This window comes from Mirounga leonina, unplaced genomic scaffold (assembly GCF_011800145.1).
Source record: "Mirounga leonina isolate KUSES-001 unplaced genomic scaffold, KU_Mleo_1.0 Mir_93, whole genome shotgun sequence".
Classification (NCBI taxonomy): Eukaryota; Metazoa; Chordata; class Mammalia; order Carnivora; family Phocidae; genus Mirounga; species Mirounga leonina.
The window spans coordinates 11,439,367-11,511,455 of record NW_023270854.1 but is presented as its reverse complement, the minus strand read 5'-3'; positions in this window follow the sequence as shown (position 1 = coordinate 11,511,455).

Sequence of the window (72,089 nt, the reverse complement as noted above, 5' to 3'; positions counted from 1 at the left end):
GAAAAAATTTTAGCCTCACTTCAGAATTTCTTTTAAACTAATTAAGTAGTAGAAGAAGGAGGAGGAAAAATAATTTTTTTTAAGACCCTGATAAGAAATTGTGTATCATCTAATTTCTCTTACCGGTAAAGTGAAAGTGATTTATATGGCTTAATATCTGAATGATTAAAAATGTAAGTTTGCCTGATCCACTTTAATGGCTATTTAAATGAATTTTATGCTTAAAGTGAGATTCCTATTCTGCTGTCATGTTTTCATTGTTCTAATAGAGTCATACATTCCTATTTCTTCACCCTTGAAGGCCGGCTTGCATTTCTGTAAGTAGAGAACAGGAAAAAGGAATTCCAGCAGATTCAGACTAGACATGGAGGCAAATGCATGTGACCAACTGTTTTAGTAAAAACACATCTATTTAGTAGCATATGAAAGTCAATTATAAGATTAGGGAATGGTGAACGACGCAGTCAGAATGAATGGATATGGACATGGAATTGTTCAAATTGTTACACTGAGCCTCTGGAGAAGACTAACATTTGCAATTAACAGTGATTTAGGAGATGATCTAGAAAGTGGAAACAGCTCAAGGTCACTCTTATACGGGAAGAGCTTGGACCGCAATCCAGACGTTTCTTCTAATTGTCAAGTGAATCTTAAAAATTAACTGCTCTTTTTTCTTAGAGAATATATATTATTGTATTGTATGTCTAGTCTTTTCTTAACACCTCTGAAATAAGATGTATTTCAGCAACTCTTGTTTTAAAATTAGAAATTGTACATCCTCTTAGACTATTACAATTTTTTTATTATTTATAATTCAATTAGGTCATAAGGAAAAACAGAATTCAAACACCCTATATTTTTTATTGTATCTTAATATTTTCTTTTTCTTTTCTTAATATTTTATTACACAATATAGATCAGATAAAAGAGGGTAGAGGAGGCTTTGGAAAGCTAAGTATATAAAAGGTGTAATTTCATCTTCAGATAAGATGATTTATATTAAATAATTTAATAAAATGAACATATATGCTCTATATATGTAATCAGTTTGGAATGACATTTTATAAAATATTTTCTGATTAAGTAATTTTCGTTTTCCTGGATTAATAGCTATTCTAGAATATGTTTCTCCTAAATGTGAGTCTATGTTTTGGTAGGAGAGAAAAAAACAGAACAAAACAAAAAACTACAAGAGGTCCAACATGATGCTTATTTGCTATCTAGATGGCAAGTAAAAAAACACTGAACTAATGGATTCAAAATAATTTATTTGCACTTAAAAGTTGAAGTATCAATTACTCTAGAGACTTCTCACCTTTTGTGTCTCCATAGTGGTCAACACACATAGTTCTTTAAAGCTCTTGGCTGAGAAATATAAGGAAGCATGGGCAGTATGTGTGCTAAGCACTGTTGAACAACAATCACAAACTTCATTTGGTAAACAACAACAAGTTTTTATTTTGTTCACAAGTGTATGAGTCAGTAGAATCGATCTGCTTGTCTGGTTTTCAGATAGCAGGTGGGTTGGCCTTGATTGGTTACATCAGGCCTTGTGCTCCAACATGCTAGCTTGGGCTTGTTCCCATGGTGGAGCCAGAGAGCCAATAGTGAGGAAGTAGACACATGCAAAATTTCTTGAGGTCAAGCTGGGGAACCAACCAGTTATTACCTACACAGTACATCAGCCAAAGCAAGTCAAAACCAGCCAACATTCAAAAGATTAGGGGGAAAAAACCAACCTCACTTCTTGATGAGAAAAGCTGTAAGTCACATGGCAAGGGTCATAAATCAAGGGAGGGGTGGGGAATTGGAGCCATTTTTGCAATCAGACAAGCAGCATGGGTTGATTAACCAAGATGGCCTTAAATTTCCCCTAAGCTTAATTAAACCTCACAGACTTCTTCCCGACCTCCCTCTCCTTCGAGCATTTACTTTAGAAAAATTGTAACTACAAATTCTTTCCCTTTGGAATGTATATAAATCTTCTCCCAGCCTCTTGACAAGTTTACAACCCAGGACTGTCTTTCTCAAACCATCCCTTTGAAATGCAATCATCAAGGAAGAAAAGGATCCTTTCTCTCAGTTTTGTGAAAAACTAGGCTCAAATTAGCAAACATAGATGGCCTAATCACGGAGACTAACATTTGCAGACTCAGGAATAATCCAATGTGCTCCACGCTTGCTGTTGCTATTGATCCATCTCTGCCCCTAAGGTCCTCCAGGATTTTCCCATTGGCTCATTTCAGAGTTACACACCTTGCTTTTTGTTTCAGGGGAGTTGACTTCAATCTCTTTTCTCTATTGCAGAAGTTTTGAACAAATTCTTCCTTACTTGTTTAACTCTGCTCAGTGCAACTTTTCTTTGATACAATCAAAGGGAAAATTTAGGCATCGTGCCTCTGAGCAGTTTGCTATAATCAGGTTTACCTTCATGACCAGGATAAAGGTAAACTGAATGAGGTTTTTTGCAAAGGCAAGCCTGGTCCTGTTCTCTATGGTCTCTCTAGAGTTATAAAAATAAACTGACAGAAAGAGACACAATTTTAACAATTAATGATGCTTTAAAATTAATCAAATAAGTTAATTTAAAATAAGGGGCAATGTGCTAGTTAGCAATTAAGTAAACTTTCAAGAATGTTAAACATTTGGTGATTGCATAGTACTATGCCTACTTTCTCAGTAGGGAGATAGCTTCTGTTTCAATCTAAATCATAGTGGAAGTAAATCTCTGGAAGCACCAACTTGGCATCGTTGTCACCTCACTATTAATGGAGGTGACTCGGTGAAAAGGAGGAATGAAACTTTACCAGAGGAAACATTTAAAACACTGAACATAAGTGATGTTGCTACAAAGACAGCAGTGGATCATTAAACTTTACTGCGTATAATCTCCCTTACTTTAGTCATGAGAGATGTCTCAGAATGTAGTATTTTCATTTCTGAATTTGTCATTCTATCTCTCACAAAAATTTAAGAATCAGTTTATAAAATGCTAATGACTACAGTTAAAAATAATTATTTTATGTTAGTTTTTTAAGCAAAATAATAAAAGTTATCAGTAACTCTCTCAAATCAATCCTATGGAGGAAAACTATGTTTACCCAGGTGCAGAAGAGATTGATTTGAAGTATATGAAAAAAAGACGTGAGAGGTAGAATTGAACAATGTAAATGAAGATGTGTTTGAAAGAAGAGTGGAAGCAGAATTGTTTGAAATTAAGATCTTAGCAAATGTAGATTTTGTAATTAGGTATTGATTTTTTTCTAAAAATAATTGTAAAATTGATAAAGTTTGCGGATGATAGATACTATTTTCAGAAAGTTTTATTTGTTTTTTTGGTTACCACAGTGTAACTTTTGGTAAACTGAATGTTTGGTTACACTGTGGTAACCAAAAAATCTTAATATCAGTCCTATTGTCATTTGGTTCCAGATAATTCTGTGTGTGTGTGTCTGTGTGTGTGGTTGTGTGTGTGAAGGGGGAAAGGAGGGCACTGTTCTGTGCATCATGGGATATTTAGCACCATCTCTGTCCTCTACTCATTAGATGATAGAAGTATCTCTCCAGTTGTGACAACCAATAATGTCTCCATACATTTTCTTTTTTTCTTTTTTAGTTTCAGATGTAGAGTTCAATAATTAATCAGTTGCTTATAACACCCAGTGCTCATCACATCATGTGCCCTCCTTAATGCCCATCACCCAATTACCCCACCCACCTCCCCTCCAGCAATCCTCAGTTTGTCTCCTATAGAAGAGTCTCTCCTAATTTTTCTCCTTCTCTGATGACTTTCCATTTAGTTTTCCCTTCCTTCCCCTATGATCCTCTGTCTTGTTTCTTATATTCCACATATGAGTGAGATCATACAATAATTGTGTTTCTCTGATTGACTTATTTCACTCAGCATAATACCCTCCAGTTCCACCCACGTAGATGTAGATGGTAAGTATTCATCCTTTCTGATGGCTGAGTAATATTCCATTTTATGTATGTATGTATATCTTCTTTATCCATTCATCTGTCAATGGACATCTTGGCCTCTTTCCCCAGTTTGACTATTGTGGACATTGCTGCTATAAACTATTGGGCTGCAGGTGCCCCTCTGGATCAATACATTCAAGAAATGGGCAGAAGATATGAACGGACATTTCTCCAAAGAAGACATACAAATGGCCAACAGACACATGAAAAAATGCTCAACATCACTCAGTATCAGGGAAATACAAATCAAAACCACGATGAGATACCACCGCACACCAGTCAGAATGGCTAAAATTAACAAGTCAGGAAACAACAGATGTTGGCAAGGATGTGGACAAAGGGGAACCCTCTTACACTGTTGGTGGGAATGCAGGCTGGTGCAGCCACTCTGGAAAACAATATGGAGTTCTCAAGAAGTTAAAAATAGAGCTACCTTACGACCCAGCAACAGCACTACTAGGTATTTACCTCAAAGATACAAATGTATTGGTCCATGTATTTTTAAAAGTCCTCTGGGAAGCAAAGTTGCCTCAGTTGACAGCCACAAAATTAGAGTGTAGACATGAAATTAACATTATGTAAATAAATTTTTTAAAAATGCATTTATATATTGAAATAATAGAAGATATCTAACATTTAATCAATACCCACTGTGTGGCAGGTACTACACAGGGCAATTTTTAAATGTCATTCAGTAATAACACTATGTGTTGTATCTGATCACCCTAACTATACAAAGAAATAGGTGTTCAAGAATTCACCTAATATCACATAGCTAGTATATCTAGAAGCTGAAATTTAAAGAGTTAGTTATGATTCACTCCATAGTCTTCTCATTTCACCAAACTGCCTGTATTTGTTGATTGAATATGATCAATTTTGACCTCATTTTCAAAGAACATATAGAATTTCTACTGTAGAAAAAATAATTTTGTGCTAGGACTTAGGTTGATGAAAATTATAAACCTCTTAGAATCCCTTTCTTGGATTTGGCCTGTTCCTTTCTATTTTTCAATCATCTGCCTTTATTTTTATCTTAGAATATTATATTTGGGTATCTTAATTATATGTACATGATTTTGTCCTTTAGATTGCAAACTACCTGAAGGTGGAGCATTTTTTTTAAGATTTTATTTATTTGAGAGAGACAGCGCATAAGAAGGGGGGAGGGGCAGAAGGAGAAGGAGAAAGAATCTCAAGCAGACTCTGTGCTGAGCACAGAGCCCCACATGGGGCTCGATCTCACCATCCTGAGATCATGACTTGAGCTGAAACCAAGAGTTGGATGCTTACCCAACTGAGCCACCCAGGTGCCCTAAAGGTAGATTGTTTTAATTTTCATCATTGAATTCTTCATTTGCTTTATACAAAGCTGTTCATATGATGGCCACAAGCCACGTGTTACTAATGAATTACTGAATACTTAAACTATGGCCAGTCTTAATTGAGAGGTGTTCTCAATAGAAAATAAACTCGTAATTTTATATTTACATATAAATATATGTATAAACATATATATATATATATATCCTGTTGATTATATTGATTTCAGGTTGAAATGGTAATATTTGGGATATATGATTTTAACTAAAATATATTATTAAAATTATTTTTACTTATTTCATTTTACTTTATGCATTCTAAAACATTTTAAAGTACATGTACATCTTACATTATATTTCCATTGGATAGTGTTGGTCTAGTATTAAGTAACTGTTAAATAACTATTGGATTGAATGTCAAGCATATGAAAAATATTTATTTTGACTTTTAATTTTATTTATAGAATGTTTTTGTCATAACCTTTAAAAATTTTAATAACTCCATGTCTGCATATGGGTATAAATAAGTGTATCTGTATTTTAAATGAATATGCACACAGTTAATTCCATCAATTGGGTAATTTATGACCATATTATGACCCTGCAATAGCTTCTTGTAATGACTTTCTGCTACATTTAATAGTTCATTTACCAAATAAATAATAATGCTCTTATTTTGTGCTTACACGTTAGACAAACATAATTTCTAACAATTTATTACTAGAATCAGCTTTAAGTATATTTGAAGTTTATCTCAAATATGAGATTATTTCAGAAATCACCAGAATTGTATGTCTGCCTGTGTCACCGCTCTTCAATCTGTGGGTTATTACAACTTCTATAATGTGCTATGCCTTTAAGACATTAATTCCCATTAAAATACAATATACTCAGGCCACAGTTAAGTTTTCATGAACAATTAAAGTGCATGAATTTCAAATCAGAGAACGAATGGGGATTTGTTGGAAAACGGAGATGGAGTAGGCAGTCAAGGAAGTTTGAATGCAAGGGGTTAAAAAAACCTGGAAAACCAAGGACACTAGAATAAAAGATGGCTGACTGAAACAATGCTGGTGACTGCTGACCTCTTTGTAATCTCATTTATAAATCTTACCCACCATGTTGGACATCACAGATATTAACCATTTCTGTCATCTCAGAAAGTTCTACTGGACTGGACTGTCTAGACCCTTTGATATTGTATCAAGTCTGTTGCTCATGATTAATCAGAGTAATGGCCTCCAAAGATGTCTACATCCTGGTTCCCAGAACCTACAAATATGTTATGTTACATGGCAAAGAGGCATTAAGATTGCAGATGGAAAAAAAAAAAAAATCAGACGAGTCTAAAATAGCAAGATTATCTTGGATTATCTGAGTTGTCCCAGTGGAATCACAAGGGTCTTTACAAGATGAAGAGGAAGAAAGAACAGAAGAGCAGAGTGACAAAATGTGCTAAGGACCTCATCTAGCATTGCTGGCTTTGAAGATGGAGAAAGGAAGACACGAGCCAAGGAACGTAGATGGCTTCTGGAAACTGGAAAAAGCAAGAAGAACTCCCCCCTAGAGTCCCCAGAAAGGAATGCAAGCCTGTGACTCCTTGGTTTTAGTCCGGTGAGACCTTTGTTGGAGTTCTAACACAACTGTAAGATAGTATATTTGTGTTGTGTAAAGACACTAGTTTGTAATGGCAGCAATAGAAAACTAATACAGATGTAGTTATCTGAAGTAATTTAATTCATTGGTCACCCAAATAGAGAGCATCCCTTTCATTTATTTTGAATTGGGAATGAAGGGGCAGCGGTAGGGATGGTGCCATTAATTGTTTCTGTTTATCCTTAAATAAGACATGTGGAAATTATCTCATCTTTTTACCTGTGATGAATTTTACTCATTTAAATTCTGAAGCCTGGTAGAACTTTGATTAGTGGAACACAATTAAGGGGATCTCCAGTTAATTGAAAAAAATGTTTTTTTCTTTATTCGAATTAAAGGGGAGAATTATAAATGTAAGGAGACTTATATGAGAAATCCATGCCAAAAAAGCAAATAAACAGTCCATTTAAAAAAAAATGACAAATGCTGACTTCTTAAATTTCTTCAAATGTAAAAGAAATTTTACAGTCCCGATTCTTCTAAGATAGAAATAGATAAAATGTTAAGTTTTCAAAAATTCTGATTTCATCTACTAGTCTGTCAAACTTTATAAATCAAATGTCTATTAATTCCACTTCTTTCATTTGACAGCTAAAACTATCATTTTCTCAGGATTGTTGGAAATGCATGAATCTCTATGATCCTGTGTGTTATTTAAAGGCCCTCTTCTTTGAAATGTCCTTTGAAATTTCCAAAGGCACCATCATAACTTTTGTATAGTCAAACTCATGTTTTCAGTGAGATAAAGCCTTATATTTCTGAATATGCAATTTTTCTAAGAAAGAGCTATATAAAAATTATTTGTTTTCCTTATTTGGGGGATTTATTTTCTTTTCCTTCGCTTCAAATGCAGAAAAAAAAAGTAGTAAAGGGGGATTATGTTTGAACTGAGTTTGGTTTTAAAGATAACACACACACACACACACACACACAGGTGTTAAATTGTAATTGTCCAAGTCAAACTTTTAGGGGAAAAAAATGTGTTTTAAGAAATTCATTAGCTAGTATTAATTCATTAAATATAAATTTTATTTTTTTAAAAACTGATTAACATAAAATAATAAAGTCAAGTAATTATATTTTACTTTATTGTCATCACATTTCTACATCACTTTGCACTCTATAGAACTGGCTGATGAGCATTTCAGACTACCTCCTGGAACCACCTAGAAATCCTTCAATGATTTTGAATTTATTATTCTTGGTAGAAATTCTTTAGTTCACAATCAGAGTCCATTTAGGTAAAGAGAAACTTTACCAGGCTTTTCAAATAGAGGAGAATTAATACAGATAATCATTTACACAAGAAATCACTACTGAAATTAGTAAAAGAATTTGATGAATTTTTTATTCTATTTTTAGAAAAAATAATTGATTTCTATAGTAGGCATTGTTGTTTCGGATTCATCTGTGATTGTACTATCATTTCCTTCTGTAGTCATTTTGCTTTTGCCGTCATCACAACCCAGTCCATGTAGTTATTGTAAATTGACTTCATCCACCACTCTTAGGGATAGTGCAAAATCCAGGTGTAAATTAATTTATGCTTCACATTTATTTAGCCAGGTATTTCGTTCAAGAATTGGCAGATGATCCAATCAGAGCCAATAATGGACCCTTAAATTCTGAATTTGTATTCTCAGAAAAAAAGACTTTCCCTTTTTAGCACTGTACAAGAGATCCAAGATGGTTTAGAGACTGAGGGCAGTGTGTGCCATACTTCATACCATATGATTCTGGAGTTTGAGTCCAACAAGCAAGCAGAGAGCTCAAATGTTAAGGTAGGAAAGTCTACCCTTAGATGGATGCCTGTCCCACCTTGAATTTTCAGATTATTTTAGTCTTTTACTCTTTGAACACAAACCAATTCAGGTTATCAGTTATTTTTGACTAAAAAATCCCTAACCAATTAAGTAGAATATATGCTTCATATGGGATGCTGGTTTTATATATTTATTCACTGATATGTCTCATATACTGAGACAGTTTCTGATACACAATAGAAGCTTACTAGCTATTTTTGGAATTAATGAACTTTTAGAATGTGAATCTTATGCAAGAGAAGTTTGATTTTGTAAACTTTAAAAATCACAATTAGTTAAACACTGTCATCTGGGTTTATTAATTTTCAGTCATTTCTAAATGCACTTCCTAAAGGAAAATAAAATATCTCCTGCATGGTTTAATGGATTTTTATCTTTCTTTTTCTAGCTTCTACTGAGCCTAAGTTTCAGTATGAACAGCATGATTTGAATAATAATTGAATAAAAATACTTTACTTTGACAACTGATTAAAATTATTTATATTATGACATTGTTCAGTACGTTGTAGACTAATTAATTGCATTTTTGCCTCATTATAGTAAAGAACATTTAATATCTTCTCAAATATCTGTGGGGTACCATTAGAATTCACATCTTTTGATTATTAATAGCTATACTTAGTATACTTAATACCATAGTCTCATCCATTGACAGTCCAACAATGACTTTTCCACTTTATTTCATTATACCATTGTAATCATTGATACAGAAATGGTTTTATCAAGCATACAGGAAGCATAATATACATTTTCATACTATTCTCTTTCTCTTCACTTTCAAGCATTAAGATCTCTTGAAGCAATGGGGAAATTATTATTCTTTATTTTTTAATTGCACTATAACTAGTATATATAAGTTCTACATGGTCTCCAATTACATCCTATATTTCTTGTGATTGTTTTTACTATTTAATCATAAGGATTCCTTCCATTAGTATTTTGTCTGTATTTATAGTATTCTGTTATATTTGTATGTTTCAAAATATGAATAATTTTCATATTTGTAATCTTTTATTTTTTTTATATTCACATCACACCTATGAATTACAGAATATAGGTTTTTACATCAGAGATTTGATCTGGATGATCTTTAAGGTCAATTATTTAAAGGTATAATTTTCCTTCTCTCTCTCTCTCTATTTTATTTTGAGATAATTTTGGACTTACAGAAGAGTTGCCAAAAATAGTTCAGGTAGTTTCAATATACCCTCTAGCCAGTTTGTTCTTATGTTAATATCTGACAAAACCATGGGAAAATGATCAAGAGTAAGAAATTAACCTTGGTGTAATACTATAATAACTACAGAATTTATTCAGATTTCACTAGTTTTTCCACTAATGGCCATCTTTTTTTTCTATTGCTGGACGCTACCGTACATTTAGTTGTCCTGTCTTCTCAATCTCCTCCAGTCTACAATAATTCCCTAACCTTTGTTTGTCTTTTATGACCTTAATGCTTTTGAAAGCCCGGGTCAGTTATTTTGTAGAATATCCATAAATTTAGGTTTGTCTGAAGTTTTCTCATGACTACACTGGGGTGAAGGGTTGAACTCCAAAATATGCCACACTGGTCAACATCCCTGGTGTTGTCACTCTGCTATCACTTATTCTATGAAAACTTGACCATGCCTTCAGCTAAGATAGTACTAGTTAGAAAGTGAGAAGTAAGGCAACTTAATATATCGATTACCGTAGGGCTACTACAAGGTCAACACTAAAATTAGGTACAGATTTATTTTTTTCAAAGGCAGAACTCTGAAATAAGCTAAAATTTCTTCTTTTTTTCTTTTACATGTCTCCAAATGTCACAGTTAATACACATTAAATGGAAAACAGTTCTTCAGTAATAGGAGTTACCATCCGTTAGGCAAAGGATTAAATAAAATGTGATACTCAGAATTATACTTTTCAGAAAAAAAAATTCTTTGAGTGGCACTGATTTTCGAAAACAATCCATTCTAAACATGAGAATACTTCACATAGTTGGATAAGACACATGCTACCAACATATATTTGCAATTACTCCAGAGGGGGTCCTTTAATTTGGGGCTGTGTAAATATTAGAATTTGTTGCAAATTATTTTGCACACATTCAGGAGTGAGAGTTAAATGCGTAAGTATATAGCTGATTTAAGTATACACATAGACAGCATATATTACGGTCATGATGCATTTAAGATAGAAACCTCCAGTTCTTCACTGAACTTCTGGTGACAACTTCTAAAAAGTGTTTCTAAATGATCTGATCTGACCTACGCAAAGCTCCTGTTGTCCTGGTATTTAATTCCGATGCTCTTCTAAGAGTATGGCTCTCCAACTTCCTCTACTCCGACTATGTCCCAATTAATTAATATCCTCAATTTATCCTACTCCATTCAGGAACAGGATAACATTTTATTATAAGGTTCATTATTTTCAGAGATTTGTTGGTCTCTGCAATGGAAAATGCTCCAATTTGACACAAGAAACAAACTTTTCAAAGCTTTGCAAAATGAGGGCTATGAACTTAACTTTCTAACCCAAAGTTTGTGTTTATCATCCTGCAGGATTTTGTAACCTGGGCATCCTTTGTCTACCCACTGGGATTCTCTGCCATTTTCTCAGCGAGAAAATTTCATAGTGGGGCTGAGTTCTATCCCCACTTCCTATTTTTCAACCTCACTTTGCTGTGTTCCCCGGTACAAATCATTCTCTGGAGTAGATGCATTAAGTAAGTCCTTTATAAACTGGAATACTGCAGACTAAACATGTAGCTTTCCTGGCTCTGGCAAGGTCCATTTATACACACCATTTACATTTACATAATGCTTATAATAGTTTTCAGTGGATCAATATTATTCTATCTGAAAACTTTCATTTTACATACTTACCATGTTTTTTTCTCTGATAGAATTTAGCCATAATTAGATCTCTACTGCTTAGAGCAGCTCAGTTCAGTTAAAGTCCCTGCTGTCTGTGCCACGACTCACGCTGAGTCACATCAACATCCTTCTGCAGCAGCAGCCCAGGGATCATTCTGTTCCCTGCACCCCGGACCCACACTGGGTGTTTATTTAATACACACTCACTCACACACACACACACACACACACACACCCTGCATGTGATAGATGAGAAAACAGATCATAAAATTAATTTGGCCAACTACGAGTGGGCAGAATCAAGATTAGAACCCAAGTGTGCCAAACCCCAGAGTGTTTTTGTCATCTTGCTGTTTGTTTCAGTTAGACCTGAAGTGCCTCAAGTAACAAGCACAGGAAAGGTTTAAGATCAGTGCTCCCTTAAAGTGATAAGAGTAAAATCCAGCCTCCAAGGACAGTGAGAGTGGTCTCAGAACACTTGAAAAATTTTCGTGGAGAGCTAGAATGACTGGACCTTCAACCACAGTTAGCATTCTGTGAGCTAGAAATGGGTGGGGTGATAGGCATGCATAAATTTAACTAGAGAGAAAAACATTCAAGGCACAACATCAGAAACATGAAGTGGGGTCATAGGGGGTAAACTTAAAATATAATATATAACCCATTTGGGGTGATGCACAAGGTATAATATGCTGTTTGGAAATTAGTCTGTATCAACAATTCTTAGTATGCTATGATTGAGAAGTCAATCCCATGTCTGCATGTTTTTAAAAAGCCTATTTAAAAAGAAAATCATTTACTAAGCTTCTATTACTTTCAAATATGAGGCCAAGTATGTTGTATATATTATGTATATTAGTATTATCTTCCAAAAGCAGCTTTCAAGGTAATTATTTACATAGGAGCAAAAAGCTGAGACATTATATTCTATTACATTTGGTATATTCTTTATTTATTTTTATTTTTTATTTTTTTAAAGATTTTATTTATTTATTTGAGACAGAATGAGAGAGAGAGAGCACATGAGAGGGGGGAGGGTCAGAGGCAGAAGCAGGCTCCCCGCCGAGCAGGGAGCCCGATGCGGGACTCGATCCAGGAACTCCAGGATCATGACCTGAGCCGAAGGCAGTCGCCCAACCAACTGAGCCACCCAGGCGCCCATGGTATATTTTTTATATTATATCATATTATATTATACTGTTATTTCAGCTTTCTGATTTGTCTAGATGATTCTAAATCACTCTATTAACACTGAAATATTTAACCTAAGCACCACCCATACCATATGTAAGGCTCTAGTCACTGTGCATATCATATCTGGACTTAATTTCTTTATCCTCATAAAATGGAACTAATAATATGTCACAGGATTTGGAGAATATTAAGATATCATATATATGAGGGACACAACTTCTTCCACATGCTTAACCATTGCTAGTTCTTGGATGGTATAAACAAAAGGTATGGGTATTCAGAGAAAAAAACTCAATGTAGACAGGAATATTGGATAAGACTGTATGGAATGATATGAAATTTTATGACTTTTTTTCATACTTTGTAAAACCTACAGGTTTCTCACTGGCAAAAGTAAAGAACAAGTGTGTACATGTGAGTGCATGTGTAAGATTGTGTCTATGTGTATGTGTGTGTGTTTGTGTGTGTGGTAGGCTGTTGACACATCAGTATGATATGGCAGAGAAAAGAAATCATTACTTACCCCAAAGTGGGTCCAGGAAGTGCCAGGTACCAATGGAGATGTACACTATACAGTGCACTACAGGACAAAGTTCAAAAGTGATTGAAGGTGGCTTCTGGATATATACATACTCCCCTCTACCATTACTTACTTCAAGCACAGTCCTCACACAGAAGTTTCCTGCTCTGAAGGTTTTGTCTGTGCCTCAGTATGGGAGGCTCTCCTCCCCAGATTGCCCACTGGACTGGGGGGATTTGTTTTCACCTATTCCAGTGGCTATTCCTTCTGCTGGCTTTTAAGGTTGTATACTTCCACACCTCATTAAATAGTATGGATGTCAGTGAGCACAAGACTGAACCCACAATTCATGAGCACCCATGACATATACTGTTCTATGTACTCTCACATCAGAACATCAGTTCATTTCAAAAACAGGATAGCTAAATGTGGCAGGTTGCTTTCAAAAAGAAAAAAAAAAAAGAAAAAGAAAGAAAATTTAAGGATTTTCAGCCATATGTGCTTAGTTTTTGCATTAGATAAATTTTAACTTCCTCAGTCCTTTTCTGAATATTAGAAATGTCACCACCTTTGAAAAGGTCACACTGACTTTAAATTAGTCAAGAATGAACAAAATATAATTACCCTAGGGTATCTTTTTAAAACTGCATTTGCCTCCTAAAATTTTAAAACACTTGTAAACAGTGATCTAATTTGATATGGTGTGTGCTTTTCTGTATTTTGATGCTTACATAGTGAACAAGGAATCAATTGTAAGAGTTCAAAATTTCCAGTATATTTGACCTGTATGTATCTTTAACTTCTTAAAATGGTCATACATTAATATTATCATTGAATATTATCATAGAATACTTAATTCTATAAGCCAATGTTATAATAGAAATATAGTCGTAAATCTTTTCTCACACACATTTAAGTTAGCAAAACTATCAATCACAATATAACTAAAAAAATCCCTCTTATTAATACATTTGCTAATAGATTTTCCTCATTTCCTCATTTCCTGGCTTTAGCCCCAGTCTATTGTTACATTTATTGATGCAACATTCACTGTAGAGTTTTGCATGCTTTTTCTTTTAATGCCTTGGTTTCTGTTCATTTAAAAAAAAAAAACATTGGGCGCCTGGGTGGCTCAGTTGGTTAAGCGACTGCCTTCGGCTCAGGTCATGATCCTGGAGTCCCTGGATCGAGTCCCGCATCAGGCTCCCTGCTCGGCAGGGAGTCTGCTTCTCCCTCTGACCCTCCTCCCTCTCATGCTCTCTGTCTCTCATTCTCTGTCTCAAATAAATAAATAAAATCTTTAAAAAAATAAAAAATAAATAAATAAATAAAAATAAAAAAAACATATTGTGGCTCTGGAAATAAAAGATGTTATTTTTATGAATCAGGGCTTTGTATATGTCATATATACTTTCTTTTTCTTTATATAGTAAGATGATTTTATGCAAAATTCAAGGGTTGGAATTCTCCTCACGTGTATTTTTCTTCATATACCTTTATTTTGACATTGAGGAACTAGCTATTTTAACGTAAAAATTGCAATTACTTTTATCTAACGCAAAACTTTTTAGGGGAAGTCACATCTGATTAAAGTATAAAATACCCTTGCTCATGATGAACTGTGCTCTTCTGAATGTACTCATTACTCCATATAAACAATCATGTTCTCATCCTATTGTCTCTGGGTAAAGTGAAGAGCTCCATTATCTTTTCTTATCATAATCGAATCTTTGAAATATGGATTTGACACAATTTCACTGATAAAGCTCTTCCTAATTGTGACTTATAGGAAATATTAAAAACAATTTAGCCTATTGTTTTATGCGTGCATTTTCTGCTATCTCGGAAACAGAGCTTGTGCAATAGAGAGAGGAAAAAGAAGATGCTTTCATTTCCCCCAAGTCCTACTGTTTCCCATTAGGGCTCCTATACATGGTGAGGATATGGAAAAAGTCTGTCTCAATGCTGTATACCCCATCCATAATAATAAAAGACTACTGCTTGTTTGCTTCATTTGACTTTAGACACCAGAATCTCAAACCAACTAGTCAAGAGTGTCCCCTTAGTCTAGTTACCTATAAAGAATTATACCTGCAAAGCTTCTGTGAATTTGACCAAATGATTAAGCCCACAAAATCTTATGAACACTGTAAAACAATTTATAATATCGAATTATATATGAAGAACCATCAGTGGTACGTAATGTGGGTCATGATAAATCTCTAGCTCCTTATTTCTTAGGAACACCCTTCATCACTAAGCAAATGATCTTGGAAAGAGTCACATTCAACTCTTGATCAGGTCACCTGGGATACGGTAGGATATAATGGCTTCTCTGAGGACGTATGTTATGAGGTGTGGGTGTAGCTCATGCTCTCACTCAAAAGTAGAGTCTTCACCTTTACTTACGGAATGCCAGTGCTCATGTTCTCTAGGCTGAGTGTGCGGCACTGTGTTCTGTTTGAGGATATCAGTTATTGTTCTATTTGGTTGGATGTAGTGCTTTCGTTCTCTGATGACTGCATTCTATCTGTATAGGAAGAATATTAATGAGGACTGAAAATGGATGCTTCGTTCGTGTAGGGCGACTTACTGGGAAACACCAGTAAACATCCCTTTAGAAAGCATGAGCAAGGGGGAGTTCAGAACTGTTTTTCATTTTCCTAGATAAGCTAACATATGCCCTGTACCTAATAAACTTTTATCTCATATTAGTTATATGATAAAAAAATAGAACAATGGAAAATCAGGAAAGTGTCAAAATGAAAATGTTAAAAACATAATAATTCCAACTCTGAAAGGTAACTTGTGTGCATTTTTGTATGTCACTGGGCAGACTTTCCTTTTATAGAATAATTTAAAAAGTGAATAGCATGTCATTGAAATAACCTTCTATTGTTGTAGGCAAGCTCTTCTTAATATTTCTAAAACTACAATGAATCACTTTCTAGCTGTATCTTTGTGCACAAGTCTGAATGTATCTCCAGAATTTTTTTTTAAATACAAAATCAATTGTTCCTAGTTTGTGCATTTTTTTTTTTAATTGGGGTACAGAGGCCAAAAAGATTGATGTAATCTTGATGATGATTTTTAAAATATTTTATTTTAAACTGATTATAGTTTCACAGAAAGTTGCAAAAATGGTACTGAATAAAGTCTTTCACCCAGATTCCCCCAATGCTGACATTACGTGTAATTACAGTACAACATCAAAACCAGGGAGTTGATATTGGTACAATAAGTATAATAATGTAGTTCAGGGCCATTTCATCACACATGTACATTTGTGTAGCTGGCTTTACAATCAAGATACAGAACTATTGTATCCCCACAAAGAACTCCCCTTCGTACTTACATCAATTTCATTGTTGCCCCACCAGCCCTAAGCCCTGGCAATTGCTAATCTGTTTTCATCCATAACTTTACCATTTCAAAAATGTTACATAGATGGATAGTGATACTTCTATTTAGAAATTACCTAGAGTTTTCATGGAGAACAGAGTGGAAGAGATGCAGAATTCAAAAAGCAATATTTATAACATGTGGGAAACAAAGATCTTTCAAGCATTTAAAATACCAAAGCTTGCTTCTGTTTTTCCTTTGGAACTTAAAGACACAGTGAGTGATAATAAGATAGTTATGAGAAAGAAAAACTGACTTTTCAGGAATAATATTAATAACAAATTGAAAATTCAGCAATATTTTTTGGGGGGATTATCATTCATTCTAAAAACCCATGAAGAACCAATGAACTTAAATATCTGGCCTTATCTAATTTTTAGATTTGTATGAGTTTATGCTTATTTAAGTTTAAAAGTCTTTTCACAATGAAGTGTGTAATTCTTATAACCATATATAAGGAACTGGGCTTGGGAGGTAAAAGGCATATAGTTTGTGGAAAGAGAAGAGACTTCCAAAGGTGATGTGTTTAAATTCCTGATCCGTCACCATCATCTGTGTGCCAAAGGCAAGTTGCTCACTCTGAGCCCTGGTTTTTTCATTGTTAAAAGGAAGATACTAGTAAAAATTACCTTGCAGGCTAATCTTTATTGTTGTTGAAGAAGTTGATTGCATTTACATGTGTTTTATGCATGTACACTTACAGATTTATCCTTGCATTTGAAAACACGGATTTAGAACTGTATGAGAGAAATTAGTGTAAAGATAATGGCCTTACAAGAAAAAGTCTCCATGATGTTGGACACTGGGATAGAAGTTCCCTGAGATCGGATAATTGAAACCAAGAATGCAAATGCCCTCTCATACCAGGATCAGAGTTTCAACAGGAGAATGGGTTATCTTTCCTTACAAGATGAGACGAAACAGAGAAATCCAATGGAAATGTATCAACTTTCTATTTTATGAGATATTTGGAGAATCACCAGTATATATAAATGTCTGCATTCATTTTCTTTCCTGTTGTCCAAAAGTTGGAAGGAATAAAAAGGACTGAGAAAGAATAAAGAATTGTTTTCCTTGTTTATAGGGATTGTATTTTTCAGTTGCCCCAGGGAGTTCATCAACGCTGATTCCATTCCAACGTATCTCACCTTCCAAGTGATATCAACTGACATCTGCTTTCTCTCTCACCTTCTACTCTTATTTGTGACAGCATTTGTACAAGTGAAAATAAAATCATGTCTTAGGTTATTAAGCTGGAGGGTTGGTTGGAAGTTTGTTTGTTTGTTTTTGTAACTGCACAGACTCAGATTTTTCTTTGCAGTATGTTTTAGAACAAATCCTTCCCCCCCAATACCTGAATCTTTCTTCCAGGACAATCTCATTCTATGGATCTGAAGGAACCTGGAGCCAACACCTCCACACTCCAGTTCTAATCTGATTGTGCAAGATCACTGTCACCTCCTGTACATCAAAGTCTTAAGCTACAAGGATGAAGAGTAAAGAGGTGATTGCAAGATGTAATCTAAAGTTCCTTTGGGGCACCTGGGTGTCTGATTCTTGGTTTCAGTTCAGGTCATGATCTCAGGGTCCTGAGATCCAGTCCCACCTCAGGCTCAGTTCTCAGCGGGAGTCTGCTTGAGATTCTCTCCCTCTGCCCCTCTTCCCACTCAAGCTCTCTCTCCCTTTCTCCCTCTCTCTTTCTCAAGTAAATAAAAAAATCTTAAAAAAAAATAAAGTGCCTTTATTAGTAAACTCCTCTGTTTTGGGGGACACAGGTTAAACAACAAAGAGGGATATTTTCAAAACTGTACTGTTAAATATTCATGTGTGGCTTCAGAAGTGAAGTATATGAAGAGATAGTCTTTGTTCTGGGAACATGCTAATAAGTCTGCCTTGCCCAGTGTTTTTGGCAGCTAATGTGTTTTCCCTGTGGAACCAGCATGGGGTTCTGTGAGGTTTGGTAATGAGAGAGGGTTTGCATCTCTCAGTGGGAAGAACTTTGATTAGGAACTAGGTAGAATAGTGCTATTTAATCATATCATGTTCATTTTGGATTATTTATACATTATCTTTTAAAGTATAATTTTATATGTATTATTATTCATTGTAGTTGTGATTAATATTTATACTGCGGTGCCATAAATATAGTAGCATAGAATCACTTAAAATATTAATGTATTGTCCCTTTGGAAAACTCAGAAGGGTGTCCTCAGCTGATAAGACACTGCAAAGAGTGATGTTTTAGTAAAAAAGATGCTGATGCGCTGGTAGGCAGAATCTCCGAGGCATCAAGAAGTCATTTCTTACTGGCATAAATATAAAAAGATAAGTGAGAACACAAAACCACTAGTGACTGGGCACTGTTGACCAGGTGTAGTTAGACCATGACGACATAGTATTTTCACACATTAGTGACCCTTACTTACTAATAAAGCAATGTGCTTATCTACTGCTTACACTGTTAGTGAATCTATATCAGATACCCTGGAACTTTTAAAAATTCTCCTTTCCCCGTTTGACTTGGCTTAGAGGGTTTAAAGGAAAGTATAATTGTTCATTCACTTTTCAAAAAATATTTGTTAAAGTTTCTTTTTGGGGTGGGAGGGGGGCTGGCACTGCACTCAATTCAGGGATTCACTAGTGATGAAAAGCAGACCAGATGAAGACCAGATCTCTGCCCTCATGGGACTTTTGGAATATAATAAAGTGTCTATATTTCTGCCTGAATTTTAACAGAATTCTAATTAGAGTCTTTGTTTTCTTGTTGGCACTTTATGTTCAGGGATATCCATACAGCAGTGTGATCAAGTGCAGGATTAGGAAGGATTTCTTTTTGGACTCTATTCTTTTGTTGCCACAGGATTTAGAGATCAATTATGCCAATTATGTTTGCTGTTTTATTTACTAGATTCAGGTCCAAGCTATATTATATGATGAGTGTTATTTCTGAGGACCAATATATTAGTTATGATATTACTAAAATGAAATCTCCTACTTTGGACACAGTCTTTCACCCAAATATTCAGACACACACATATGCATACACACACTTAACAAAATAAACAAACCAATAAATAAAAAGAACAACTTAAACAGAAAAGTATGTTTTTATTATTTCTCCTTGAATAGAAAAAAAATTCAAAAATGGATTTCAGGGATTGATTGATGTCTAATATTAAAAGCCACTTAACATTATGTATATTTTCATCATCTGCCAGGCCAGGATGTGGGTAATCATGTTGTGCAGATAGCAAATACATTGAGCATAGAGCTTCAAAAAGCTATCCTAGATAAGTTAGATGAGTACACGGGCAATAATATAGGTGGGAACTTTGTTTGGCCAAGAAAATGCAATTTTTCTTGGACTAAAGGTCACGATTCTCCATGGAGTGACCACTTCCTCATTATCCCTTCACACTGCTCCTCATCTGACCAACTCACTGAAAACATTCATCTTCTCTTAATCAATAAAAAAACATTGTTGATGAAAAACAGATACCTCTGTTTTTTTAAAGCTGGACAAATTTACTCAGTATGAGAAATACTCAGTAATTATTTCTCTAATGATGATGAATTTATTTGCAAGGTATTTGATTCCTCTCTTTTTCTCATTTTAAGATGGAAGAAGTGGACATGAGTAGACCACACTTTCTGAGTAAAGTGAATTTATTAGATATTATATTGAGATTTCAGTCTGCAGATCATATTTCATTTAAAATTTCATTATTTTTTTACAGCTAACTAAGGTTTTGGACATGAAAAATATTTCCACTGATTAGCTTAAGTTATATATAACATAACTAGGAACCCCACATTTAGAAAAAACAGGGATTTAAATCAACTTCATTTCAAGCCTCTGTGGTCTCATGTCCAAACATTTTAGGTAAGGTGATCCCAGATTAACTGGAGTAGAGGTCTTATAGATTTTTTTTTATTATGTTATGTTAATCACCATACATTACATCATTAGTTTTTGATGTAGTGTTCCATGATTCATTGTTTGCGTATAACACCCAGTGCTCCATGCAGAAGGTGCCCTCTTTAATACCCATCACCAGGCTAACCCATCCCCCCACCCCCCTCCCCTCTAGAACCCTCAGTTTGTTTCTCAGAGTCCATAGTCTCTCCTGGTTCGTCTCCCCCTCTGATTTCTCCCCCTTCATTTTTCCCTTCCTGCTATCTTCTTCTTCTTCTTCTTTTTTTTTTTTTTTTTTAACATATAATGTATTATTTGTTTCAGAGGTACAGGTCTGTGATTCAACAGTCTTACACAAAGCTGTAATCATCAAGACAGTATGGTACTGGCACAAAAACAGACACATAGATCAATGGAACGGAACAGAGAGCCCAGGTCTTATAGATTTTTAAAAGAAAATTAAAATGACAATAGGTGCAGGGATGTGCATTAGAAAAGGAAAATGACACCATTCATGCACAAGAAAGTCCTGTTCTGCCACTTTTATTACTAGGATTCCTCCTTAAGTCACTCTCTGGTCAGGACCCAACTGATAAATAATCAGGAGTCCGGACCCCATGCAAAGTTTAGGTCCAGGGTTCCCACTCCAGTTTGTTAGTTCCAGTATCTATTAGTGATCATCTTTAGTACAAAGGCAATTATTTTAATATTTTAATTACTACTTTCAGTGAAGAAGAGTATTAGAGTTCACGGTCGTGGCTAATTTTCTGTGTCAACTTCAGCAGAGCACAGCACAAAGTATCTATATTTTGTCTAGCAGTGTCTGTTTCCAGATGAGATTTAGCATTTGAATCCATGGACTCAGTAAATTGCCTTCTTCAGTGGAAGGTCTAAATAGCACAAAGGCAGAGAAAGAAGGAATTTGCCCCCTTTCTCCTGCTTCACTGATTGAACTGGGAAATCTCTTATCTACTCCTGCCCTTGGACTGGGATTTACACCATAGGCTCCCCTAGCTCAGATCTTTGGACTCAAAACTGAATCACACCACTGGTTTTCCTAAGTCTCCAGCCTACAGACTGCAGATCCATAGCACTTTTTACCCCTATAGTCCCATAGTTGCAGAAGCCAATTCTTCATAATCTCTCTCTATCTACATATAAATACAAAATATATACACATACTTGCATACACACACATATATACATATCTGTACATACATAGGAGATATCAATATAGATACACATATAGGTAAGAGTTAGCCTATTAGTTCTGTTTCTCTGGAGAACTCTAATACATAAGCATAAACATTCGCACACCCCAGACACATAATATAGTAGAAGGAACATATTGCTAAATTACTAAAAATAAAATAACATTTAAAGAAAAAATAGTGAAGGTTGATGATAAAAGATTAGATCAAAAATAAATTAAAGCAAGAAATCTTAGACTAATATTATTTTTAATATTTTTATTAGTAACATTAGAGACCAGTAAGAATACTAATAGCAACACAGATTTGTAAAACAATTATCTTTTTATAAGAAGATTCCACATCTATCACCTAATTTGAACCTCAAAAAATTTATTTAAATTTGATGTTATTTCCACTTTATAAAAAAGAAAAGTGGATGTTTGACCAGTTCACAGATTTGACAGGACCACACAGAGGAAAGTGCCTGGATAAAGATGTGGCATCTATGCACCTTCCTGGTACAGTTCCAACTTTACTTGATATCAGAAATCATGGAAGCTCTAGATTGAAGAAAGTGCTGTAATTCTTCAGGCACTTTGTTCATTTCTTCAAACCTTTTTAAGACAAAACTCATATGATTGTTAGCAATTATTTTGTTTCCCTTTAATATCTAAACATGTCATGTATTTTATACTTTTTATCAGCTTGTATGTGCTGTTCTTCATGTTAAGTTGTTTTCTTAAATAAGTTTTGAGCTCGTTGTAGGCTCACATGAAATCCGTTCCTGTCCTCTCACATCCTAGAAGCTACTATAATGCTAAGAACAGAGAAAATTTTAATGCTTATAAAAGAGACACAGAGTCACATGTTGACTGATGAACTCCTCCTAATTTTTTTTTTTTTGGAAAATGACAGACTAATACCACATTTGAGGTGACTAATGTTTGCTCAATTGATCCCTGCTGCTAAGTGTGTTGTGGGTGGTAAGATCTATTTTGGAGAAAATATTTTCTAAATTACAGCATCTAACTTTGTTGAAATAAGGATGAAATAAAAGTCCTACTGGAGGGGCGCCTGGGTGGCTCAGTCGGTTAAGTGTCTGCCTTCGGCTCAGGTCATGATCCCAGGGTCCTGGGATCGAGTCCCGCATCGGGTTCCCTGCTCCATGGGGAGCCTGCTTCTCCTTCTCCCACTCCCCCTGCTTGTGTTCCCTCTCTCGCTGTGTCTCTCTCTGTCAAATAAATAAATAAAATCTTTAAAAAAAAAGTCCTACTGGATATGAATAGGGGTAGAATTTTATGTAAGCAATTGTAGCTTAAAGGACAAATAGAAGCTGTCCGCGGGCTTCCCTACTGTGCTTCGATGGAGTTATGTCTCCACTTGCCAGTCTTACACCAAAGATTTTTAATCCTGAAAATCTGTTGAAGAAAAGTGGATCCATATGAGGAAAGTATTTTTCCTGTAGTACTTCTCTACAGCTGATTTTGACGATTAAGTGGTTATATGGAAATTCTAGACTGTTTGTTGGCTTCTATTTATTTTTCCTCAACCTAATGTATGTTCCATGGGGATGATTTCTGGTGGAGTTTTACTGTTAGCTGTTAATTCTTCCATGTTGTTCGGGATGTTGTTTTCTTCTCAGTTTTTCTTTTGTTAATTATGAAAATTGAGATAAAAATCAGCCCTGTAAAGTGCACTGGGTTGGATCAATATGCAAGGAATGTGTTCAAAGATAATGTGAGATCATAAGTGATCCTCTCATTGTATTGAAATAAGCCCTCTATTTGCTCAGGTTACTGTGATAAGTCTCATGTTATTGAACGACTACCATCATAAAAAAAGAAAAAATGAAGTAAGGCAGCAGTGACAGGTTTCCAGATGAGTAAAGCAAAAGGCCTGGGGAGCTGGGCTACGGAAAGGAAGAGAGAGGAGAAAGGCTTTGTTCTCAGTTTCTCTGTGTCTCACATGTCTGTGAGACACTTTTCTTGAAATAAGCCACATGTCCTTGGCTCTGCCCCTGCCTATCCCTGTTTAACCCAAGCCTCTGAAGAAAACCTTCCCTGTCAGTTCCTGGAAGTCTCCCTGGAGGATATCAAATGTGCCTGGACATAGGATCTCAGGAGCACCAATTGGGGCCACAAGGCATCAGAGCCTCCTGTGTGGCTCCTGCCACATCCTCTGGACTCTGGGCACTTGTGTTATGTCAGCCTGGGACCAGCATTTCTACTAAGTGCCAGGACTTCTGCTAGGAGGATTTCTACTCAGGACTGCTGCCACTGGGGCCCCTGAGGGCCATGGCGTAGTGGTCTGTGGTAAAAGGAGGGAGCTCTTTTCCTTTTCTAGACTAAAATACTATAAAGAGATGGAACAATACTATTTATGACCCCAGTGACATTTTGTGTGCTCTATTCCTTTCTGTTCCCCTCACCTAAACCATGTCTATTATTAGGAGCTTGGGTAAATCCAAGTAACAGACATTGTGACGGGAAAGAATTAGTCTTTCTCTGGTCTGGTTTCTCTCTGGTATGTTATCTTCCATGAGGCCTCTCTATCCTTCCTATGAAAAGGATTTTTTTCAGTAGGTATTGGTCTCAAGTGCACCACTCACAGCTTGCTGGTCTAAGCCTTGAAATAACACCATGCTTAGGCTCCTGTGTGACAAAGGGCAATGTTTCTGTTAAGGCAGGAAATGCTGGTTAAAATCCTTCCACCTAAAAAAATTGTCTTTTTTAGTTAGGGTTCGTAAGTAAAGGAGACCCACAGTTCATAATGTCCCTGACCCGCACTAACTATGTGGCCAGACGTGAGTTATGTAACCTCTCTTAATGTGTGGTTCTCCTTTGTACCCTAGGCTTCATGATCCTACCTTTTCAGATGAGAAGACATGATGACTACATAGTCCCAGTGTCCATTTCACAGTGATCAGAATATCATGAGATTTAATATTAGATTTAGCAGCAATAGTAGTCAAAGTAGTATTTTATTGAATAGAAAACCATTAACTGAAGAAATGGACAGTATTCTTAACCACTAAAACATTAATATCCATATCTGGATAAGAAGCAAACAGATACAATTTTCAAATCTGCAATCCTAAAAATATTTCAAGTCTGTATTAAGGAGCGAGACAGGTGGACATCTGCTCGTTTCTCTCTGTTGTGCCTGGCTCTTGTGGCTGGGTAGAGCCCTTAGCCTCCATGGAGAGAATTTCTTGTGTTGCCTTTGCCATCTTACTGCTTGACTTAAAGATGATTTTCCTTATGCTCTCTTATTCCTCCTTTTTTTTTTTTTAAAGATTTTATTTATTTGAGAGAGAGAGAGAGACACAGCAAGAGAGGGAACACAAGCAGGGGGAGTGGGAGAGGGAGAAGCAGGCTCCCCGCCCAGCAGAGAGCCCTACGTGGGGCTCGATCCCAGGACCCTGGGATCATGACCCGAGCTGAAGGCAAACGCTTAACAACTGAGCCACCCAGGCGCCCCTTATTCCTCTTTTTAAATTGTGTTTTATATATATGGTTTTACTTCTAATAACAACTATATTATAATCCCTTACAAAATTCAAATAATTCAGAGGCCAAAATATAGTAATCCCTACTAAACCCCATTCCAATTCCATCTATCTGAGGTTTAATTTTTAAGGGTTTGGGTGTCTCCCTCACAATATTTTCTATGCTTATATAAATATTGGTTCCCTTTTAACATAAATATTCTTTGAATTTTACCTATGAGGCTCTAACTTGTTTACATCAGCCAACCATTTATCATGCATATCTTTCCAGATCCACCTATTTCATCTAACACAGGATTTTCATAACTACATAATATTCTATTGTGTAGTTACACCATAATTCACTGAAAGTTTTTGCATAGATTGACCTTTAGTTTTATTTTATGTAAGGATGTAATATATGAAGGTATGAATACTCTTCTTTGGTATTATACTTGTGTTGATAGAATTTCTCTCTCAAAGGTATTAATTACCATTGAATATTTTTAATTGATAAGGTCACATGACTTTTAAAGGGCTGACAGAAATTTGAAACACTGGTGACCCCATATCTCTACACCATTAGAAGAGTGACAGTATGTCCATGATATTTCCTTGTCATTTTCTTTTTCACTGAGGTCCCTACTGACATTGTGTGTCTTCTTCAGGAGGACTCATCATCTGTGTTTCCTATTCTGTGAATTGTCTGTTCCCATCCTTTTTTTTATTTTTGTCTAATAAGTATTTTTCTAATAAGCCATTTGCCATTTTTATTGTTATATTCATGATTTTGGTACTAATGATATTAAAACTTTTTGTTTGTGATTTTTTTTTTAAGTTCACCTGTGTTAAGTAGAGGCCCAGGAAAGTGAAAGAGAGGTATTCATTACTCAGGAGTCTTGCAGGAAGGACTCGGCCTGACTCAAGGCATCCAGCTGGGAGGTCAAGGAAAAGTATGGACACAGAGAGCCTAGGACCTCAGGCACATGCATCTTTTAGGGTCTGTGGGGGAGTGCTTTGGGGTTCCTGGGCCAGGTGGGTCAATTCACATAAAAAAGCAGGGTTTTGGTTAGCTTCACGGGGGGTTCCCATCTAAGGGGCACAGAGGGGAGTGCTTATCTCAAGGGTAGTTGGGAGATTCAGATCAAGAATTTATATTCACTCTGATTCTGCTCGCTGTGACTGAGGTCATGTGCTCCTGGGAGGGGCTGGTGTCAACAAAGTTCACAAGTTAAAACGTGTACAAGTTCAAAGCCCCGCAGGTCATTTGGCCTCACAAAATGGTGCTGAGGGAGCATTATTATGGAGTAGTTTAGTCAGCTCTCAGGAGTGTTTCATGAGTATTTCCAACATTTTTCTCACATTTGATGGTTTATCTTTTTTTCTTTTTCTTTTTAAGATTTTATTTATTTATTTGAGAGAGAGAGAGAGAATGCAAGCATGGGGAGGAACAGAGGAAGAAGCAGACTCCCCACTAAGCAGAGAGCCCAATGCAGGGCTTGATCCCAAGACCCTGAGATCATGACCTGAACCAAAGTCAGATGCTTAGACTGACCACCTAGGCACCCCAGATTGTTTATCTTCTAATTTTGTTTTTGGTGTAACTATTCCCAAATCAACCTTTTTATTTTTATTTATTTATTTATTTATTTATTTATTTATTTATTTAGCATGTGAGCAGGGGAGAGGGCAGAAGGAGGCAAAGGAAGAGGGAGAGAGAGAATCTTAAGCAGGTTCCACGCCCAGTGCAGAGCCTGTGGCGGGGCTTGATTTCAGGACCCTGAGATCACAACCTGAGCCAACATCAAGAATTGGAAGCTTAATGGACTGAGCTGCCCAGGTGCCCCATGACTTTTTTTATTTTGGTACAGTCAGATCTGTAACTCTTTTTGTTTTGGTGCCAAAGTTTTCTGTGTTAGGGTGGCCTCTGTCAGCTTGAACTTTGCAGGTATTTTCCTGTATGTTCTTAAGGCTTTTAACATAAATTTAACCTAGGATGAGTTTTTAAATTCATATGGAACTATTTTATAAAATATGTGGTGATGCAATGGAGAAAAATATAGCTCTGAAATTTATTTGAAAGAATATATGTGATAGAATTCCCAATAAATTTTTGAAATTAAAAAAATAAAAATGTTCACACTCTTCTGCAACTGCTTTCAAAGTTGCATGTTTTCCATGGGCATTTTCCACCCTCACCCTAAGAAGAACAGAGACTGCACAGGCAGAAGGGACTGTCCCTGGGCAAGGATTCAGTCATTTCACAGATAGTACCTATGTGTCCTGCTCTGCTGACAACTGGTCTGTATTGGCCACACTTATTTATAAAATTCTGCTTTGCCCTACTCTTCGCTCACCATCTGCAGCGTCACACTATTTTTCCAGATTCTGGTCTACAAAAATAAATATTAAATTTGGGTCTTGATAAAATGCTAAGAATATTATTTCCTAAGAAACAGAGGTATTTCTTCTCTACTTTCTTTATTTTGTTTTATTTTATCATTTTATATGTGGAAAGAAAAAGAAACTACTCGAGATGAAAATTACATTTCTCAAATATTAATACCATCTCAGTCCCTGAAGCTGAGAACTGCAGAGAGAACTTTTATGATTTTGAACTTCTTAACTATCCCTGTATATGAATTTCAAAAGTATAGCCTCTCCATCCTCACTAAGCATGACTATTTACCTCCATGTTATCAGTTTATTGGCCTCAAATTATTAACAACAACAATAAAACTCTAGAAACAGACAGCAAAAAGAACAAACAAATTGTCACCACCACCACCACCACCTGCCATTTGGCGTGTTTGTGAATGAGAGGAAAGTCAGATTTCAGTTCTGGCAGAACCAGCTGGATTTGAGAAAATCTGAAAATACAGAATCATTGATGTGTTCATGGCTGTGGCATTCAATTGGCTACTTATTGAAAATATAATCATCACTTTCAGCAAGTTTCTCGGATGCTGTTCTTTTAATTACACTGTCGAAAAAAATTACCATTCCTATGTATAGACTAGTAGTTTCTTAGAAAGGAAATGTAGAAAGGTATTTGAACTGCAAGCTGAAGAGTCAGCCAAGCCAGGCAGTTTTGGAACATGGCTATCCTACAGATGTTCTACTTGATAGCTCTGTGACTAGGAATAAACTCAACCTTCTAGAACCTCAATCTCTTCATCTGTAAAATGGTAATTGATGTCTAGCCAGAGGCTTTGCTTCTACTGAGATGGGTCACTAGCTTAACTGCTGGCTCCCTCTTCCAGGTCAGCCATGGAGAGGCTATAAAAGGGGAGATGTGAAAGTATTGAAGGGAAAATGATAAGACATCCTGGTATTGATGGAGGGTTCTTCTGGACTGATGTACATGTGTGGATTTGAGGTGGTGGCTTTCACCTACAATAAGGAAGCAGTCCAGTAAGGCTGTTGCAAAATCTACCCGGATTCCAACTATTGCCTTAGAACAAACAGCACCTTCTCTTACTCCCGCTTAGACACAGACCTTCAGCCAAATGTCTCAGGAGTAAAAGCAGGTCAGGAGCAGGAATCCCAGGCTTTAATCAAATGAGCTTCTCCTCCTACTGCTACTTGTTCCAGAAGCCAAAGATTGAAGGCTTTGCCTGAAGACCTGGGTGGGCTAAAGAGCCGCAGACAGCAAGTTTTTGTTGCCTAGGAGTCTTACCTTCTGAGTTAGCTCATCCCCAGTAAACATTGCTTGAAAGAGTAGCTGATACACGGGTGGGTCTATGGCAAAACAAACAAAAACCAAAAACCAAAAACCAAACCAAACCAAAAACCTCCCCCCAGACAAAAACAAAACAAAACAAAACAAAGTCACTCAAGGAGCAAATTACTTCAAAAGGTACTTAATATGCTGGACTGTGAACTTCATCAGAAACAAAAATATTAGGACCAGGACTTAGAATCAGCATATCAATCCTGGTAAAAGAGGAAGGTGTTAGCCATGTGGATGAAGAACAATGTGAACAATGGAATAGGAGCAACATTCAAAACACTGTTCCAATGTATGGAATTTTGATATATAGCAAAAGTGATATGTCATTTATTTAGAAAAAGCTAATCTATTCGGTAATTGGAGATGGGAGAAATAGTTATTTATAGATAAGTGATATAACAAAATTCCTCCTTCATACCATGTACAAAAATAAATCCAGACATTTTAAAAATGAAAAAAATTGGACAATAAAGATAAATATATTTTAGTCTTAGATAAATAGACTTTTTAGCACTTAGGGTAGGGAGAGATTTTTAAACAAGATGCAAAAAAGTGTTAACAATACATAAAAAATGAAATGATACATAGGACTATATAAAATTGTGAAAATTTGCTTATCAAAAGACACTTTAAAGAAAGTAAAAAAGCAAATTATAAAAAAAATATGTGACATAGAAAAAATACATAAAAATAATTTCTACAAGTGAATTTTTTAAAAGTTCAGAATTCCATAGAAAAATAAGAAAATATATGAATAAATGTCTCACAAAAATGAAACATATCTGGCTTCCAAACATGTGAAGAGATGCTGAAGATCATCGATGATCAGGGAAATGCACATTTGAACCATACTGAGGTACCATTGTTATCTATTTGATGGACAAACAAAGTCTAAATATCAAGTATTCATGTTGCAGGCACTTGGTTTCTTCTCCATTGACTGCGGAAGCACATGTAAGAGCAACCACCTCAGAAAATCATTTCTTAAATTTGGACATTCAAATATCATATTGCTGGGAATTCTTTGCCAAGCTGTGTGATAATTTCAATGTATACAACTCAGTAAATGGAAAAGAATAGTAATAGCAACACTAGTCACAATAACAAAAACCTAGAAACAACTAGAATGCCCACTAAAAGGGGAATTGATGAAAAAGCTGCTTATATTTATACATTGAGCTATTATAAAAAATCATTGACACACATTCATATGCAACAATATGGACGAATCTTGGCATCCTAATGGGAAAGAGGAAAAAATCAATTTTAACAAGTGATGGGAGGATACATTTTATTGAATATAAAAACAAAAGATGTAACAAATTGGAGGTATTTTTTATTTTAGAGATGCATGTTGAAACAATAAATGTATATATACAATTATTATTATTATTATTATTAATTATTATTATTATTATGTTTAAGTAGGCTCCACACCCAGCACGGAGCCCAACTCGGGGGCTTGAACTCATGGCTCTGAGATCAAGACCTGTGCTGAGATCCAGAGTGTAACACTTAACTGACTGAGCCACCCAGGCACTCCTGAAACAAGAAGTACATTTTTAAAAAGCAAATGGGTGATTGACATGGAATTCGGGGGTAGGCTTGCTTCTGAAAGGGGATAGATAGGGTAGAGGGCACATGCGTATATATGTGGAGACTATTTTCAATGTAGTATATCTTATTTGCAGTGGTGAGTTTGTGGTGCATATTACACTGTTAATGAATAACTGAATATGAAGTAAACTAAAAAAAGGGCTGTGTGTGTGCATTATTCAATGATAATAATTAATCAAAATTTATGCACATGAAATATTTTTTCAAATCAAATAAAAACTAGTGATAACCTAATTAATAAAACCACTGTGAAGATTAAACATGATAGCATGTGGAAGGCACATGGAGGTGAGCGCTCCATATTATTTTTTGTATTTTGCTAACATTTTGTGATCGCTTAACTGTGCAAGATTATAAATATAAATAATTTGCTTTGAAGTTAGTGTTCTTTACACTCATTCTCTATAGTCTTGAAAGAAATGTGTAATAGATGCATCAGTCAGCACAGAATTATACATATCAGTGGATGAAATTATCACATTACTGTAATTACAAGTGTGCAGTAACAAACCTCCCCCATAATTGCTGCATGGTTGGAGGAGGGGTGCTAAATTCTTGTTCACACGTGGCAATGATATTGTTGGACAATTACTAATTATCGTTCGTGAGGAGCCCAATTTGTAATAAAGACGGTTGTATATATTCATATTCATACATATTAAATTTTCATCATTTTGACAAACTTGTGAATTTGGCATAAACTATATGAAGGAAAGGAGACACAGAGAATTGAGTCGGTGGCTTAATGACATACAACTAATTCAGGGAAATGAGTTAGAATTCAGATCTTCCTAGTTTCCTATACTTTCCATGTTTCATCTATATTGTCTAGGAGTGAAGAAGTAAGATGCCTGTCTCAATGCACAGGAATGTTCTGGAACATATGGTAGGGATATATTTCACATCTTTTTGATACATCCATTGTTTGGGATATGAGAGAGGTCTGCTTTATAATATTATTTTTAGATATGTATATATGTAAAATGTGTATCCAGATAGCAAGTCAGCTCTGTATCTACCCTGTATTAGCACAAAAATCAGGACATAAAAGTAAATTACATGCATAAAGCTGTTCCATTTAGACAGTCACCTCCAAATGTACTACATTGGAAATAATGCAATAGAAACATAGGGTACTCAGGACATTAGCCCTCAAAATATTAACTTTTAGTATATGTGCTGCCGAAGCAAGCACCAAAATATTAACTTTTAACAAAGACAAAATATGAGTGTTAATGGTGTCCACATTTGGTAGATTCTAGTATTGCTTAGAGGTGAAGCTAAATTAATCATGATAATTTGCTTTAAATTCTCAAAGGTTCCCATTACCATTTCTTTAGCTTTTAGCATTAATATTTTATATGCATTTTATATTGGGAAATTCTGTCAGAGAAACTGTTACTATGAAAAATATTTTTTTTACTTTGAAAATTAACTTATATAGTGAGTAATGTGAAGACCACTCTTTTAATTTTTCTTCATAATTACTTCTTAAATTTTAAATTGCCCTTAAATTGCTATTGAACAGCTAAGGGAAGAGAATAACTGTTCATAACAGGCAATAGATCTCTTAGAAGGAAAATGTTGAAGCTTGGAAGATAATCATAGGGAAAGTTAGCAATTATTAAATGATTCCTAAAAAAAAACATTCCATGCTGTATTAAGAGTGTGTACATATTCTTGTGCTCTAGAGATAGATGGCAAAAATGTACTTAGGCAACGCATTTTTTGTGTATCTGTGCTATGTATTTAATTTAAGAAAGAAACAAAAACAAACAAACAAAAAGGCTTGGAGTATAAACCTCCAGACGTCTTGTAAGACCTTTCTTATCTCAAACGCATTTTCCAGAAATAAACTTGTGAATCACAAAAAAGAGCAAACATGTTCTAAAAATCTCTAATATCTCTGAAATCTACACACGGTCTCGTCATTAACCCTATTCCCTCAAAACACCGATTCCTAAAGGGAACTAAAGTAATGGTGATGGTCAAGGGGTAACCTTACTACCTGGGGAAGGACAGAATCCCTGAAAACGTTCCTCTCAGGTCTGCCCCCCTACCAATTCCCCTCATGGTAGAAGAGTCAAAGTTTTGGTTTAAATTCATGACATTTTCCTCAAAGTAAAAATGTCCCCGATATCATTTAGCCCTTTATCCTTATCAGTGATTTGTGGTAAATGCATCTTGGACTTATCTTTAAAAATTAATTTTTGTAGGAAGAGTTACCAAGACAACAGATCCTGGGAATAGAAGTGATATGGACAACTTTTGCCTATCCACCAGTGTCAGTAATGTAAAATGGGGTAAGTGAACAAGTTTCTGTTTAGAAAGGTGTTGTTAAAGAGGCATGTCTATGGACAAAGAGTTTTGGTTTTCAGGGTTCTGTGGCAGAGTCAGCAAGCTGTTAAATGCAAAATGATGTTCCCTTTTTCACAGTGGATGGTTGTTTCTAGGAGGCTGTCCAGCTGTCCGGTCAAGGATGAGGTTTCATAACCATCTTTGCATTGGGCAGTTTTTATAGGATTTGGATGGCTCTCAGACCACAGAGTGTAAGAGAGCTGCGTCTTCTCGGCTCTCGCATCATGCATCTGCAAGACTGAGTTTCCAAGGGAAGGTGGAACCACATGTTGAAAGAATCTGTGTGCTTCCATTGCTAGATGTTGGAAAGCTGCAAGGAATATCTATCTGTTTTGGGTCTTTATTTGAACAAAATGTCAAATTTTATGGCATTACGATGCCGAAATTGGGGGAAGGAGTTTTTTTTTTTTTTTTTTTTTTAAGCTGTCAGTTGTAGACAAATTAATATAAACTCTATTTTAGATTCATTTGTGAGTACGTGGAGGTTATAGGCATTGAGTAGAATATCTCCAGTTGGCATTTGGATGGGAATCACTATGTGCTCCTGTAAGTGCTGGCTATACACGTTCCTCCACGGGTGTGTTCCTAGCACAGATCAGTCTTACTCTCCAAAGACTTCTGGAGACTTGATTCTTCTTTGGGGCTTCGACCTCCTTTAATGTTTCACTCCTTTATTCTAGAGATATTTAGCAACTTAAATTTTTACCTGAGTTTGATTTCAGGCTTTAGTTCATTTGTATATTTGACAACCCAACTGAAATTCCATAACTAAATAAGAAATCATATGTTAAATTAGCCAATAAAATCAACAACTGAAAGAGGAGTTCACTCCAGAAAAGGTTCATTCTCTGAATTAATCTGACAAAGCATGAAAACAACGAAATTGGGGAAGCTCAATGAGATCTATGAAAGAACAGAATCTCTTAAAAAGTAAATAAAAATCCTGTGAAAGAATCAGGTACAATGAAACAAAACTATGTGAAACTAGGGAGAAAGTCCAAACTAAGAGAAAGAATTGTACAAGAAATCATTTAAGTTAGTCAGTTAAATTAACTCTTTACTTAAAAATAATTTTATAATGTAGTTTTATGGTTATGAAAAGTGAAAGAAAATTCTGGACCATGGTAATAGATGCCTACCTAAGAGAAGTAAGTGGAGAATGTTAAATTGGGTAGCTTATTTTGTAGGAGAAAAAAACTCAATCAAAAAATATACCATTAGACACATATTTGCAAACTGGATAAAAAATTCCCAGTGCGTATATTCTGCTCATTAACACCTCTACATACTATAGTATAGTGTACTATACTCTATAACAAAAATAGAGGAATGAGAAATATATGTAATTAAGTGGCATGAAAATGTAAGTCTAGAGAACAAACAGATGGTTACCAGAGGGGAGGTAGGTGGGGCGGGCGTGAGTAAAACAGGTGATGGGGATTAAGGAGTGCACTTGTGATGAGCACCAGGTGTTGTATGTAAGCTTTGAATCACTAAATTCCATACCTGAAATTAATATTATACTGTATGTTAACTAACTGGAATTTAAATATATATCTTGTTGAATAGCTTTTTATTAGAGTGAGTCCTCCTTTAGCCAATTTGATGCTTTTTATTTTATATATCTTATTTTATTTTATTTTTTTTACTGGGGGGACAGTGCAGAGGGAGAGGGAGAGAATCTTAAGCAGGCTCCATGCCCAGGGAAAAGCCCAGTGCATAGGGCTTTATCTCATGAACCTGAGGTCATGACCTGAGCCAAAATCAAGAGTATGACCCTTAACCAACTGAGCCACCCAGGCGCTCTGATGCTTTTATTTTAAACAATAATAACATAGAAGCAAATATGGTAAAGCAAAATATTACATATACAAAATAAATTGACAAATTTATAATTATTGTGGATGTTTTAAACACAGTTTCATAAGAAAAAAATCTTTCAGAAAAAATTATGTTCAATCTTAAAATAAAACTATCCAGATTTAAATAATATATATTATTGAGCCTAATGAGTAGAGAATATACATTTTTAAAAATAAACATAAAACTAATATGTATTTTAATTTTTAATTGACATACCTTTATGTTAGGGCAATATAAGCTCTCAGAAAGGTCTTAACAAATTTGAAAAAGTTAGTATGATTCAGAACATAGCCTCTTAAAAAAATTAACTTAATTTTGAAATAAAAATTTAAAAATCTTAAAAAATCTAAATGCTCTTCTAAAAGCCTTGGGTTAAAGAAAAAATAATCACAATTTTTGTTTTGAGCAATGGAAATATTAAATAGCAAAAAGTTGTGCAATGTAACTAAAGTCTTACATTGAAGTATATTTATAGCTAAGCATGCATTTATTTAAAACGAAGAAGATTGGAAATAAATGTTATAAGTTCAACTTAAATTAGCTGAAAAACTAGAGTAAATATTTTTAAAAAGTATGAAAAAAGGAATAATGTTTTCAAGAACAGAAATTAATAAACTATAAAAAAATCCTGACCAACAAAACCAAATACTGTTTTTTGGAGGAAATGCCCATACAATAGACTCAGCTGAGATAAGGATCATTAGAAAAGAAAGGAAAAAGGATCAAATAGCAATAACAGGAATGGAAGGAGAAACATAACCCTGAATAGAAATATTATGAATCATAGGAGAATAGTATAAGAAATGTTATCACAATGTATTTGGATGTTCATAAGAACTTTCTGAACTTACTCCAAATTTAATGGTGGTTCCTGCTGGGTAATGATATGTACTGATTAATTTTTAATATAATTTTATGTATTATAAATCATTTTTACCATTAGAAAAATTTAACTGTTCAATCTAGAAAATCTCAAAACGCAAATTCCTTTAGAAATGTAATAAAGAAATAAAGTATCTCAAGAAAAGATTCTATGGTCCCACAAATGTGGTTGTTTTTATCTTTTGTCATTCTTTAGTAATGTAGAAATCCAGTTACTGAAGTTATAACCCCTTATAAATCATTTATACTCTCTTTCATTCAACTGTAATCATGCGCAAAGAAAACAAGGGAGAATCGTTTTTTACTCCATTGCACAGTCTGATTAAATTACACTTGTTAAAATTTTAAGAAGTGACAAATAATATAAGGCCTTTCTTTAGAGCTTATGTCATAATACCATCACAGAGTAGAACAGATATAATTCATGGAGCTGCTAGAAAAAAAATGATATCTATTCAAGTTTAGGGAGAACACTCACGCTCAATATTCTGAAGAGGGGTCTGTAACATCTCCAGCACTTCCTTTGTTTTATCGGGCATTAATATGAAACAGTTAACTAATATTTTTCTTCAATTCAATGTTCTCGCATCCACTCTAGGATTTTGAAAATTGAATTAGCTTTCTTGATGTAAGGAAAAATATTTTTCTTTATCTATAAAGGAGTTTGCTTTATTGCCTGAATGATGAGAAAAGGCTGATGGAGGAATGGATGGGGAATGGAAAATATCAGTGTGTACCTTCTCCAAAGATAATAGCTTGAACATTTTTGTGACCAAATTAAATATCCTGATTTGGAAGTTCCTAATTTCTGTGGCTCCAGCTGTAAGTCAATATCTCTAAGAGTCCAGAAAATGAATCAAAATACGCCCCTAGTAGGTCAAGTTCCCTTTCACAGGCTCTTCTTCAATTACTGACTGAGTTTCTCAGGAGAAAGAGTGGAGTAACACTTGGTTTAACAATCAGTACATATCATATTTAGTTAGAGTATTTTACAGTTGATGTTCTATCGCTTAATAAAAACCTGACGTTCCCCATATCTAAATGACCTCAATGCTTTTTTTTCCCAATCATAGGGCCAACAAACTAAACCGATCCCTCAGTACACTTGCTGATTGATCTGTCCTTCTTCCTGATATTTATCAAAACTGTGTTCACAGAGTCCATTTTGTAGTCAGCTTAAAATTGGTCTTCAGACCTAGTGTTCAACTTTCATAAGGGTCGGTTTTGCCAACTTTGCATCTTCTATACCTAGCAGAGTGCTGTGTTGACGACCTATAATTATTACTTTTTAAATTTAATTTTAACACACCTGTTATGTGCCCCACACAATGTATTTTTTTCTCAGGCAACATCAATATTGGAAGACAGTTACTACTATCTCCATTGTTTTAATAAATAAAGAAATTGAAGCTCGGAGAGATTAATTAACAAGGTCCCAGTAGAAGTGACAAAGCCAGCATTTGAACCATTTTGGCTGCCTGTCAAGCTGGGAGTCATTCTACTAAAACTTCATACGTGTGTCCCTAAGGTCTGGCAAGTGCTTCCGTGTAGTAGCCATTCAGGAAATGAGAGAGACGATGTCAGTGGGTTAGTAGCCTTGTCTGGAACAAACCAAACTGGGGACTAAATCCTAACCCCACTGCCTTTCTGCTCTAAGACTGAGTAAGGTAAATAACTTCTCGGAGCTTTAATATCCGCATCTGGAAATGAGATGCATTGATGAAGACCATAATTACTTTGTAGGGCTTTGGGGCAAATTAAATGAGTTTCTTTATTTATAAGAAAATATTTACTTACACTTACTAAGTGCCAGGCCTCTTCTATATGTTTTATGCATAGTGTTTGAATTAATCATTGCAAGAATCCTATAAACTATGAGGAAAGAATTACTTATTCTTTTAGATTTAACAACAAGGAAACAGGCATGGAGGGATTCAGGTCCAACCCAGAGTCAAGCAACTTGTAATTAGCAGATAAGGGTCTTAACAATGGCTGAATGTTCATTAAAAGTTACCCATTATTTGGTAAAGGAAAAGATGGCAAAATAAGTGGATGGATTTAATATCTCAGAGGCCTCATGCCCTCTGAGAACTAAGAATCTCACTGGCAACTATTCAGAAAAATAAAGGATATGATGACAAAGCCCATTGGAAGATCATTTTATGTTATGAGGAGCTTACATATGCCTCTTCTGTTATCCAGCTTTCCTACTTTCCATTAAATGCAATCATTTTTGGATTTTTTTCAGCCAACTATTTTTTCTCTAGTAATAGAAGTACTAAATTGTAACTGTGTCTTAGGTGAAGGCATACATTATAAAAATGTATTATGATTATAATGAAGGCAGTGCCCCTCTATTACTCTCATATTTGTTTAAAAAGAGGATGTATATCACAGCTCTACCCACTCACCTTTGAAAATAAATATCGCTTTACTTCTCTATTGTGGTGAGAACTACTAGTCGAAGAGTATAGGAAATTACTGTGATATTATATGGTATTTTTCATCAGAGCAAAACCTATTTTTCAAAAGACAGAGCTCCTTTAATGGGCTATTATGTTACTCTTGTAGGCAACAGCACAAGAAAATGTTGGCCAAACTTTTCACAAAAGCAAAGGTGAAAATGGAAGAATGGAAATTCTTACCAAGAACTGTTTAAATTGTATAACAATTTTCAGTTCCATTGTAGTAAAAAGGACTTAAGGAACAGAGATGACAGAGAATGGAACCTGAGTTTCCAAACTGCAGTTTCAAATTTCAACAGTTGGAAGGTAGAAGACTCCGGAAGTGACTCAGAGTAGCACCAAAGGGAGCCTTAACCCAGGAGATACAGTATCGGTGGGGGTGATTGTCACAGGTCACAGGGACCAAAGGATCAGGGGAGCACGGGGAAACAGGATGTTTCTCTTACAAGCAAGAGCAGAGGCAATTCATGGAAAGACACGTGCCTCCATAATAGCGGACTACTCTCATGCTTGAAGATTTCTTTTATTTCCATATTTAGGACATATGATCTAAGAATTTAGTTACTTTAAATGACAGCCAAAGGGACCAGACCAATCCCCCCACTCAAGTCCTCTCTTGTGGATGCTTACAGTTTTGCAAACAACAATCCGAACAAGAAAAAGTAAATAACAGAGATACAACTGCCTCATGATCGTATCTACGATCCCAACGCTGAGGAGTAGATCTGTGATGAAAAAATAATGTAAATAAAGATCATCGTGGTATTTTGCTGAGTAAAGTGAGGTATAAACTTCAATCCCATAATATGATAATTGGCTGATAGCTATCTTAAGAAGCCCCAAAGAAAGCAGATGGTGTTATCTAAGAGATATAGCCATCTTACATAGTTTCTGGGAAAACGAAAAACAAACAAGCAAAACAAAACAAAACTAGACACACACATAACACACAATCATCTACAGGAAAGAAAAAAAGGGGAAGAGAGAAAAGGTTTTCAAATGTATATTTCATGTAATTATTAACAAACATTACATTGACATGGAAAGAGAGAGGGCCTATAGGTTTCTACATAGAGCAAAGGTATTTGTTTACCAATAATGTGGAGTGGTATTTTGACAAAACTGTTTATTTTATTCCTTTAAGAGCCTATTTTAAGTTATTCTGCCAGTCCTTCAACCAAGTGCAATTTTTATAAGTTGAATTTTCATAGTTTTAGACTGTGGATCACACAGATGTATCTTCTCTCTCCCTCTTCCTCTCTCTCTTTCTTATGTCTTTTAATATTGTTGAAGGCAAGATACTATTTCTTTATATGTCTTCATATCTTCAATTGCTTAGCAACTAAATAAATGGTGGCTGAGTCGAAAGAAATGACATATTCCTGAATAAGTAAAAATATCTTTGAATCCATCTGTTATAACTACAAGTTAGAAGTGTGTGTATGCTTTGACTTTACAATCATTTATATTTAAAACTGTAATTCCAAGGGCCCTTATTTGATGGCAGACTCTCAATTATCCATGCTCAGCTCACTGAATAGTAGCCAGGCACCAACAAATGAAAAAGATAAATAACCCCAAAGTTCTATTAGTTTCTATTAGTTCCTAGTTTCAACCTTTTCTCTGTTCTCACTTTCAAGAAAAGCTGCTAATAATAAATGCCCTTAAATGCATTCATTATACATCTTCCTCCTTTCTTGGCCTATATTTTTATGGAAATGTTAATGAGCAGTGGAATGATCAGAAGGTGGGTAATCACATATATGTAGAGGAGGGAAGAAGAAGAAGGAGTCATGAAATGTAAAATGTTGTACTCCCAGATAATTGTGATTACACGATGCAGGTAATATGTTTAATTTCTGCCTATAATCTTTCTACCTGGAATGGTTAGAACTTAAGTTTAGAAATTGCTCCTCAGTGACTGGAAACACGATAAGCTTCTGTCATATCTATTTTCTTAGAGTTACTTCTGGCTTTTCATGCAAGCAAAGTGGAAAGCAAACTTATGGGGAGGCCCCATTGTTAGCAGAATCTCTAAAGGTATTAGAAGAAAAACAAACTACAAAAGGAATGCTAAGAAAAAGAACAAAACAAAACAAAAATCCCTGAATTATAGACTCCGAGGCCAAGAAGACAGTAACAGATCAATGCTGTTCAGTGATTATTAAATGTTGATGTTTTTAAAAGCAGATTTTTTTTTTAAGTGTATAAAAGCCAGTCAACGAAGCAGACATTGGTTGACTTTCTCTGGTTAAAACTGTGCTTAAGGTCTTGCTCTCACAACACCCTTCCCAGTGGCCTCTGATGCTCCTCTACAAAACCTCAAGACTTCATAGAATCAAGTTCTATGCTTTACTTGCATAGATTAAGAAGCAAAAGCACAGAAAATCTATATGACTTTCTAAAGATGCAAGGTGTAAAAATAGTATTGTCTAGGTCCAGCAAGACCTAGGATCTGGATTTTTCCACTCATTATCTTGTGTTCTTTCTGCTGATCCACCAGGGCCCATGGAAGGACATGGTGTTTGGGGCTTTCCCAGTTCTGTCATCAAGAAACCTTCCATTCCAGGAGGAATGGAAAATTCCTCTTTTGTTCTTCCACTCTATCTATGTCCTATACTAGCACCCATAATCTATTCTTTATTTACTTATCCGTGTCTCTGTTCTAAAAGTACAAAGCTCTTTGAGGAGAAGAATTCAGGATTCTTCATCTCTATATCCACACTATGGGGCACAGGGCCTGCCTCCCCATGTACTCAATTATATAAGCTTCCTTTCCTGCTATCTGCCCTGTTGTGACCTAAATGAGAGATAATGCACATAGCTCAAATTTTGTAACATTTGACTTGAAACCTTTTAATGGGAGAAGAGTTCTTTAGCCATTCTAAGCTGGATATAAATTATGTGTTATGAATGTAAGGCTATTATAATTTTCTCACAGCTATTATAATTTCTATTTGAGCCAAATACTAAAAATAGCTTGTATTATAAGCTATTAAGCCTTTTAAATAAATTTTAACAATGTTACAAAGTAGGTTTGTGAGAAATTAAAAAAAAAATAAAAGGAAAAAAAATAATAGTTCAGAGCTCTTACCTAGCAGTTAAATTATTTTCTGGTCTTATGAGAAACAAAATTCCCATTATGACATTATTACACAAAAAGGAGCTTTCCAATTCTTATCAAGTAAATCAAATGTTAACAGGCATCACTGTGTTGTAAGATACACTAGGACCCCAATAAAAACTGCTGAGCTATAGAAGATAATGTCACCCCCTTGCTGAAAACACATTCCCACAGTGTAAATTCTAAACTCCATACGATGATTTATATGTTCTTACATGATCTGACTCCTGCTTACCTCTTTAGAGCCGTTTTTTCCCACCATGCTTGTCTTCTACCCCCTGATCTGATTCTACACTGTCCCAGAAGTGCTTCACTTAAGTCCTAAATCATGCTGTGCTCTCTGGCTGCCTGCCCATGACATACTGACTAGAGCTTCCTCCCACCCCCTGCCCCCTTGCTAACTCCTATTCATTTTCCCACTTTCCTCCGTGTTTGCCTAGATGTCATCCTCTACTTGAATCAAAGTCTACTTCCATGCTTCTCCTATGTAAGTCCATCGTAGCACTTGCTTTCCAGATTTAATAATAATCACACTGCTTCTAATTGAGATATTTGACCACATTCACCACTAGACCCTAGATTATGATGATAGGAATTTTATTTATCTTGTGCAATCATTATATTCGTTTTCTTTTGCTGTTTTAACACATTATCACAAACTTAGTTGCTTAAATGATATAAATTTATTATTTTACAATTCTGTAGGTCAGGCATCTGGCAACAGACTCACTGGTTTGCAATCAAGGTGTGGGTAGCACTTCCCTTGTGGAGGGCCCAGGAGATCATCTGTTTTCTTTTCTTTCTCAATATCTAGTGGCCCATCACATTCCTTAGCACATGGTCCATTTCTCCATATTCAAAGCCAGAAACATGGGGTCGAGTCCTTTTTCCTTCTTTGTATCATCTAGCTTTCATCTCCACTGGAAAAGGTCATCAACTTCTAAGGACTCACATGATTACATTAGACCCATTTGGATAATTAAGATAATGTCCTCATATTCAAGGCATATACATATATATCTATATCTATATATATCTATCTGAGTATAGCTGAACAGGATGTTACATTCATTTCAGGTGTACAGCGTAGTAATTGGACAACTTTATACATTGTATTTTGCCCCCCATAAATGTAGCCACTGCCTGTCACCATACAATGCTATTATAATACCACTGACTATACTTGCTATGCTGTACCTCTTATTTCCCTGACTTTTTCATTCCATAACTAGAAGCCTGTATCTCCCAATCCCCTTCACCCATTTTTCCCATCCCTTTTCCCCCTCCCCAAGGTTTATACTTTTAGTCATTATTCTGCCTACCATAGTGATATAGCTTATGGCGTCAGTGAGCTCAGTTAATGTTCTGTGTTTCACCATCACATTAGTCTATAAAAAAAGTTTATAAATTGATATTTGGGAACATGCCACAAAAGTATAATGCCAATATTTTTATTTGTGTTTAATGTTTTTGTTCCAAGTTGGTCACAAGGTGTGACAATAACAATCTACAAAGTTTTCTCCGTAGTTCATGGGAAGAAGTGACCCACTTCAGGGTCCACAATAGAGCATGTCTGACTACAATATAATGCCATCATAACTAAGCAGAAGTGGTGCACAGACCCTAAATGTCTATTTTGTACCAAGATCTACGATGAATAAGTTATCTTTACACTTTTAAAATTATTTCAATAACACATAAAGGATAGCTTGTTAACTTTTTTGGTCTACCAAAATAATAAAAGATAACAAGATAGGTAAAAAAAGAAAAATAAATAATAATTCCAAAAATCTCTTGTTTGGATGTACTCTTATCTGTTCTCTTATCCACAGGATTGAGTCTCAAACATTACCGTTAAAATGCTAAAAGTTATTTTTATATGCATGATACATGAGAACTGTTGCATTTATTTTTAAAAAATTTTATGACTGTTTCACCTGTCTATTCTTTTTCATCTAATTGGCGCTCATCGCAGTTAAATAAATTATAGCCCACAGTGCCTAATGAAATGCAAACTGTATTTATCTATTCTAAAAAACAGAAGATACATAAAAATTTCAGGTACATTTTTTTCCTGGGCAGGAATTCTCTCTCCTAGTACATCTGCATCTCAAAAGAACATGCAAATTAATATATTTTTTTGCAAAAGTCTTAACTACACTACTACTGCATTTAATTCAATCCTGAAAACAGTAGCTATCATTATTGAGTCTTACAGTGTACCAATGTAATGCTAATCATTTTACAACCAAATTGACTGGCAGAAGAGGCAGTGTGTGGGGGTTTAAAGTGTTTTCAGCTGAGTCAAAGTTAATTATTTTTAGGTTGGTTACTAAAACCTGAAAAATTTTCGCGTATCGTAGGTGATTGAGAATCTCCAAAACACCGAGTGACAAATCTCTTGACTCTGATATTCTACATTTTCCCTGATGCATGGTACACAAGCAGATTCAAAACCCATCCATTTATTAGCAGCATAGAGCCATCAAAGCCAATTTCAAGCCTTCTGTAACACTATTATTCAGTTGTTCAGTCCTCTCATTTGCTCTTGGTAATGTAAACGTAAGCATTTGCAACATTTGCATCCCACCTTTCTGGTACAGCAGAGATATCAAATATTCTGATAGCTGGGCTCTTGCCAACTCGAAGAGCATCTCATGCAAAATTATTTTGAAAAATTAGATCAGGTCTCTGAAGAGTGGTTTTCTGAATGTTGAGTTTCTTACATTTAATCCTAGTGATCCATCATAAAACATTTTTATTACCTTGCAAAATTTTCTTTTTAAAATCTCATTTGGTATTTCCTGTTGTAGTGCTTTGAAAGAAATTTACCACCTAGGCATATTTCCCAGAACCTGGGCTGAAGCTATGATTATCAGTTTCAAGTTGTGACCTATCTTTTAGGTGAAGAAAATTACAATGTGCTACATCATTTTCATCTGGGATTTGGATCATTAACCTTATGGACATTAAGATCTTTTGGAGTCCTTGTAGATTTAGCTTCCCTGTGGTGTTTCAGTTGTTGTATGCTGAGATGAAGAGGGAAAAAACTTTGGCTTATATAACCCTTTAACTTTCTTATCTTTTCGGATTCATCTCATATCAAGGGATTATAAAGCAAGTTGTCTAAGCTCCTTCTATTTCTTTCTAACACTGAAAGTTTCCATAATCCAGTAGATCTCAACAGTGTTATCTCTATCCGTGATCCATAGCAACTTTATATGTTTCTCAAGTATGAAAGCAAATATTTAGTATTTTTCTTAATGTGTGGTAGTCATTTGTTTACTGGATGCTGAATTCATCAAAAGTTCTTTTTTCATCTTCATAAACCCAAGCAATGAAAACGTATGTTAGATCTAACAGTGAATTTATCCAAAGGATAATGAATGAATGAATGTAGAAAGGTGGCATGTATTTACTGGAGACAGGCAAAGGGGGTGGGGGGAAGGGCAAGTCTACTCTTACTCTTATTGATCTCTGTCTTCTTATTCCCACAGCTCAGGGATCAAGGGTTAATCCTATTTCATTATAGTGAGGAAATCAGGAAGGTGTACTCTTCAAGCCAAATCAAGCAACAGATCAAGAAACAAACTTTGACCTCACTTCCTCTTCACCTCCTACAGAGAAGAGAGTCATCAAACATAAATTTATTCCTATTACCACATGATCCTCTACTTCGGGTTGTATGCCCACTTGTTTTCTTCATTTCTCCGTAACGGGAGTAAGTGATCACCTCTTCCTTCCCACAATACGCTGCAAGGCTCATTTGTCTAACTTCTCTGATTCCTTTCATCTAGTATCTTCCTCAGTTATGTATCTGACCCCGATATCTTTGACTTCTCCCTTTCTACTATTATTTCCCCTACCTATGAGACATGTTTAACTTTTCCAATTTTAAAAAAATAAAAAATAAAGAAAATCCTACAGCTTCCTCTAGTTAACAAACTACTGACTTTCCTTTTATAGTGAGTTGTTATCTACTGTTACTTTTCCATGTGCTAAGCAAACGCTCTTGCCTTAAATCCAACATCTTATCCATTCCCTGTATTTTATAAAATGTTTTAAGATAATCAGTGACTTGTTAAGTTCCAAATTAAGTGTTTTTTTAGTCTATTTAATTAACCTGAGGGTTTGGTTTTATTGAACACTATGTTTCTTGAAGTTTTTAACTTTTGAAAATAATCATTTAAAAATCCTCCAATAGGGGCTCCTGGGTGGCACAGTGGGCTGGGCAGCCAGCTCTTGGTTTTGGCTCAGGTGTGATCTCAGGGTCTTGAGATTGAGCGCTGCGCTCTGCCCCTCTCCTCCCCCCCTCCCCACATGTGCACACTCTTTCTCTCCCTCAGGAAAATAAATAAATTAAATAAATAAATAAATAAATATTTAAAAAAAAGAAATTGGTGGATGGTATTACTATTAATCTGGATGAAAACACAAGGGAAGAAATAATAATAGCAGACACAACATGGTCATGAATAGTATTTTAACCTCTTGAGTTTGAGGTACTGGTTAGCAATCTCAGTGGAGAGGTCTGGAGGGAAATAGGATATGGAGTTTTCAGCTTCCAAGGAAGTAACTGGGCTGGTGATTCTGATGTGGAAGTTAATAATACCAGCTGAAATAAAAGTATCAGCTGAAAAAAATTAATTTACGATGAGGAAACAGCAGAAAACAACAAAGTTTATTTAAAAAAAAACTAACTGCAAATTCTGAGTGATGAGACTATATCCATATCTATAGAGATAATATTGCTGTGACTTCAACAAAATAGTAATACCATTAACCATCAGTTATGCTCCCTTTCTGCGATATCATAGTCAATGTTGACTTTTGCAATCCTTTGATTTTAATTCAAGTCATTTCCCAAAAATAAATTATTTTAGTCAAATCCTATTTTAATGAAAACAAAATGGATTACTGAATGTCAACCCAGAAAAAAAAAAAAAAGACAAATATAAGAACCATTTCAGGAAATTCAGAGCATCACGATAGTAGGAACAGAAAAGTCTTGAAGAATTTTAATTATTTCTTCTTCCACAGGTAGGGCTAGGATAAGGCTGAGGCTGAGGCTGTCCGAGATCATAGTTTTCATTGGGTTTGTTCCAGGATAGAGAGAGAGATGTCGGGGATATCCACAGTAACATGATAAGCGTCCATTTGGGAAACAAGCAGCCATTACACAGCTTACTTGCATTGAAATCTGAAACTAGCAGTACAGTGTGTTTCTCTCAGGCGAGTGCCATGAAGTCAGGCAAAATGGCCAGCATGTCGCACTGACTGCATCAGGTTTACAGGTGTTACACTTGCTAAGGGAGTGTACTGCTTATCAGCCTTAAGCAGGAAGCTGGTGAATATAGGAGAATCATTATTATTATTATTATTATTTTTTTGGTTAAAGGTTCGACTTGGGCACCAAGAGTTGCGATTGAAAGATGCATTTTTCAGGAGCAGCGCTCTTCCTAGAGATAAAGCCATGGGAGTGTCCAGCTTAGGAGCTGAGCTACTGGTGTGCTTGTGTAAAGGAGGATCTAAAAATTCATCTCCATCTCAGTGGAAAACTCAGAGGGCAATCTTGACCACTTTATAACTGGACCAGCAGTCATGGGAAAATTGTGCTAAAAAGCTGAACAGGTGTTTTTTTTTTTTTTTTAAAGATTTTATTTATTTATTTGACAGAGACAGAGATAGCGAGAGCAGGAACACAAGCAGCGGGAGTGGGAGAGGGAGAAGCAGGCTTCCCGCTGAGCAGGGAGCCCAATGTGGGGCTCAATCCCAGAACCTTGGGATCATGACCTGAGCCAAAGGCAGACACTTAACAACTGAGCCACCCAGGCGCCCCTGGAATACAATTTTTAAGAATCTGTTGGGGCCCCAGGGTGGCTCAGTTGGTTAAGCATCTGATTCTTGACTTAGGTGCAGGTCATGATCTCTGCGTCGTGAGATTGAGCCCCCGCATAAGGCTCCATGCTGAGTGTGGGGTCAGCTTGAGGGTCTTGCTCTCCCTCTCCCTCTGCCCCTCCTGACCCCTGCTCTCTCTCTCTCAAATGAATAAGTAAATAAAATCCTTAAAAAATAAAAATAAAATAAAATAAATATGTTGAGGTAAAAGAGGAAAAAAATGCTTTTCCCTTCTTTATATGTTACCTCCACCTTCTTATATTCTCTGATACCCACCCCATATCCCCAGCAATGGTCTTGAGTGTCAGAATGAAAACAAGGGAAAAAGGGTAAAACAGAGAAAGGATGTGCCCACTACCGTCTGAGAAACCTGGTGATTCCAAGGAGGATTCCGTGAGATGCAGTAGGGCCAACATTTGGAGGGTACAGCTTGTGACCAGCTTTATGTTTCTTTAAACTGCTAATAATAAGAACTAACTGAATACTTAATATGTTTCAGACCTTGTGATAGGGCTTTATGAACATCATCTCATTTATTTCTTACTCCCACTGAAGTAATATGTCTGTTTAACAAATGAGCAAACTCAGTTTCTGAGGCTTCATGGACAAGTAGCATGGGGTCGCACTCCAGGGAAAGGACTGGGGATAAGAGTCTATAATTTGCATTTTACTCCCAAGCCTCTGTTCCTGCATGTTCAGTTACACCGCTTACTAACAATACTGTCAGTCTCTTCATATGGAATTCTAAACCGAAAACAAACACACGTAAGCCACTCCCTTAGACAACACTGAGTAAGAAAGAAGGTGAAGATCAGAAAGAGATGTTGGAGATGAGGAAAAGAAATATCAGGAATTTTAGTAAAAGGACGCCAAAGGTCATTTATACATTCTCTGAGGCTGAAATGCTCTCATCGAGAAACAAGAGACTTGGCGTCTCAATCTATCAAATTTCCAAATACTTCAAAAATCAAAGTCCCAATTTATGTCATTTTGCCTCTTTGACAATATCGTTACTGTGGAAAAAGAAGGGAACATACATTAGGCCCCGTATTTCTTTTCTAATGGAGGCTGTGGTGAGTAAGGAATGCTTTTCTCTGGAAGACAAGTGGCTTTTGGTCCACATGTTTGAGGCACTGGTACTCGACCCCCTCCATGTACACATTAGTGGTGGAATAGTACACACGGTTCCTGCCCCTCTACACTTGGTGCTGTCAGAAGCTGCTACTGTTCCTTTTTTTTTTTTATCCCATGTGGAATTATAAAGAGAATAGCCATGCCCTGGCCAAGTAACCTCCTGCCATTTAATATTGACAGAGATGGTTAGCCACATTTCTTAACGTTCCCACTTTGCGTCATCATTGACGTTCAACTGAGCAAATGGAAAAAGTAAAATTAAGATACAATACAATGGTGCTCTATTTTCAACTGTTTGAGGAACCTCCATACTGTTTTCCAGAGTGGCTGCACTAGCTTGCATTCCCACCAACAGTGTAGGAGGCTTCCCCTTTCTCTGCCTCACTGCCAACATCTGTCATTTCCTGACTTGTTAATTTTAGCCATTCTGACTGGTGTGAGGTGGTATCTCATTGAGGTTTTGATTTGGATTTCCCTGATGCCGAGCAATGCTGAGCACTTTTTCATGTGTCTGTTGGCCATTTGGATGTCTTCTTTGGAAAAGTGTCTGTTCATGTCTTCTGCCCATTTCTTGATTGGATTCTTTGTTCTTTGGGTGTTGAGTTTGATGAGTTCTTTATAGATTTTGGATACTAGCCCTTTATCTGATATGTCATTTGCAAATATCTTCTCCCATTCTGTCGGTTGTCTTTTGGTTTTGTTGACTGTTTCCTTTGCTTTGCAAAAGCTTTTTATGATCCAGCAATTGCACTACTGGGTATTTACCCCAAAGATACAAAAGTAGGGATCCGAAAGGGTACGTGCATCCCGATGTTTATAGCAGTAATGTCCACAATAGCCAAACTGTGGAAAGAGCCAAGATGTCCATCGACAGATGAATGGATAAAGAAGATGTGGTATATATATACAATGGAATATTATGCAGCCATCAAAAGGAATGCGATCTTGCCACTTGCAACGACGTCGATGGAACTGGAGGGTGTTATGCTGAGCGAAATAAGTCAATGAGAGAAAGACATGTATCATATGACCTCACTGATACGAGGAATTCTTAATCGCAGGAAACAAACTGAGGGTTGCTGGAGTGGGGGGTGGGGTGGGAGGGATGGGGTGACTGGGTGATAGACACTGGGGAGGGTATGTGCTCTGGTAAACACTGTGAATTGTGCAAGGCTATTGAATCTCAGATCTGTACCTCTGAAACAAATAATGCAATATATGTTAAGAAAAAAAAAAAAGAAGAAGAAGAAGATAGCAGGAGGGGAAGAATGAAGGAGGGGAAATCGGAGGGGTAGACGAACCATGAGAGACGATGGACTCTGAAAAACAAACAGGGTTCTAGAGGGGAGGGGGGTGGGAGGATGGGTTAGCCTGGTGATGGGTATTGAGGAGGTCACATTCTGCATGGAGCACTGGGTGTTATGCACAATGAATCATGGAACACTACATCTAAAACTAATGATGTAATGTATGGGGATTAACATAAGAATAATTAAAAAAAAAACAATACAGTGGTGCTTTCAAGATTTCTGGAAAAGACCATGAATGCATGATACTTTAGTATCAGTGCTTCGACTAGAGAGAAAAAGGTACAGACACTTTGTCAGCCACTTGGGAAATTAGAATATCAACTGGTAGAAATATCACCCCCAGAACCAGTACAAGGTAATACTCAAAGGGACTTTCCAATCAGAATTTCATAAAATTAATAGAAAGAAGTATCTAAAGAAGAAAATGACTGTTTAGTATGAAATAATCTATGTGCTAACAATTGAACCACTAATTAAACTTGACTCTACTCAACTTTGCACAACATGTGGATAATGTATCTCCGAGAACACCTTCTTACTGTCTCTGTCCTTTGCTTCAGAGTTAATTTTCAGGTACTCTATAATCTCTCCAAATAAAGTGGATGTTTATATTTATATCTTCATATATATATATATTCTTTAATAATATCACTTTGATTTTGCTTCTGCAGAGAGCCACACAAATAATAAAAATATGACTTTAAGTGGGATATTCTGGGCAATGTTTGCTTTAATTTTATGCCCTATGGTAGTGCTAGTGGCTTTTTTGATAAATTTACCTGAATTTTGTTGAAACAAGCATCATTTCTATGTTTAGCGTTTTCCTAAAATATTTCTTTAATACAAATTAACCCTTGGCTTAATGGTTAACTCCTGATTTGTGAAATCAAGTATTAAACCCAGCAATTCAGCTCCAGGCAAAGACTTGCTTTCTTGATAAAGTTTTACTGCTTTACCTGGAAAGAAGTACTTAGAAGGAAATAGAAAGTGTATGCTTTGAGAATCATCACTTCAAATAATATGTTCATGAGAAATGCTTATATATTTTTTTAATTCCCCCAGGAATGGCAAGCTGTTATCGAGAGTTATTACTGAAATGATATCTTGCCTTATTCTCCTTGAAAATTATATTAGAAATATAGATAGTAGATATGTAAAACTGAAAAGAATTGACCTCTCTTCAGGCAAGAAGACTCCTTTTCTTTACATATTATCTTCATTGAGAATAGTTTATGCAGACAAATAAAAAATCCCCAATTGTCTCCTTGAAGATGATACATCTTGCTAGAAGGAGTTTCACGGGTGCAGTCTTAATAAGCCCTGGTTAATGTCTCAGCCAGAAGTGCCTACAGCAGTTACACAATCTTTTATATCTGGGTAATTGCCTTCAACAACAGACTGAGTTTATCCTGATTTTGTCATACCAAAAACTATTTTGAAAGAGAGAAATGAAGGATATCATGTGACTCTTACCATAAAATAACTTTATTTTGCAAAGTCAGGATTACCCCTCTCCCTCCTGACCCACCCCATGTGGCCCAGGGTAGTCCTGGCTAGTACCCAGTGTCCTAGAATGATGATTAGTAGTGCCCGCTCTCACTCCACATATATTTTTGGGGGGGTGTGTGTGCTGGATAATATATTGTAGGGTCACCCACCCCAAGGGAAACAAAAAAATATTTTAATAAGAAAGAGGTAGAACACTCATTTGCATTAGCCGTCACTTAATAAGTAGACTAAATAACCTAAAAAAATGTTATTTCTTTTCTAAGTTCATTCTAATAAAGATTCTATGATTAAAGGGGATGACTCCTCTGCCCATTTTAGATTTGGACCAAGCTGCAGAAACCGAAAAAACCTGACATTTAAAAAAAAAAAAAAAAAAGGAGACGGTGTAAGAGAGACCCTGTTTTGAGCTCCGACTTCCGTCTTGTGGCAATTTCTCTCAAGCACATGTTGTATTTATTCCAGTTGCAGCTTTTCAGTCTCCGTCCAAGAAAAGCATCTCGGTTGTAAAGCATTTAAGAATAGAAATGGAAAACGATTCTGAGTTGAACCAGCAAAGAAGCAAACTATAACAACCTCACCCCCCTAGTGATTTTATTTCTAGAAGGAAGAGTCTGGAAACCTCCAGATAGTGGGGGTCTGAAGCATCCGTAAGATGAAACCTCCCAGGACGTCATGGGTTTGCAGCCTGCAGGATCCTATCCTTTCAACCCATGTTATCTTAAATATGTGCAGTATGGCTTTCCTGTTTCGTGTGACTTTAGGGGGCCGGGCAGAGTGGATGTAGGTCCACAGTGTGAGGCCAGGCAGGCAGGAGCCTGCTCTGAAAGCCAGCATTTTTGTCTTCTTCGATACTTGCGTTTCTCAGTTGTTTGAAATTACAGGAAGGCCTTTTGACATAGGACGGGCATAAAAGTCTTCTTAAACAATGCCAGTCTTAAAAAAAAAAAAAAAAAGTTCAAAAAAATTAGAATAGCAGCCAAGTCGTATCTGATTTGCTGTGGCATCGAGTGTCCTTCCTCTGTCAGTTGAGTCTCCGGTCACTTTAAATTAGAACTGAAGCATATTGCTACACTCAGAGTCTAGAGCTGAAATATCTCTTGGTGACACTAGACTTTATAAATTGAATTCCTAATTAAGCTTAATCGTTTCATAGATGGTAAAATTCGCTCTTGCTAAATGGGTCTCATAATTCCTTTTTCTTGCCAATAGGTGATATTGGCCTGAGAGGAAATCCGAAACCTTCATCATTTCTGACAAGGGGGAGCCACAGATTTCTTTTTCTTTCTTTCTTTTTTTTATATGAACTTTCTCGGTCAGCAAAAGCTGTCTCTCGGGTTGCACTGTGGCTTCTGAATTAGACAATAAACTTGTTTCTACTCTCTATGCATACCTAGACAAACTAAAAATGATCAGAATAGTTTATATTATGAAAAGAATTGTAAATACAGGGTTTAAAGGCATCTGTTTAAATCTCTGCATTTTTCAAATAACAATTTCAGAAATGATGATGATTGATAGTAGTGACTGGTGGTGTTGATGGAAGCTAGAACCAAATTTCCCCACAAACAGGTATCTTTTACTCATTAATACTAATTGGGCATTTGGATTATCTCAAAACTAAGGGACTAAGTCTCAAAGTCTATATGAGAGAGAGCACAATGTATTGCAGATGAAAAGGCACTATTCTATCACTTTGCATACATTATTATCACTAAGTAAGCATTATAACATCTGTGTTAGTTACAATCTTCCCATTTTACTCTTGATCCTAATCAAGAGTATTCAGATTAGTAAAAATACAATTTTACTTTATTGTGAAATGATGGACTTTTGCTATAGGAATGTGTCACCTTAGAGAATTCTGCTTCTCAAACCTCAAACCAATATTGTGGCTAAGAAAAAAATACTAGTTACTAAACAATTTTTAGGTAACTTTTGTTATTATCCTACTGCTTTATCGATATTTAGTAATTTAAACTTTCTGAAGTGGTGTTTTTTTGTTTTGTTTTCTTTTGTTTCTGATGCCCTGTCTATTTAGGGACAAACATCTTTCCGACCCTTACTTATGAAGCTGAAAAATGAGCTTGTTTTTTTCAGTTGGGTCTGTGTCCTTCTCCAGTGTCACGGGTCACCTCACCTGGTCAGTCTGTGCCCTGATCAGTGATGATGGTTCAGTTTTACCCAAGGACACAAATTATAAATGTACACATAGATAGAGCATAAAACTAAGAGCATAGTGTGGTTAAGGGACACGTAAAGCTAAAAATAATAATGATAATAATAAGACAAAGCCTCTCGATAAAAGCGAGCAAGGCATGAATCCTAGTCACTGCTTTACCTAGCCCGAGAAAGTGTGTTTACTTCTATCCCCAGGTCCTCTCTAACAATACTCTTCCCTCACTTTCCCCTCGAAAGCTTTTCTTCCCTCCTTTTGTTGGAATCGTCAGACAAGGAGGAGTATGACCTAAACTCTGCATGTGGTCATTTTCTGAACACCGCTGAAAGTCTAACACCCAAAAATGTGATATGAGTACTTCCTACCGAGACCTTTCTCTGATGCCAGCTTCCCCAAATGCCCCCACATGTAACTGTGACTTTGGGGAATGGTGATATAAACCAATGGAACGAGTAGACATTTGTTTTGGCAAGAAAGGAATCCCTTGTTGTCATTTTTCTAGATCTCAAGCAAGAGGTGTTAACATTAAAAACTTATATAAAATAAATTCTTATTGAGAAAGGCTTTTGCATAAAGACACTCCCCCTTTTTATTCTCTATATAACTCAGTTCTCATCACCATGAGAATACCCAGTGCCCTTCACCTATTTCACCCAACACGTCACCCCCCCACCCCCGGCTTTTTAATGCTCAGCTATCATCCTGGCTTGCTTCTGTGTGATTGCCTGAATGTTTCAGGGCTGTTTTTCCTACTTAAGTCAGTGGGAAGAACATCTTGCCTTGTGCTGAGTCACCACAGCCCACAAGACGTTCTCCTGTGTCGTGTCAGGTTGGGTGAGGAGAAGGACTGAACAGAGGCGGCAAGCCCATCTTTGGGGAGGCTGACAAGCTGACTCCGAAACCAACGCAGCCTTAAGTTCCAGTTTAAATTAAAGGGCTATGGAGGAGGAGCAGTGCCAAGCCATCTCTCTACGGCTGCAAAATTTGGACCTGCTGCAGATGCCATTCACTGAAAAGTGCATTTAGGGTCCTCCTCAAGCCATACCTAACAACTAGTGACAAGGCAATATGGTCCTGGCGCCTTGCCAATCCCCGGCGCTGGCAGAGTCTTCATCAGAACATCACTTTGCAGGGCAGGAAGCGTGAGGAGAACCACTGACAGGAAGGGATGATGCCCCTGTCACATCTGTTCTTGAACAGGTTGAATACTACCCGGGGGGTGGGGGAGCGGGGCGGCAGAAGGAATGCCTCAGAAAGAGACCGGAGCTCAACTTCCAATGCTGGAGCTGAGTCACCAGTGGCTGACCCACAGAAACAACATGGAAACACTGGACCGACACTTGGTCGGAATAAACAAGGCTTTGCAAGCGAAGCATTTAGGACAATGGGGTCGGAGTCTCCCGCGATCACTGGCCTTCACCGCTTAGGCAGTGCCTACTCTCTCCTTGTATTTGTAACAAGCGAGCACCTCCGACGGGCATCCTGCTCCTCAGGCCCCGATCTTGAGGGCGTCTGTGTGTTGTTCTCCTGGGATCTGGGATCTGGGAAACAGCAAATGCGGTTGGACCCCCACATTCTGGAATGAGTGACAGGAAGCATAAAAAAATGTATCAACATGTCCTGAGCAGGTTGTGGTTACAAATCAGTATGCAAATAGGGGTGTTCAAATGCTCCAGCTTTCATTTATATATTTTTGACAAAAATGAAGTTCTTTGTAGATTCACATGGAGCAGGGAAATAGAAAGGAGACATGGGGTTGGCCAGAAAAAGTGGTCAAAATACCTCTAGCAGCTAAGAGAATCATTTCACAGCCAGATTAGTCCCATGACCTGTGGACATCTACAGGCTTTAAGATGCACTTTGAGAAAATCATGTAAACTCTTTGGTCAGTAACACCTCGGGAAATGTCCCAGAAAACTGTTGCAGAAAAATGCAGCTTAAGAAACAATATTAAGCACGGGGCGCCTGGGTGGCTCAGTTGGTTAAGCGACTGCCTTCGGCTCAGGTCATGATCCCAGGGTCCTGGGATCGAGCCCCGCATTGGGCTCCCTGCTCAGCGGGGAGCCTGCTTCTCCCTCTGACCCTCCCCCTCCTCATGCTCGCTCTCTCTCATTCTCTCTCTCTCAAATGGATAAATAAATAAATAAAAAGAAAAAGAAACAATATTAAGCACATGCTATGTCTTGCTGGTACTTGGGATACCATTTAACATAAATAAAAGCAGTCAGAAAATGTTAATGGTATGCCAAGCACCTCTCATCGTGTTCTACGCGTATTGGTTTAATCAATTCTCAGAGCAACATTGAAGTTTTATTATTGTAAGCAATTTTATTAATTTTAAATTGTTAATTAATTTCATAAATTATTTCATATTTGTTATTACTGTAAGGAAATTGAGAGAGGGACACCACGCAGATTTCCCAGAGTTGCATTGTTCTGTATGGAGTTTTGTTCTCAGGCTCCAGGGCTCGGGAGATCAACTATGACAGCACACAGCTTCCTTGAGAGGCTTTCTGTCCATTGGAGTTTACTCTGGGTCCTCTTCTCTCTGGCACAATTAATTGTTACTGATCCATTTTTGCCTTGACTATTAATTTTTGAGGTTTTAGATCGGATCAGCTACTTCTATGTTTCAAACTGAACTTATGACACCTTTTTTAATCACTAAAAGCTAAATATGTGCAGTACTGGGGCACCTGGGTGTCTCAGTTGGTTGGGCATCTGACTCTTGATTTCGGCTCAGGTCATGATCTCAGGGTGGTGGGATCGAGCCCTATGTTGTGCTCCACACTAAGCACAGAGTCTGCTTCTCCCTCTCCCTCTGCTCCTCCCCCCTCTCTTTCTCCTTCTCAAATAAATAAGTAAATAAATAAATAAAATCTTTAAGTATGTGTAGTACAAAAATCATTTCTCTTTATTTCCATTGTATGTCATATATATAATATTACATATTATGTAAGATATGTGTCCATATATGTGTGTCCATATATCTGTACCATCTGTGCAGACGTAGTATATGAAATGAGCTTCCAAAGGAAAAGCTCATATAATATTACCAGTGGATCAATTCCATGGTTATGGATGGAGAATTTAAAATACCTCTTTAGTTTTTGATGATTGTCTAGCTGAGTTATATCTTAAAGAAACTTCATTACCCAGAAGCTCTTAGTCTAGGATACTTTTCAATGTCCGATTACAAAGCTCAACCTCCTCTGATTGGCTTGACTTCTGATCTAACTGCATCATCTGTGGCCAAAATGTGTTTGCAGCATCACCAAAATTTAGCTGATTAACTTTCTTATGTACACTTACAGATAAATTAGACTTTCACATTGAAGAGCACCCCAAATTGCTATGGGACAGTAGTAATAACTTCTCCTTCTACAGAGACAGCTCTCAGTAAAAAATCTCCCTCGCTTTATGTAAAGTATCTAATGGGAGGTTTTCCAAGCCCCACCTCTCAAAAAGCAATCTCAGTTGCCAAATTATAACTGCACTCCTTTCATATGGAATTAACCTACTACCATTTCTGTACTCACCTTAGACCTGACTCTAGTGAATCACAGGGAGTCAACAGAAGGATACAATTATTACAGCTCTGATGTCCTTCTACAAGAGTCCTGGGCAAGACTGCTCTTTTCCCATTTGCGTTCCTGCCTCTAGTATTCCACTCCAGCGGCAGCTTTCTCTCTCCACTTGTCTAGGATCAGTAAGTATATAGGAAGCCCTTTATCATGTCTTTGGTTTTCCCTACCCACTTTCTTTAATTGACTTTAAGCATTTAAAGTCCTCCCTCCCTCTGGGAGGGCTGGATTGCCTATGTCTTCATTCTTGATCTCACTCAGCATCTATCACTGTGTCTTATGCATATGAGACTCAACAGAAATTTAATATATGGATTAATGAATTACCAGTTGGAATATTTGTAAATATTAATGGTCTTGACAAGCCAGAGGGTACTTAAACCTCTCTTTTTCTATCATCTTTGTTAAGTGCATTCTTTCCTAGATTGTTTTCAGAGCCCAGAACATTTCCTTTAACACTTGCTTTTCTGAGTGTGGGCAGTCTCAGAATTTACAAAGTGTGTTTCCAAGGAGCATCAACTACCCCTTATCTATGAACAAAAAAAGGGGCTCTGCACCCAGAGGAAATGCTCCTCCTGACTACTAATCTGGTAGCTCTTGCTTCTTCTTGGTCTCCAGGCTTTGGCATCTCTGACTCTAGTATATCTGAAGCCTGGTTTTGCTCAAGATCCCTACACTTTGGACCTTGTATATCTTAGAGCCTTATCTAAGACAACATTTTCTAGTAGAGAAAGTTTTCTTCAGTTTTTTCTTCTTTGTTCTCTAAAATACAAGCATGAGCGTTAGCTCTTTTGAAAAGAGATCGGCAGATATGTAGGTAAATAGTTTGCAGTAGGAATTTGCATAAAGCTACTATCTAGGGATGTTAATATGACATATTGCTTAATTAGGATAGTAAGCCTTTAGCAGTAAAAGCTCATCTCTACAATTACTTCTTTGAATCAAATATGCTCACATACAGTTCAAGGACTTTATATAGCATGCCATTCCTGAAACATTAAAATGTATTCATTTCATCTTTTATTATTAGTGTTTTATATTAGTGTCCCAGTGTACATATGCTTGCCTCCTAAGGAGAGGAATTTTTAATATAACCTAACTTAAATGTAAACCACACACATGTGGCCCTTGTATTATTGCCCCCCTATATTTTGAGAAAGAAATAAAAGATATTTTCCCTATATCATTTCCTATTTCCCATACTTGCTTTTCTACATTCCTCTCTCCTCTCCTATTTTCTCCCCACTTTGAGACAGCAATTTCTGTTGATAGAATAGATTTTTCTAAGGAAAATGTGTTTAGTAGTTAAGACTATGTTTTGTGTTTAGTGCTGCCAGGACTGATAAAAGGTTAAATTAAGTTTGGCTCTAGAGCATGAATTGGGTCAGGGTAGCAGGAAATTTTCTACCTATTAAAAAGCTTAATTTCCTTCTCCTTTCTTCTTCTTCCCCAAATTATAAGGATTCGGGATTTGCTAGGCTGTTTTTCTCTACTAATCCATGGTTCCCAGGGAAATCACTGAGGTAGAGCTATATAATCTGGCTTCAGCTTCTTGCTGAAAGTCAGGATACCTCATTCTCAGAATGTAAAGAGAGTGACAAACATGTGTATAACAGTTTTTTTTTTTTCAAACTAAGTATGATATTTAACATCAAAGGATAGAAGTACCATGTGTGGTCAAGGACATTGAACAATGTAGTCATTCAACATGGTGGACGTGTGCAATAGTTTTCTTCTTGAGGAAGGACATGAGAGAAGAGTAATTTTTTAGTGTTTCAGAAAATGGGAAAGTAAGTTTAAAAAGTTAATAAGACTGCTTCCATTTCTGGAAATATGACTAACTGAATATCCTGAAAAAGCTATTTTAGCCATATATAATATATATATATATTATATATTATTTTATAATATATATTATAAAACATATATATAATATTTCCAGCTGAGTGAGCAACAAATAAGAGAAATATCAAAGGACAACATCCATTAGGTCATCTCAGAGATATAAACAGGTGCTGAAGTTGATGCCTATCTAGGGTCATCGACAGACTTCCAGTGTGCTAGAACTTCATTTAATAGACTGAAGGATGGGAAGGATGGGACAGTTGACAAGGCCTATGACCCATTTAATGTGATGAGTTGTATCAAAGGCACCATATAAAGTGGCATCCTCTCCAAAAGCCAAACCTATTGTGTGTGCCCTTGAAAAAAATCCACACACCAAAGGGAGATAGTATGAAAACTCGCTTGTTTCAATCTGTATTCCAGGTAGAGAGGAAAATATCTGACATGTGATATTTTCATCTCAAGCAGCCAACCTCATGCATGTATGCAACCCATAAATACCATATCTGTGGAACTCAGCAAATCCGAGAGCAGAGCTAAATGGGAAGAAGCCGTTGCCTACTGGTGATGCTGGCACTGGGATGGGACAAATACACATACTCTCTGGAAGAGCATTCTTAGATATTCTTAAAGCAAAGACACCAAGCATGCCCTCAAATGAAATGTCAAGAGATATGAGCTCAGAACAACAGTAAATCACAAAACATGTGACCAAAGAAACCCCTGACTGTGTGTCACCCATAAAAAGTAGGATCAAACCTGCGAGTAATACACTTTGCAATTAATGGGTAAATAATAAAAATGACTGTGTTTAAATACATATTCAATATTTAGACTTATTTTATTTTTACAAAATTTATTTTTGAAAGTACCATAAGAATAGTAAGTTTGGGGATACTGCTGCTGTGAACTAAATATTTGTCTCCTCGAAATTCAAGTGTTGAAGCCCTAAACTCCAATGTGTTGGTGTTCAGAGATACGGCTCTTGGGAGGTGAAAAGAGTTAGATGAGATCATGGGGACAGGGCCTTAGTCTGATGGGATTTGTGCTCTTATAAGAAAAGACGGCAGAGAGCTTGTTCTCTGTCTCTCCAGAGAACAATGTGAGGACATGGCAAGAAGGCAACTGTCAGCCAGCTAGGAAGAGGGCTGTCACCAGACCTTGACCACACTGGCTCCTTGATCTTGGACTTCAGCCAACTGTCTGTTGGTTAAGCCATGTAGCCTGTTGTATTTTGTTATAGCAGCCCGTGGAGACTAATACAGCTACAAAGACTGATTCCTTCCAAAGAGGATTTGTGTTTATTTTTACAAAATAAACAAAAATAATTTGTTTGAAGAGAATAACAAAATAATTTGTTTAAAAAAAAACACAGCCTAGCAAATAAATGAAAATTGGCAATAATTTTTACTTTCTTATTTTCTGGTCCGTGTTTGCTTTATATAAACATCCTAGACCCAATTCCCCATATTTTGACAATCACAGGCTCTATCTTCTGACCTCAGCAGAGCTCTTAAGGTCACAAACCCTTAATGAGATCATCATTTCTCATTTCCCCATGTAGCGAGATCCCCAGCACAAGGCCTCCACCTCTGGTTTCTAACAACCTCCGTATTTTAGTACCTAAAGGTTGCCTTTGCTTTCTTAAGAGCTCAGTAACATATTTTAAGTAATTATTCATTCATTCACTTGCTCATTCACTTATCACATAATCACACATTTAGCCAATATTTAAATATTTAAAGTCCAAACTATGTGACAGACACTTAGTGTGTATCAGCTGACTCCCACACCACCCACCACCACGGCCACAAAGATGCCCCCCACCCAACCCCACCCTGTCATCTTGTGGTTATACCATTATTTTACATTATAGTTCAGAGAGATGTGCAATATAGAATAACCTTAGCAATTAGTAAGTGAATTTTCAAACATGCTAGAACGTGAAATGCCACATAAGAAAATTATACTGGGCACGTCGTAGTTTTAGTAATTTAAGTTGATCATAATAGATCTCATTAGGAAGATGACATTTGAACAGACCAACGAGAGGCAAGGGAGTTACCATGCTCATATCTGGGAGAAGGGCGCAGCCAGCAAAGCAAATGTCCTTGCAAGGGCCCTCAGGCAGGAGCATGCCTAGAATGTTCAAAGAACACTATCAAGGCCAGTGTGTCTGGAGGCTGAGCAGAAGGAGCAAAAAGGACAGCCATGAGGAATAAGATCAGAGAAAAGTAGCAGGGATAGGTACAGGAGAGAGAATTATCAGGGCTGGGTAGAAGAGTCAAGTAGGTGTTTTTGTTTTGTTTTGTTTTGTTTTTGTTGTTGTTGTTTTGTCCATTGCTAGGGTTTTCATTATATTTCACCTGCATTTCTAATTGCTCTAGGTGGAAGTCTCACTGGCTCTGTGATCGTTATTGTTGCCCTAAAACATTTCTCCCGTTTTTCAAGAAAGCATCTAGTTTATGATCCATAGTCTGGTAAATATTAATTCATGGCAATACTGTTCTGTTACATTTAAGAGGGTGATATCCGGATAGGTTAAGTAACTTGGCTACCACATCTTGTTAGGACTGGAGTGAGTGCAGTGATCTTTCCATGCTAACATAATACGTCTTTACAATCCATTTTCAGTCTCCAGTGGGAAAGGATAGGATTGTAGTGTCAGCAGAGATAAGTAACTGACATAGAGAAAACGAGTATATTGGAACCTGAGAAGACTTCCTGGCATTTCCATTTTCCCGGAGCCGTAGAGAGTAAATCTTATCTCTGAAAGATGTAACAAATTTTTCATTATACGCTCTCATCATTTTCCATGTTTCTTAAGGTTGCATGATTTAAATAATATTCTCATTCTCCCCTATGCTCTCACCATTAATGGATCTTTTCTGTGATATAAAACGAACTGCTTTGTGCAACAGTTTACATGATTTCCTCATCCAACCATAAGCACCGTGAGAGCATTAATGATACCTTGTTGCTATGGACTGAATATTTGTGCTCCCCCAACATTCTTATGTTGAAACCCTAATTCCCAATAAGATCATGAGGTGAGGCCTTGGGAGGTAATTAGGTTTAGATATGATCTCGAGGTTGGAGTCCCCGTGATGAGATTAGTGCCCTTAAAAGAAGAGGAAGAGGGGCGCCTGGGTGGCTCAGTTGGTTAAGCGGCTGCCTTTGGCTCAGGTCATGATCCTGGAGTCCCGGGATCGAGTCCCGCATCGGGCTCCCTGCTCGGCGGAGAGCCTGCTTCTCCCGCTCCCTCTGCCTGCCTCTCTGCCTACTTGTGCTCTCTCTCTCTGTCAAATAAATAAATAAAATCTTAAAAAAAAAAAAAAAAAGAGGAAGAAACCAGACCCCCCTCTCCTCAGACACGAGAATGCAGCAAGAAGCCACCCATTTGCAAGCCAAAAAGAGAATTTTCACCAGAACCCCACCATGCAGGCACTCTGGTCTTGCACTTTCCAGCTTCTAGAACTATAAGAAATAAATGTCTGTTGTGGAAGCCACTCATTCTGTTCGATTTTGTTATTAATTACTGTTTTCCTGTACTTCGTGCAGTGTCTGGCTCAAAATATCTACTCAATACTCTGTGTTTAATGAATGATGCTGTATTGAAACCTTATCATAATTATAATACTTGATGGATCTGGGGAGGGAGTTCAATGAAATGAAAGGAGGTAGTTGCTTTGAGGATAGGTTTCCTTTTCTTTGACTTGATATCATTCTGAAAACCAAAATTTAGATATAACTGAATGAAAACCACTAAAGATGGAAAATCTTCAAAACAGGGGCTCCTGGGTGGCTCAGTCATTGGGCATCTGCCTTCGGCTCGGGTTGTGATCCCAGTGTCCTGGGATCGAGCCCCACATTGGGCTCCCTGCTCGGCGGGAAGCCTGCTTCTCCATCTCCCACTCCCCCTGCTTGTGTTCCCTCTCTCGCTGTGTGTGTCTCTCTCTGTCAAAATAAATAGATAAAATCTTAAAAAAAAAAAAAAAAAGAAAACCTTCAAAACAAATATATTTTGGGTGATTACTTTTCTTCTAAGATAGAATTTGCATTTATTTTGTAAGTTTTTTATGTGATTTAATTTTTTTACAAAAAGATTAACAGAATTTATAACAAAGTTACTAAATTATGCCAATATTTATAAAACAATCTAACGAATGATAATCTTTAAATGAAAAGGTTAAGACAAAGTTACATCCATTCATATATTCAAATAGCAAAAATATCTGTAAAATAAAATTTTCTCAAAGGAAAAATTTTACTAGAAAGCTTATAAATGGACACTTAAAAAATAAAATGTACTCATTATTTCCTTCTAGATGTTTTATAAGTTATTTTGAAAAGGATAGATACCTTTTATTCTCCCCCCACAGATTTATATAATGTAATGGAATTTTTTGAAAGAAAATGACATCCTATACTTACTTATTTTAATCACCACACTATCAGGCTATTTCTAGGTCTCCTGTAGTATTATATGGCTAGAGAGAGAAACATTCTTTTTTTAATGACATATGATTATGGTGATCACATCACCACTGTTTTGGGGACAATCATAATGTTAAGTATTTCGTCCTATCGTCACTATAAATAAGTGTCCCCTCATTAGACTGACAGTTTAACATAGGGTCAGACAATATGATAAAATGTTTGATATAAAGAAGCCAAATAATCCTAACTCCAGTGGTATCCATTTTGGAATATCACCAGAGAACTCAAACTTAACTTGTCTTCTCTCTCTGGTACCCCCCCTCCCATTAATAGAGTTATTTTCAAAGCTGAAAATTTCCCTGAGAAATTGAAGTGTTGGGTTAAAATGATTCCCTGAACATGTTTTACAGAACATTTTGAAATCAAGAAATAATAAAATTCTCACGTTTTGTTACATGGAACTTGAGGTTTCCTTAAAAATCAGGCATGCCGGATGCTTTTGATTTAGATTTCACTTGCAAAAATTGTTCTGGACATTTTGAATATTTTATTTATTTATTTGTTTATTTATTTTTAAGATTTTATTTATTTATTTGACAGAGAGAGACACAGCGAGAGAGGGAACACAAGCAGGGTAAGTGGGAGAGGGAGAAGCAGGCTTCCCATGGAGCAGGGAGCCCGATGTGGGACTCGATCCCAGGACCCTGGGATCATGACCTGAGCCGAAGGCAGACACTTAGCGACTGAGCCACCCAGGCGCCCCGACATTTTGAATATTTTAAAAGAGAAATAAAACAAATCACCAATAGACAGTATTTATTTATTTGCTTTTCAGAAAACAGCATCAATATTCTCCTTTCCTATCACTGAGCACAATACAAATAGACTTTTTTAAAATGCTTCGCTAATTATGAAAATTTTAGCATTGTACTAGCTTAGTTTTTCTTCCTCTTTCTCTGTTTTCTTTCTAACCTGATACGTGATAGCATGTTTTTTTTAGCACAAATTCTGAGTCAGGATTTTTCTAACTAATGTGTAGCTATGATTCAGTTGCCCAAATCTCAGATTGTTGTATCTGTGGAGAGTTTAGTGAAGCGACCCTATGTTACTGCTCTCGCTGTATCCGTTTTGTCTGGCCAAGCAGCCTGTAGGGTTCTTAAACTTACACGGGTTCCCCTGTGCAAGAGCATGCCCTGGAGAGCAACCACAGTCCCATGCAAATATAAGCTCCTGCTAGGACCTCCCAACAGCCCGTAAGATCAGAAGTTGTCTCCCCCCTTCCCAGCGCCTGTATGCCTTAGATGCCCTTAAATAAGACCCCCACAGGGCTTGCAAAACCCCACCCTTTGGGTTTGAATTGACTAATCTGGCCCGCACTCCACCCACAAACCCTAATAAAAGCATGTGCCCAGGTCCTACAGTCTCTCTGCACTCTGCTTTGACCTCCCTATGTGGCCCCTCAAGTCCTGCCCAGTATTTTCTCCAGGACCAGTGAGTAATAAATTACTCCATTTCAATTTCTCTTGTCTCTTGTTGAACTGAGACTTACCATCCAGCACCCACCTGGCCCCATCCAACAAATTCCAATATGACAAAGTCATGACACCATCAAAACAATTTTAGGGGGTGCCTGGGTGGCTCAGTCTATTAAGCGTCTGACTTTGGCTCAGGTCATGATCCCAGGGTCCTGGGATCGAGTCCCCACGTCGGGCTCCCTGCTCAGCAGAGAGCCTGCTTCTCCCTCTCCCTCTCCCTCTGCCTGCCACTCTGCCTACTCTCTTTAAAAATCTAAAGATTTTTAAATAGAAATCTTTTAAAAAATCAGTATATGCATTGATTAACATTACAATAAACAGATGTTAAAATTGGGCTTATTAATACGTATCAGTAAGTATCTTTACAATCTAGTTATTATGTTGAGAAGACTCTATGTTGGGAGTAGGTATTCACCCCCTTCTCTCTCCCACTGCAGGCAGAGTGCAGTTCCTCATCCTTTGATATTGACTGGAGCATATAAATTTGCTTTGGCCAACAGAGTTTTAGTAGACATTACATAGGCAGAGGCTTCAGTGCACCTAATGTATATGGCGCAATGGGAAAGCTCTGGCAAGTGATCAGGAAAACTTCCCTGGGGTAGCTGCTACCTTTCCAACCTGAGTCTTAGCATAAAAATAGGTCAAGCAAACCTGCACCCAACCTCAATCTAGAGCCATCCCTGAGAAACTGCAGACTCCCTGCCTGGTGTAGGACCACTCCAGGTGACCCCACTCTCATGTGAAGGAGACAAAGAGTTTATTGTCGTATGCCACTGAGCTCTGGTTTGTTACTTAGCAAGTTTGGGTCAACAGCTGAGTGAAAACACTTGTGAGTAAAGTTTTGACAAATACCACGATAGAGCAAATAACTTTAAAACAATTTTTTTGTAAAAGCCATGGGAAGGGAGGAAGGGAGAAAGAAAAGGGAGGAGGGAGGGGCAGTAGAATAAGTAAGAAAAGAAGAAGAGAGCATTTTTTTATACTTATATAAAATACAAAAAATAAGAAAATATCTGACCCTTTCAAATATAATCATAGGGGAAATGCTCAAATTGGGCTGGCTTGGAGAATTAAACTTTAAAAATACTTGGAAATTTAACAGAAGTTTTAATATTTCAGTAGTAAATTTATGAGAAAACAATGGAAGTGGCCTTTTGTATTTTGGGGGCCTTTGTTATCATAACCACCCTAGTGTGCCGATAGGGTAGAAAAATCCAATGGCTCGGAGAAGATTTTCTTTTAGTGCTTATAAAATTAACCTAAGGCATCACTTTCTATGTTTATGCTGTTATGTCATTACCTTGTTATGTCTATAGGCCCTGACTTTTATAACCTTAGTATGCTAATGATTCCTTCACTTGGGATCCATAAAAAATATATGAATTTCTTTCCCATTAACTACTAGGCTTCCCAGATTTTTCTGGTTTTCTGAATTATTAATAACACCCGCCTCTGCTAACAGTCTTGCCTTCACCACCACACATTCATGAAGCGCTCTCATGCCAGCTCCTATCACTGTTAGTTGCTGTACAAAATGAGGGAAACACACTTAACCCCTGCAGTCCACAAAAAGTCAGTCTTGTAAAGAGAACTATGAGTGACATGATTAAAAGGAAAAGGCTTTTTTTTTTTAACTTGTAAAGAATAAAATAATTATTCTATGCAAAAGGAAGGAAATTGATTTTTATGTGGCAGTGGAAGGTGGGCTCTTGAAAGAAGCTTCATGAAACTTAAGGAATATGTTTGGAGAGGTTTGGCGGAAAATATTTTGGAGCTAGAAGATACAGTCACTTGACAAAAGTAGCAGAAGGTATGCATGGAGACACTTGTAGTCGGAGGGGAATACGCATTTATATCAACCAACCATTATTTATTCAGTTCTTAATAGAATGACAGGTTTGGATATTTGACTCTCAAATTATTATCCTTGGACGATAAAGTAGAAATTTTCACCATTTATACCTATGCGCATGCAATCGAGCAAAACAAGCATTCTTCTTTTGCCTCGAAATATTCTGTAGGGAGATGGGAAAAACCACAAGAAAAAGCCTTGATCCCATTTCATATTCTCTCAGGCACCATCCAAGGAGAACAGTTAGAAGAGTTTTGGCAGATAATGAAAGTGGTGACGAAACTTAAGTTTACTAAAAGATTTGAGATGACCTCAGAGAAAATTCACAGATTTGTCTGCCCATGAAAACTGGGAAAATGAAAGTCCTGGAGTAAGTCGGTCTGTGTCGAGTTGCTTCCGCCACTGTTCATCCTCTTGGACAACTTCTCACTGATCGAAGGTGCGTGGTTCTTGGCTTTGTGTGTTCAATGCTGTTCTCTTTGCTTTGGGAACGAGCGCCGGGCCTCAAGATCCTGTTTAATTTGAGTTGAATTTCATCCTTTGTATTTCTAATCTTTGGAAATCTGACATAAAGTCTCAGCTTTCCAGAGAGGAATAAAACAGAATATTGCATGCACTTACTTGAGCCAGCATTAAAGGAAGCTGAAGCCATGAATATGTCATGATGCAATCTAGTGAGAATTTATCTTCGTGGGGAATTGTTCAATTACAAGTGAAATGAGATTGGAAATAATCTTTTCTTCTATAAACCTTACACTTCAAAGACAATACATCTGTTTAATATGTTCTATTTATAAAATTCTGATCTGTACCTACCGGATTGAACTCAACAGCTGTCCTATGTGGTGTTATTGACACCTTCCCCCAAAGCTGGAAAATCACAGTGAACGAATCTCACTCATTTGTTGTGATTTGTTGTACTCAAAATATACCGATGGCTGTTAGTATACTTTATGGCTGAAAACTAAACATTTGAGATTTAGTTATTTTACATTTTACCTTTTATTTTATTTTCTCCTGTAATCCCCATATGCCGGCAAACATACAGACACATATATAAATATAAATATCCTTATTTGGGGGAATATCAGTATTATACGTGTTTTTATAAATTATTCTACCATCTCAGTGATTGCCCTTATAAGGCTGTCACTTTATTTGAAAAACAAAAAACAAAATGGAAAATGAGAAGTCATGTGAAAAATCTTTGTAACTATGCGGGGTCAATAGTATTGTCCCTATGCTCAAAACCTCCTGTAAGATCTGTGAAAGGAACCAGGGAACTTCTACTCTACTTGGCTACCCTTTCTTCTGTTATTTCCCAGCATCTTTGTATCAGCAAATCGGGCCCCATGGCCTGTCCTGCACCCTGCAGATGCCCCCACTTTAGTCTCTGGCTGAGTTGGCATTAATCTCATTTGTCAGATTTCCACTTCTTAAAGGCATACGGATTTTTTCATGTTCTCACCAACCAGCCCAGGAAGGAATGTTCTGTAAACACTTTGCTCTCCAACTGAATGTAATTTTGTCCTTATTGGAAGTCTTAAGCTTTCTGTGTATCTCTTTATATTTATTTACGTATTCCTTTTTTTTTTTTTTAAAGATTTTATTTATTTATTTGAGAGAGAATGAGAAAGAGAGAGCACAAGAGGGGGGAGGGTCAGAGGGAGAAACAGACTCCCCGCTGAGCAGGGAGCCCGATGCGGGACTCCATCCCAGAACCCTGGGATCATGACCTGAGCCGAAGGCAGTCGCTTAACCAACTGAGCCACCCAGGCGCCCAATTTACGTATTCCTTTGGTTACTTTGTACATACTGATCTTGTGTACTGTACAATAGATTAGGTTATAAATTTTTAAATTTGAAACTGATTCATTATCCATTACAAACCTTTTTCTGAACTAATCACAAAGAAATTGTAATTTATGCTAGTTATTACTTAAGTAAGTAGGAATAACTGTTATAGATATTGGAGTTGTTGATAAGGGTATTGCTTAGCTCTGTGGAATTATTATATTATGTCATTTCTAGTGAAATATTAAATGCTAGCTACTTCTTTACTCCAATCCCTTAACAATATCATGTTGTCATCAAAACTATTTTATTATCTTAGGTATCCTATATTTATATTAATTTGGGAGAACACACTTTTCCTTAGAGGGAAAATATTAATTATCGAGCACATACCAGTAGACAAATTACTGGGATTACTAAACATTTTTAATGAGGCAATTTGCTTGCCTTTGCCTGATTCTGGAAGCCTAAATGTTCTTAGATTGTTCAGTTTCACTTTGGTACCATTTTAAACCCTAGGAGCTGTTGTACAATGGAAAGTTCTCTTCGGGAGGACTCCAGCTTGGCAATTTTCTTCCATTCACTACAGAAGAAGGACAGATAATTCGGAGTGTAGATAGTCAGCTTTGTGTGAGACAGAGAATTAATGACAGCACCTAAATGTTCCTTTCACTTACTATTATAATTTCAATGAACTGGGGAATAGTTAGAAGCGTATTAATGCGAACAGAGGTAAAAAAAAAAAATACTTTTTCAGCTGTTGCCTTTCATAACAATAAAAAGGGATTACCTGACAATATATGCTCCTAGTCATGGCAAGCAGACAAAAGAATTACTTATAAAATGTACAATTTACACTTAACATGAATGTATTTCTTTGTTGATTTTTCTGGGTAATGAGTTTTATTTATTTTGTACCTCTATAGAGTTAAAAATAATTTTGTCACTAATATTTTCAGAGCCAATATCAAGCACGTAAAATTCCCAGCTAGGAATTTGTACTTTGTTTTTTCCTAAACTCTAACATCTTCAGCGTAGGTCTTAGGGGTCAGCCGCAGGTATTGTGAACATCAGGTGCTTCTAAGTATTTTAGACTGAATTAGACATCAGTTTTGCCCTCTAGGAGCAAAGAACACACTGTCAGTACCCAGTGTTCAATTATAAATTGTAAACAACTGAACTGAAAAGGCTGGGGAAAATCATGAGTTTTGTGGCTCTCACAGATCGGAATAGGGAATGTACATAGCATTAGGAAAGTCATTCTGAATGAAAGACGACAGGAAAGTCCAGAAAAAAGCTAGGCAACGATGTACATATATTCTGGTCACACATTTTAGTTGCAGGTATCAGGCACCAAGCGGACAATTACTGAGTGGGAAACCCAACTTTGCCTCATTTCAGTCTTGGGCTGTCCCAGGAGCTTACTTGTTTTGAGGCTTTATGGAGGGAGCAGGTTGCAAAATAGATATTGATGGCCCTGTTAAATGTTAACATACTTCGTGAATATTCATGACTTCCCTTTTTATTCTTATCTATACAAATCACAGGTAAAGCCATCCATTAACAAATACACGTGTTCCCAGATTATCAGGAAGGACTGGGAGACTGAGTCGAGACGAAGCATCCACGCTGGCAGGCACAAAAAGCTCAGTGCCTGTTTGCTTTCAGCTGCTCCCAGGCCTGGTTTTGTACATTATTTAATAATTACTCTTTCTATTTATTACCTGAGTTTATTGTTTTTGTTTTAACCATGTAATCAAAATTGTCCTTCCTTGTATATGTAGGGAATCTGAGCAGTCCTGAAACTAATCAAAGTCTAAATGACCAGTGATTTTTAGGAATGAGAAATTCCTCCACTGCATACATTTCAAGGGAATTCTGAGACTCAAATGAACTTCCTTTGTTAAATGGAAAGTAAGTATGTAAGCATCAGGTATTTTTATTCTCTGAATATCCAAATAAGTACTCTGGAAAAAAAAAAAAGTGGAAACAAGAATGAATATTTCCAAAGGTTCTTGCAAAACAAGCTTGTAAATTTAATGAACATCAATTATAATTCGTATGAGCCTTAAAAAAAAACAATATTTGATTGTGCAAAATTAAGCACATGTTTACTTAAAACTTCTTTGTCCATTACTTTCATGATACCTAAACCCTTTTAAAGATCTTTTGGTTACTTGTTTCCATTCTTGAGAAGTCTTAGATCAGTACATTTTCTGTTAGAAGTCTTCACTAATTCACCATATAGTTCCATTTCCATTCTCTTTATAGGATTAACTGTTTCTAGACAAGCAATCATCCCAGTAATCTCATTTCTTCCACATTCCTTCTTGCTCCCAAATGCTAAAGTATCTCTTCCCTCACCCTAGTCACTTCCTGCTCCTTGGAATTCCTTTCTGGGCAACCAAAGAGTAATGGCTGACTTCATTCAATACAAGCTCTTTCAATTGGAAATGTCAACATTTTCTTCATTCACCTCACAGATTTATTCTTTTACACTGTTAAGCATGTATTGGTTTCTATTTTTTTCAATTTTTTTTTTATATTGGAGATCTGAAAGTGAAATAAGACAAAATTTGAGATTATATGAAAAATAATTACCTCAAAGATGTTTCCAGAGACAATAGAAGGAAGACTTTCATTCATTTTTTGGGCAACTGTGTTTTGTTTTGTTTGTTTTAATTTGTGGAGTAAAAAGTAGTTTCCAAGAAAAAGGAAACTAATTCTCAATATTCAAAGGAATTTTCTTCTAAGTTAAAGGAAGATGGATAATTATATAAGCATTCTATATCAATACAACCACAGTTATATAAGGTTTTCAAAGAAACAGTAATTAGATATGTTAAATTCTCTGAGTCTTCAGATACAGTTTTAATCCTTTACTGTTTGGGTTTCCTCTTTAATAGAGACTATTGAAAGAATTGGGGAAAAATATACCTATTTATTTTCATTTCTAAGCACTGGAAAATCACACGTTGTACATGAGGGTTCCCTTGTAGCTATGATGGAAGTGAAAGATTAACACTGGAGTGCCACAGAAGTAATGGAGGAACATCAAAATTAAGTTGGGATTTGGAAAGTAGAAACTTGGACTTCATGACGCTATGGTGCTAACATAGAAATGTGTAAAATTTACCTTTTTTTGACTAATTCATATAAATAACAAGTTGATCGTGTATCCTAATTTCCTTCTACTTCAATCCTGGTAGTCAGGAAAATACAATTTTAAGATTAAAAAAGAATCATTTCTTAAATATTACTAAGTGCCTACTAGATAAAAGGAAATACATGCATCTATATTCTTTTCTGAATGCAATATTAATTTTAGCCTTCAAAATTGTGTTGATCCTTCTTTTGTGGTTAATATCTATGTCAGCACGGATGACAGCACAGTTTACAAACAAATTGGCAGGTTTAACCACGTTTTTTAGGCAAATGATTTCTTTAAAATAATATCATTGGTTTTGCCAATGTCCCTACTGTTGGTTGCTTAATCCTGTCTTAAGATCTCTTTTTATAAACTTACTTTTTTACAGTACAGGATTTTTTGCAACTAAAAAACACAAAAGCTTACGGACTAGAAAGAATAACCTGCCATTCTCAGATTTAATACTT